This window comes from Nicotiana tabacum, chromosome 2 (genome assembly GCF_000715075.1).
Source record: "Nicotiana tabacum cultivar K326 chromosome 2, ASM71507v2, whole genome shotgun sequence".
NCBI classification, from domain to species: Eukaryota; Viridiplantae; Streptophyta; class Magnoliopsida; order Solanales; family Solanaceae; genus Nicotiana; species Nicotiana tabacum.
In genome coordinates, this window is record NC_134081.1 from 125,434,379 (window position 1) to 125,506,467 (window position 72,089).

The window sequence follows — 72,089 nt, forward strand, 5'->3', positions numbered from 1 at the left end:
TTGTTCAATTCCATTTCAACATCGTGTAAGATTTCCAATTAAGAGGGTACTAGATAAGAGTTTACCCGCTAAAGTTTAGTGCCACTGAGCCGTGGTACAGTCGAAGAAAAATTAAGAACTTATCCAAAATATGATTTTCTTAAGATCACCAGAGATTATATTAACAACTTGAGTTTTTTTTTTTTTTTGAGGGGGCAAGCTTACTATTAAGTGAACAAAAAATACTTACATGCATCAGGTGTTACTGGACAATTTAAAATCCCTTAAGAGCCACAATGAGAATGAACATAAAATATTTAAATGATAAAAATTTATATGCAAGACATATATCTTGCATTCATTGATTTAACATACATGCCGAATACAACCACCTTAACATGGTATCCCTAAATCTAACTTTTAGGGAATACATACCACTCCACCTGAATTTTCTACTAGTGGCCAAGGAAAAAAGGGAAAACGAGCACCACAAGAAACAAATTTTTGCTGGGACAAATATCATCAACGCTAAAAATATGTTCTTCCATTTAGACATGAGGAAAAAGTTCTCCGTAAGCATTGCAAAATTGCCATTCAACCAAATAGGACCTTGCATTACACCACAAAACAAGTTATCTAGGTCCAAAGGAAGTGAGGCGAGGTTATGACTTCTGGCATTCAGAGGATACTGAGTCCATTTCTGAAACAAATACGACAATTAACTTTGAACAAAATCATCAGAATAAAGATGATACTGCTGAATATCGTAATGGCCCTTGTTGCAGAGAATCTGGTGCCTCAATGTGTTGTAATATTGGCGTCATCTTTAACCCAATGATCTGAACTTTGGGATTTGAGTGACCATCCAAGAAAACATTAGTAACCTGCAAATTCGCGGGATCAAAAGTTATTTGTTTTGTGTGCTGCTTAACTACATCAACAGTCCATCAATAACTGTTCAGGGGATTGAAGGAAAAAGAGGAGCAAATAGCAAATGTAATAAAAATGCAATAGCAACAATTAGACAATCAATAAATCATGTGAAAAACTGTGGCATATGAAGAAACCTATGCATCAAACAAAATATCAGAAGTGATCATTCTCTAAAAGAATGTAGCTCATGAACCCCATCATTCTCTCTTGGGAAAATCATGTGTTCGCAATATTTAAGGACATCTGAACCCAACAATTTTGGATCCATATCTCTCAATGATAGTAGGAAAAAGTCATGCAGAAGCTTCAAAGCCTACCTTGGCAACTGCATACAAACAAAGAGCCCCAGCTTCAAAATTCAGGGTTGACAATTACTAAGTATGAAACCCTCTTGATCCATCACTTTGCCACCTCCCCATTCCCACCTCTTAGCCCCATGAGAAAATGCATCATTGCAACCCAAACAACCCCACCCCACCCCTCACCCCCAAATTAGGAAAAATAAGAAACAGCCCTTACCAGCACTCATCAACCAAATACCCAAGCACCCAAAATTGTAATTCCAATTCACCAAATCAAATGTACACAAACACATCCAAGCAAAAAAAGTAGAAATGGAAGGCTGGCATTGCACACTTCGAAAAAGCAGCAGGTTAGCTCCTTTGAGGAGTTCAATTTAGTTTTCAGAGACTGCATCAGTGTCAGCAAACAGCGATCACAAGATAGAAAAAATACTGAATTTGCTAAACTCTTTTTTGAGGAAGATAATCAACCTTGAGAGCATAGGCATTTTCGATATTTCACACAATTAAGATTTTATTCTCCAAATTTTAGGGTAAATCTGGGGCAAAGAAACAAAAAAAAAATTGCCCCTTTCTTCAGTTCGGATGAAACCTTAAGATGAATAAATCTCAATAAAGTGACCTATGATGAAACCTAGAGATAGGAAAGAACTCAAAGTCATAACACATAATCAAATTTTACAAGCACAAGAAATTCCTATACTTCTACATAATCGAGATAGAAAGACTTTGTATTCGACTCTGGTACGAGCAGGTGCCTTTCAACAATCCCTGTTGGCAGTCTAAACTCTAAGCACAGGAAAAAAGGTAGGACATTAGCTGTGTCCTTTAATGGTCAGGCAAGCTGTGAGCAAGTAAGTTTCTCACTTACCAAACTAAACAAAGCATACCTGAGTACAGCCAAATAATTTCAATACTTCCAACGACAAGCAGCTATCAACAATCAGTCCCAGGGCTTCATTCGCCAAGTTGCGGCACCAAGACAAATCCAGACTAATCAAATTTTTTGAGCATTTGGCTAGTGATATTGCAGTGTTGTGTGAAACCTGTAAAAACCATATAAAGACATGGAAAAACATTGATTCCTTGACTTTTAGTCTGGCAATAATTCATTGACCTTTTTCGATATTCAAATTTCCATGTACCCAGAAAAACATGGAAGAGGAAACAAGAGGCCTAGAAGTGAAAGCAAAGAAAATCTGCAAGTTCAGATTACAAACCCAAGGTTCCTTTTGCTAGTACTCCCAAAAATATATATTTTTACAAGGTAGATTTTACTAACAGTGCAGCACCACAAAAGTGGGAAGTCACCACAAAAGTGTGTGAAATTTCCTCCCCTAGGATTGTCCATGGATTCCACTACATTTTCAGGAAGATCTACGGGCTTCCTATTATACCAAAAGTTACTCTGATATTATATTTGAATAGTTGACATATCTAAGCAAAGTTCCGGACATCCATAAAGCAATAATTTCTTGATAAAATGGGTTATCCCCTTGTGGAACAACAATAACAACTGCGCCTCAGCCCAAACAAGGTGAGGTCCGCTATATGAATCTCCATTGACCCTTGTGGAACAAACAATGCTTAAAAAGCAAACTGGATAGTAAAATCATTAGAGCCCCTTCTAATGGATAAATGTTGATCTAAGCCGGATTTAGCAGGCTTAATCGAGAATTCTAAGTCCAGTGTGTAATGCTGGTGATTTTACTAGAAGTCAAGGCCATAAAGTAGCAAATACCAACTGGAATTCAGCAAACATGAAGCACAATCAGAACCCATAACACATTTCCCTAGAACCACACAAATACAATAAGAAAAATGTGATGAACATTACATGCGGTTAAATACCTTACTGACAAAATTGAGAGACAATTCCTTCAAAGACTCCCCACTGGTTTCAACATAAGCAGCAACAGCTTCATCACTGACATTGATAAAGATAAGAGTAAGCTTATGCCACTTTCAATTTTACTATTTACGAGTACAAGGAATTCAAAACATGCTATCAAAAAGGATAGCTCTTTTCATTTTTTGAAGAATGCATACTGATAATATCCTATATGTAGCTTGAAACCACTATTCTAAGATTTCAAAGAACATTTTTTGTGATTTTTGCAAGAATGATACTGAGAGGATCTTATATGTAGCTTGAAACCACTATTATAAGCCTTCAAGAATGGAAAACAACTCATGTATCATATGAGAGTAAATACATAGAAAGCCAAATAAGTTGGAAAAACAGACACAAGACTGCAAAATCATTTCCCTGCCGGCTGCCAATTCCTATTCTTCGACTGATATTTCCTTTTCTCCGGTTTCTAACTAATCCAAATACTTATTAAACAAATGAAGCTAAGGAGTAGGTGAAATGGTGCGTTCCAACTGCAAAGAGCTAGGATCTCATGTATGGACATACTCAAATACATGTTCATGCATAGATGGAAAGGGTACATACATGCTCGATAAAGGTAGAAATTTCATCAAAGGAGTTAAGTGTGAATTATACCAAATCCAGCTGAATGAGACGTTCCTTATATATACAAAGTACAATGTACCGTATGCACCCACTCTTATAAGCATAGGAGACTGTTATATCTCCGCAACTTGGATATGCTATTTTTACTTACAAAATAAAAGTAAAATACAAAAGAAAATGTGTGCAGTATCAACCTAGATGATTCTGGGCAACCAACCACTCCACAAAAGGAACATGAGAAGGAAATTTGAAACCAAGGATTTTGAAACATCTTTTCAACATTCAAATGAAGAATCTTTTATGCGAAGAAACAACCCTCCTTTGTAGCAACGATATGGTGATATTCTTTGACAAATTTGCTCTAAAGGCATAAGCAACCAACATTGAAGAAAAGAGTAAAAAGCTACAGAAAATGATGATGATTATTGCAAGCAAAAAATTATGGTTAAAGACACTGCATATGCTACACTTAGAAAAGAATTCTGCACTGAATGCTATATTTTGAAACCTGAATGCATTGCGACAGAGTTTTAGCTTGTCAACTGCTCTACAACCAGTGGCAAGATGTCCGATTGCAGAGTCTGTCAATTTACGCAAGTTACTCAGGTCAATAGCGCGTAATCCAGGACAGCTTTGTGCAATCTCTTTCAGAGAACAGTCAGTCAATTGCCTGCATCAGATTAAAGGCACAAATACAATCAGTATCTGTCAAATTTCTCTGTGGAACATCATCTGAAACAGGACGAAAAACACCTACGTGCATCCCTTCAGAACAATCTCTCTCAGACTCTGACCTCGATGAATGACAAATTCTTTAATAAAAGCATCACATACAGTCTGGATTCCAGCTACTGATAGAACTTCCAAATGTTCTAGCTTTAGCAATGCTGGTAGAATAAGCATGGGATCTATTGCTTCGCAATCGTCTAGATACAACTCTCTCAGAACTGATCCCAATGAATCAGATAAACAGCTAATTCCATCACATGTCAGCAAAGAGCACTGGCTGAGATTCATTGACCTTAAACAAGGTGCTGCAGAGATGATTGCCGTCAGCCCAGAATCGGAAAGACGACATGCACCTTTCAAGGACAAGGTAGTTAATGCAGGGAGATTGTTTGGGCAACGAGCTAATGTAGCCAATAGGATATAATCTGGAATACAGCGACCACACTGATCCAGTTGAAGCACCTGGTTCCACAAAGAGAATCTCTTCAAGTTCAACAATCAGAACTAACATAGCATTGATATCTATTACTACAACATATGCAAGCAAAACTTGAATGGACAGACTGAAGACTTTTAAAGTATTCTAATACAAACCATGCTAAGATGAAGAACTTTATCCTGGCCCAAGGAAAGAATAGGACAATTACATGCAGAAAGGGGGAGAAGAAAAAAAAAAAAAAAAAAAAAAGGGGGTTGGGGGGGGGGGGGAGGACAGCTTTATCTTTTATGAATTTTAATATCATCAACACTGTAATGTTCAAGATCATAAGCAGAGATTATGCTGGTAAACAAGGTCCGTTAGTGCCCCCCATGTAATGCTGCTAAACAAGTACTTATTAGTACCAAGTATCATATGTACAGAGTGAAAAAGTAACGCAGGTAGGGGGGGGAGTAAATAAAATAAAAATGTAGTTAAAAGGAATCACATACAAAAGCATAACACAGCTTGCTTCAAAAATGGCTAGATGAATAATTTAACTGATAGAACAGTAGTTCATAAATATTAAAACTAAGTTTGGTTCCTCAAATGAGAGATGGAGAGGAAGGAGAGAGAAACCAAACTGTCTACTTCCCCTATGTGAAGCATTGATGATATACTTCATCATTTCCATCCAGCTTTCGACAGATTGAGAAAGATGACGCAGAGGACTGCAACCCCTCCACTTCTATTTTGCGTTTTTCTATTATTTCCTAACCAACCGGCGAACATGCACACTTTATTCACTTTTACTTCTACTCCTCCAACCATTTCTTTTTCCACTCCAATCAGACATAGCATAAATAAAAGGAAGATGAAAACTCACCACCAAGTTGCTGGTATCACATGCTTCAAAGGTCTGTGTGAACTTCTCCTCATCCAACCATGAACAGTCCTTTATGCGTATCTCTGTAGGAGATCCACGGGTAAGAAGATCAAAAAATTGATAAGTCATTTTTCGAGAATCGCACAGTGTTTGGCAAATCCTGTGCCTGAGTGCATCAGGTACACAATCAAGTGAAGTGATTGCATCTGCATTTTTCACTAAAATGCACATGCATAGGTCTTGTAGTGAGGGAACCACCAGCTTTCTAGATTGGCACTGCTGGTCCTTTTTGGAAACCCATACCAATTCAATCTTACTTTTCTCTGAAAATGAACTCTGCTGACGCTTGATGTTCGTTTCGCGATCTCTAATAATCTTCATAGCAGTTGAAAATGGACCAGGCCAGTCTTCTCTTTCTTCAGTGTTCACTTCCTCCTGTGGAATTTCCTCAGCAGTGGCATTTATATCCTGTTCCGTTTGGGAAGAGAAATGAGCAAACCTGGAAGCATTTCGTCTGGCAATATCCCTAAACCGTCTTCTTGATGTAGATACTCTTGTAGCAGTTACGCTCGCATTGGCATCTGCAACTTGCTCTCCATCCTGAGATGATGTCATATCCTCTGAGAAATTAATATCTCTTGAAACAATATCAGTTATGGGTTTTTCCGCCCCTTGCTTGGATTTTCCTTCCAATGTATCAAGACCATGAGGCAGATCATAGCCAGCCATCACTTTTTTTCCTTTTTCCTCTCTGCTAAGCCTCCTTCTAGTCTTTGAATTACCATTTTGCACACTAGCAGCTTGCTCATCACCATGATTATCCATGTCTGCGGTTTCTGGGAAACAGGCAGACTGAGGTACTGTGTCCTCAATTGGCATCCCGAATGTTTCCTCTGATTCTAAATTTACTGAATGAACCACTGACAAGCCCTGGTCATAAACTGTGCCTTTACATTTCTCTTCTCTACTGAATCTCCTCCTCTTAACAATAGAAGGCTCATCTGAACTTGTCCCTAACTTATTGCTCAAGGCACCTTCTGAATCACAACTGCTTGACATTCCTTCACTTAGCTTTCCTTGAGACAGCTTCTCATCGCAATCCTTCTCAACGCTTCCAGTCTCACCAACAGAGCCACCACTGGTTTCTTCAAGTGCTCTCTTTGAGATTTTCTTGCCTGACCGCAGACTCACAAACTTAGTGTTCCCTTCTCCCTGCACTTCTATACTTCGTTTTTTCTTCCCTTTCCCCTTCTTAGCATATTCAGTTCTCTCCTCACAGCATGCTGAATTTCCTATTACATCAGATTTATTCAAACCTATTTCTTCAATACCTTCACTATGCCAAACCCCCAAATTCTTATCTTCATCCAAAACCGTGTTTTCTACATCAATGTCTCTCTTCAAACTCTCACCATTACACTCATTATAAATTTCAAAATCCTTATTGTTTCCTTTACTACTCAAAATTTCGCTAAAACCAGTTTTAGAAGCCAATCTCAAACTCCTCCTTGGAGCAACAATATGAGAAACGGAACGACTAGCCGAAGAACAAGAAATCGGAGTCATGTTACAATAAGACTGGCTCGAAGTTTCTAGAGACTTTGACGGAGTTGCCGGTTCCAATACAGTAACATTTTCTAGGGTTTTTGAAAAGGCTTTAGGCTTGAGTGCCGGAGTCACTTCGCGAGACCTCAAAATCGCCATTATCTCTTATCCTCTGAAGCTACCACAACAAATGAAACTAAAATAAGCAACAAAAAAAAAATCATACGCGTATCTAAATATCCAAAAAAACAGAAGTACTCATTTCTCTATAATATACATAAAAAAAAAAGCGCAAAATCTGAACTCAGTAGCAGAGACTAACAAACTTATAAAGTTCGATAAAACAGAATAAAGGAAGCTTATGTATTGAAAGATAGAGAGTAAGTTACAGTTACCAGTGACGGCGAGGAATTAGTGACGAGATACTGAGAGCAATGGCGAAAATGATGGTACAGTGAAGTGATATTGTGAGGATGAAGACGAAATAGGGAAATAAGAGTACAGTAGAGAAGGGAATGTTTCCGGCGGCAGTTGAAGCGGTCGACGACGGCGGAAGGTTGTGGCGGGAGGTTTAGCAGGTTTGAGGTGTTTTTATGGGAATTTGGTGGGAAGCTTACTGGACACACACACACACGAGATACGACACGCCTGTTGGAATGGCTTCGACTTTCCCGCCAAATATGTAGGTTGGGCTCTTAAGAGATTGGATGAATGGGCTGAAATGAGGCCCAATTTTTTTAATCTTATTCAAAGGGCATTCTGGTGCACTAAACTTCCGCTATATGCAGGGTCCAGAAAAGTACCGGACCACAAGGATCTATTGTACGCAGCATTACCCTACATTTCTGCAAGATGTTGTTATCACGGCTTGAACCCGTGACCTCCTGGTCACATGGTAGCAACTTTACCAATTACGCCAAATATATAAATAAATTCAGCAAGCAAACACAGGAAAAAAACTTCTTTTTTAAAAATAGGAAAGCTTCTTTTCTGATGAAAAATATTTTCATCACACCGAACACAGTAACGATGTTGAGGAAAAGCTGTTGAGTTGTAGATTATTATTTAAAACAATAAATTTAATTAGAAATATTACACTTTTATTTACGTAATTATATCTTAAACACATACCATTACATGACTTAATTCTCTTTTACTGGCCAAATAAATGGGAATAACCTTTTTTTTTATGAATGGTGATAGTGAAACTTGAATTCAAGACCATTTTTCTATTAGAAAACTTAAGCTATCAAAACAAATAAATTAATTATACATTTACCAAAATAATCAAATTTAATTTTTGGAAGAAGAAAAAAATAGAGATGAAAATCACATTAAAGTATGTGGGATAGTCTTTTCTGATCAACCAGCAAATCTTCAATTTAATTACTATTTGGGCATAAAAAGAAAGTCAAAAGAAAGTCCCATTCATTATTAAATCTCAATTAAAAATACATAATTTGGATTCTCTTTACAGCTTATAAATTGATTAAAAGTTCATAATTTGGGACCCAATGAACGCGTAAAATAATGTGGATAACTGGATACCACATGATTAATTGATTAGTTGTCCAGATTACTATGGCTGCCTCTCATTTTTAAATAAGAAAATATACACTTCTATCATATGCTCCCATTGCGGGCCATGCGACGTAACACATGGTTAGAATTTAAACGAAACAAAATTAAAAATAAAACATAAATAGTCAGAAAATCCAGACCAACAGCCCTGCAATAAAAAAAATAAAATAAAAAGTTTAAAGAAAGCCTGAACTATTCAATCAATATAAGTATTTTCTATTATCTAATGAAATTAACTTTTCCTCTCTAATTTAAGAAACAACGGCCTTCTTCATCGCAAAGTTGTGATGGAATAAATATTTCGTCATCCTTAATTAGAGATTTATGGTGCTCTCAATATTATTAGAAAGTGTTTTATTCCTAATATGGGGCTTTCATATACAAACCCCAAATTTAGCTGACCCAAATATAGAAGCTCGGATTTGGATGAGATTTTAAGGGATTTTCAGAGATATCAATTGAGTAATGATTCTTAACTTGATTTTTGGTTATAACTCACTAATATATCATTAATTTTATCATTTAATTTCGAATTTGGGGTGAAAAATTGGAAAAATTTGAGAAGAGTTCTTAGACTAAATTTTGGGATTTTGATTGAGATTTTGGTATCGGATTTGAGTGAATTTGGTATGGTTAGACTCGTGAGTGAATGAGTGTTCGTATTTTGTAACTTTTACCCGATTCCGAGACGTGGGCCCGGGGAGGCTTTTTTTGAGCGATTTTTCAATTTCTTGCGCTAGCTTTGATTTTATTAACTAGATTAGTTTCTTTTAGTTATATTTATGCTATGTAATTGATTTTGGCTAGATTTGGGTCACTCTGAGCCGGACATTCGTGGGAAAGGCATTCTGACTGATTGATTGAGCTTGGTTCGAGGTAAGTGGCTTGCCTAACCTTGCGTGGGAACTCCCCTTAGGATTTGGTACTGTTTGATATGTGAGCGTCGTGTACGTGAAGTGACGAGTACGTACACAGGCTATTTGTTGTAAAACTCCGTTTTTCACTAAGTCATAACTTGTTTTCTCCTTATTTGAAACACACTAGCATATGTAACTATCCTGTTTAGACTAGAATAGCATGCCTACTTGTTTAATTGCCTATTTGAACTCTGTGCAGCATGTTTAGTGAAATTACCTGTTTTTCCTTAACTTGAAATTAGTCTAAACAGTAGGATTTCTTGTTGTAATTGTTATTTTGGTTGGTTACGCTGCATATTTACTTTGGGACTACGGAACGGTATTGCGGGAGATCCCTTGTACAGCATATTTACTTTGGGACTACGGAACGGTATTCCGGGAGATCCCCTGCTGAGCATATATTATTTTGGGACTACAGAACGGTATTTCGGAAGATCCCCTGCACATTTACGTTTGGGACTACAAGACGTTATCTCGGGAGATCACTTGTTGTTATCACTGTATTCTGAGTTATTGTCTTTCATTGATTCTGTTCTTATTAGATTCCCGTATTTATTTTTACTGCAATATTTTATTCTGTCTTATTTCATTATATTTATACCAGTAGGGCCCGGACCTGATCTCGTCACTACTTGACCGAGATTAGATTTGGCACTTATCGGGTATCGTTATGGTATACTCCCACCCTTTTCTACACATATTTTTTATGTGCAGGTCCAGGTTCTATCTTAGTAGCCTTATCACTAGTTGCAGTTGCCGAATGAGAAAAGGCCATGTTCAAACAGGCAATGGTATCTGTCGAGAAGTCTATTTTTACGGCAAATAATACACGTTTGTTTCCCTTTTCAGAAGTATACATGTAGTAAAATTTAAAGGGGAGGTCAACGTTGTTTGAAAATTGAAGTGTTTTATAAAACTATTTTAGTTTAGTACAATCAAATAGAGTAGTAACTTCATTTAAGAGCAGGGCGAATATAGCCTTAAAAGTCATACAATTGTCACAAATGAGATACTAGGGAGTCATTATTTTTATAGCAAGAATGTGCTATACAGGCAAGAACTTTCTCCAAATGTTGAGCAGTTCGATAAAGCTCTATCAATAATAAAGCTATCGTTTTCATTCCCTTTTGAAAACAAATAATTTTATCCATCCCTATTTGACTAAATCTACCAAGTTTCAATGGACACGACGACATTTTTATTAATGTTGTTCGAGTTGTTTAGTGTTAGGATTTTAGGTATAAATGAAAAACAAAGGGAAAAAAGAAATGCAGGGATCTTAAGGTGTGTTTGGTACAAAGGAAAATATTTTCCGTGAAAAATATTTTCTTAAAAAATGAGTAGTTTTATCACGTATTTTCCCTTGTTTGGTTGGAGAGTGAAAAACTTTTACAGAAAAATATTTCTAGTGATTGGTTAGAGAATTTAAAATTTTTTTTATGCTACTCTCCTCAACCCACATTCCCCAAAATTCTCATGTTTCCTATATTCCTCCCCTCCCCCCCCCCCCCCCCCCGCAAATTCTATTTTCTTCAAAATTTAATTATCTTCAGGAAAAAAAATATTTAGTTTGTTGAAATGAAAGAAAAAAAAAATACTTAATTTGTTGAAATGAAAGAAAATACTTTTTTTACATCATGAATAGAAAGTACTCGTTTTGTTGGGGGAAAAATACTTTTTATATTTCAGGAAAAAAATACTTAGTTTGTTTAAATGAAAGAAAATATTTTTTCTAAATCATGAAAATAAAGTACATGTTTTGTTAAAAAGAAATAAAATATTTTTTCTACATCTTGAAAGAAATTACTCATTTTGTTGGAAAAGATACTTTTTCTATTTAAGGAAAAGAAAATACTTAGTAGGCGTTTGGACATGAATTCAATTTTTTTTTTCAAATTTGGAATTTTCCTAAAATTTGGATTGAAGATGAAGTTGTGTTTGGTTATAATTTTTTGCAACATATTTGGATGTCTTTTTTTCAAAATCATGAAACATAATTTATACCCCACAATTTATAAAAAAAATAAAAATCACCCCAATTTGATTATCCTACTTGAAACAAACAATCAAACATGCTATTGTTTAACTATTATCATATTCTACTTTACTGCAACACACAGAAGATGCAAAATCAATATCACATGTTCTAATTCTACTGACACACAGAGAAGGTGCAAAAGCAGGCATAGCCACATATTTCTCATAACCATATAATCAAACTTTCAGTAGGCAGAGTTCAAGAATCAACTAAGACTGGTGGGAAAGGCAGCCACACACTTTGGTGAGAAGAAGCCATGTTGCTTGCGTTTTGTGTTTCTGACTTTATGGAAAGGAAAATGGGTAGTTGATGGGTTACTTAGGTTAATAGCTGATGGGATCTTTTATAAATTTTAAAAATATAAGGTAAATTTGTAAAACCAAAAAATAGCAACCTTCAAATTTTCAATAAAAAAACTGGTTCCCACTAGTTTTTCAAATTTGAAAATGCATTTTCAAGTGAGATTGGAAAATTGTAAGATTTTGATAACCAAATACTGTTTTTAAAATAATTTGAAAAAAGAAAAAAAATTCTTATGTCCAAACGGGCTCTTAGTTTGTTGAAATGAAAGAAAATACTTTTTCAACATCATGAAAAGAAAGTACTCATTTTGTTGAAATGAAAGAAAATACTTTTTCTATATCATGAAAAGAAATTACTCATTTTGTTGAAATGAAAGAAAATACTTTTCTATATCATGAAAAGAAAGTACTCGTTTTATTGAAAAAAATACTTTTTCTATTTCAGGGAAAAAAATACTTAGTTTGTTGAAATAAAAAAAAATACTTTTTTTACATCATGAAAAGAAAGTACCCGTTTTGTTAAAATGAAATAAAATATTTTTTCTACATCATAAAAAAAAAAGTACTCATTTTGTTAAAATGAAAGAAAATACTTTTACTATATCATGAAAATAGTATACTCATTTTGTTGAAATAAAAAAAAAATTATATCTATAACATGAAAAGAAAGTACTCTTAATAATATTTCTATTTAGGGTGAGTGATGGGCGAGGTTGGGGTAGGTGGGGTGTGGTGGGGGTAGTGGGTGGTTTGGGAGTGGGGTAGGGTGGGTTTATTTTTCTCCAATTGATGGAAAATGAGTTAATTTAGAAAACGTTTTCGAATACATTTACGCCAACCAAACATGAAAAAATTAAAAAAAAAATTCATTCGCACTAAACACACCCTTAATCTCATTTGTTTTTTTATCTAACAAGGGTCTAAACATGAATTGTTCAATTTTTAGCCCATTAAACACGTTTCTTATTATTTGTCCCTTTGGGAACATTCGATAAAAACGTATTTCTTATTTTACAATTACTTATTTTGCTCGAATACGTATGATTCATTCATAATTTGTGCAAAATATAAGAATTACTATGACCCTATTCACTAATGAATCGTGTGGCACGCCGTCCACTTATATTTATATATATATATATATATATATATATATATATATATATATATATATATTCACAAAATTACATCATTATAGGGGAGGGATGGGCTCCCTTGGGATTGTCATCAATGTCTAGCATTGTGTTAATATTACAAATATTATTTTTTCTTTCAAATACAGTTCCTAAGATGTATGCTCACACTGCATCATTTGCAAACGCCGGAGGAACTGCCAAAAATTGGGTCCTATCAAAAACTTCCTTCCTAGTCACCCATGTTGTTTATGAATACCCCCCCCCCCCAATACCCCATTTTAATGTATTTAGGCATGCAGCTTCATTAGTGTTCAACTTATAAAAGCCCATGTCTGGTGGTTGCCACTTAAGGTATAAGGTCCTAGTATTTGTGGCAGATCTATGCGAGGCAACAACATTATTGTATTCAACAGCTTTAGCAATTGTTTGGTTGACATTAATATGATTCTTCTTCTTCTCAAAAAAATTGGAGTTTCTGGTGAGCCAAATGGCCCATAGGCAGAAAGGCAGTAGTTATTTCCAATTGATGCATGCATTGAAATCAACATGTTGAAGTTTATGCCATGTGTCTTCCCAGTTAGCCATATAAAAGGGTGGTGCATTAAGGGTTGGCCTATGGTTGCACAAGTGCAGCAGATGCTGCCAGAAATCTTTGGCATTTGTGCATTCAAAGAAGATATGATTTATGTCTTATACTCATGAATTGCAATAATTGCAGTTAGGATTTATTCTGAGGCTTATGTGGTATAAGTGGTTCCCTGTAGGCAGTATATTCTGGTGCATGAGCCAAATAAAAAACTTAATCTTTTTAGGGATTTTAGTTTTCAAATCCAATCGAAGTGATCTTCTTGTGTAGTGTCAAGGTGCATCTATGAAAAAGTAGGCATATTTAGCACTAAATAACCCATTGGAGCTAAGGTTCCAGATGAACTTGTCCTCATCTGTGGTAGAGTTGGGGATGAAGGTATTTTGGATTATGATGTTGATGTCACGAGGGATTGGGTAGTGGATGGAGGTGAAATCCCAAAACCCATTGGAGTACGTTGCATTTATCTTGGTGTTCATGACATTCTGATGCCATGGACCTTTAAGGATTGTATCTAATGGTTGCATGTTGGGAAGCCATGTGTCAGTAAGGAATCTAACCCTATCCCCTTTGTGAACCACCCATATAGAGCCTTTTATGCATATCTTCCGGCCCTCCTAGACACACTGTCATGTTTTTGTTTTAGCCTTAGCCCTCATCCCTATTCCACTACAATGCTTTCCCATGAGCACCCTAGCCCAGATGGAGTTTGTGTTATTATAGAGTCTCCAAGCTAGGCTGGTATGGCAAGTCTTATTTTTTAGTTGTGCCTGCTGAAGGCCTAAGCCTCCCATGTTCTTTGGTTTGGTGACATCGGGCCACTTAACCATGTGGAGTTTTCTTTTGGCAGAAGTTGTTCCCTAGATAAAGTTTCTTTGGATTTTGTCAAATTGGCTGGTAACATGGGAAGGCAATTGGATGTATTGCATCAAATGGCTGGGAATACTACGTAGGCATGATTTGGCTAGTGTGGTGCGCCCATCCATGTTAAGGAACTTGGTTTTCCAACTTGTCATCCTACTGTTGAGGTTATCAAGAATGAATTGGAAGTCACTATTGGTATGCCTTTTATGGAAGATAGGGAACCCTAGGTATTTACCAAAGTCTCTGGCACTCTTGATACCTAGGATGGTGTTGCAATTTTTGGCCCATTCTTCATTACAGTTGGAAGAAAAAATCACCTTACACGTCTGGAAGTTGACGTTCTGCCTAAAGGCAGCATTGAAATTATCTAGGATGGATAAAATGGTCTCACAATTTCTCCTATTAGCTCTGGAAAACATAGTGAAGTCATCAGCAAAGAACATGTGAGAGATTCTAGGCCCTCCCCTACTGATGTTGATATAGAACCATTCCTTGTCAGTAAGAACACTGTCTTTATTTCTGGAAAGCCTTTCCATACATATGATGAACAAGTAAGGTGAGATAGGATCTCCCTGCCTAATGCCCCTACTAGGATGGAAGAAGCTAGTCTGAGTATCATTGACAATAATGGAGATGGAATTTGTAGTTAGATAAGACATGATTAAAGTGATTATTTGGTGGGGAAATTGAAAAAATGAGGGATTCTATGATGAAAGACCACTCCAACCTGTCAAAGGCCTTTTCTAAGTCTACTTTTAGGATCATATTGGCATTTTTCCTTTCATTCTTTGGAAATGGGTAATGTACACTTGTATCACAATGGCATTGTCAGCAACCCTTCTATTAGCTAAAAAACTTGCTTGAGTTGGGCTAATGATGTTGTGCAACATGGGTTTGATTCTATTGGCAATAATCTTAGTGATCAGTTTATACATTGTGTTGCACAAACCTATTAGTCTGAAGTTTCCCAGCATGGTGGCATTAGGGCACTTATGAATGAGGCAAATATTGGTTTTGTTTATTTCAGATGGAATTATACAAGTGGAGAAGACATTGTGGCAGTATTGGATGACTTTACTAGAAAAAATGTGACAGTACTTCTGGTAGAAAAGAGGATGAAGTCCATCAGGCCCAGGTGCCTTCATGGCCTTGGAGGAAAGCATGACACGCTTAATCTCTGACAGCCTAAGGGGAGAGTCAATGATGTTCTGCTCCCTGCTAGACATGATATTAGCTTCATCAGTAATGTGGTTATAGTGCAATTTGAAGCATTGATGGCCAGTGGCATAAATCCTAGTGAAGTAGTTTAAGATTGTGTCCTTAATGTATTGGGGGTCATGGATTATGTTCCCAACCTCATCTTTTAAAGACATGATCCGATTCCTCCTTCTTTTGTTAAGTGTGGATATGTGAAAGAATTTTGTGTTGGCATCACCCTTACTCAACCAATTAATTCTTGATTTAAGCTTTCAGAAGTCCTCTTCACTCTTAAGAATGACAGAGAAATCCTGTTGGAGTTTTGCTTCTAAATCCTGGAGGAATGTACTAAATGGATAGACATTGGACTTCTGGATGCCAGCTAATCTAGTTAGGATATGCCTTTTCCTATGGAAAATGTTGTCAAATACATGCTTATTCCAACCAGCCACCCTATTAGTAAAAGCAGTAGTAGCTCTCAGAATATTAGTATTTGTTGTAAAGCTATCTTGCACTATTGGTAGGAATTTTGGATGATTGCACCACATAGACTCAAACTTAAAAGTCTTGTTGGCCTTGTTCTGACTCTGATTGATTAAGCTTGAGAAAAAAGGACAGTGGTCAGAGTGTGCTAGGTAGATAGGTAACAGTTGAGGTAGAAAATTATTTTATCCATTCATTAGTGGCAAAGCATCTATCAAGTCTTTCCAGGATCAGATCATGTCTGTTGGTGTATCTTTTATTAGATCAAGTGTATTTTGAACCTTTGAATCCTAGATAAACTAGTTTACAACTGTTTAAACATTTTAAGAACATGTTGCTTCTATTAGTGTTCAAGCTATTGGCCCCAAACTTATCGCTGGCTTTTAGGAGTTCATTGAAGTCCCTCCAACAAGCCAACTACCCATGTATACAGATATTAGGCCCTCTAACAAATTCCAAAGTCCATTCCTATTATTTACACTGCTACTAGCACATATAGCAGAAAAAGGCCATTTAGAGGGGGGTACCTTAACCATAACATGCACACCCTGTGGGGTGGTGGCAACTTACTCGAGCTTAACCAACTCATCTTTTCACATAAGCACAATCCCTCCAGACTTGCCCACATCAAAGGACTATAATTGAGCATCGAATTTGAGTTGAGTAGTGACAGGGCTGTTGGTTCCCCATGTATTGGGCTTGGAGTAGTGTGGATATCCATAGTTGGTGTCCAAAGTTTGCCAGACCCTGGTGGAGAAGCTGGGTCGCCATGTGAGCTAGGTATCAAGGGTTTTGGATGGTTATTTCCATCGGAACATACCCTACCATCATTTGGAGGTTTTGGGAGTGTCCTTGGAAGACCATCTTCAACCACAATTCCGACATGAGATCCGATGACAGTGGGTGGATGAGATGGTTAGCATGGTTGTGGTTTGTGCTTGGGAAGAGGGAGGGTTGTTCTCTATTGGAAAGGTCAACTTGGAGGAGACTGTTAGTTTGATTTTGAGTAATGACAGAGGTGAGAGCTCGGTTATAATCCATCTCTTCCTTGGGGTTCGTGTGAGGTGATTTGCCTTCTGCAAATCTGGAGAGATTGACAAGGTGTGTCACCTCGTTGGTAGCATTGGGCATTAGATTAGTAACAGACAATTGATTACCTCTACTGGAAGAGGCAAGGTCGGAGAAGAGTTTGGAGTGAATTGTGTGTGGTGCTGGTGTAGGCACGATATTTGTGGCCCTTTGGGGGAGTGTGGGCCATTTTGGGGTGGGGTTGCACTGATATTCTTTCCAAAAAATAGATACTCTCTTTATGTGTAAGAGTACCGGATTTGGATAGACAAGAGTCCGGGGGGGGGGGATCTTTAATCTCATTCTTGTAGATTGGATTGTGATTTTAAGGGTGGAAATATTCCCTGAAATGGCATGTTTTGGAATTGTGCCTGACTTAGGCTGATGCCGTTTCAACCTAGTATTTTTGGCGTGTGTGGCGTATGGGAGGGGGGAGGGGGCAGTTGATTTGACTTGGCCCGTTTGTGATGCTGGGACTTTATCAGTATTGGCCCAAGTTTGCCTCAAATCTTGTTGGTTCCTATAGCCCGGCCCAGAGAGCCCATCTGGTTACCTTGGTCAATTTGTTTTTGGGCCTTAGGGATGCTCCCGTTAGTGGTGGTGGCTACCAGATCAAGGAACGTACATGTATCTTCATTGTACCATTTTACCTAGGTTGGGGTCTGCTCCGTTGTTGCTCCGGCCGGTCGATATGCGCGATTTCCCTTGTGTAGTCCTTTTTTGTTCCGCGTGAATGGAACTGTCCGCCATAGAGAGTCTTCGTCTAGGATTGTGCCGTCGCTTGGGGTGGTAGTTGTTGGGTCAATCGGGCTATTGGTTTCATTAGGCTTGGGGAGGAATGAGTAGTATCGTAAGGTATGACCAATTCTCCCACATACCTTTCAGAGTATCCCTTCTCCCTCATATAGGATAGGTAGATTTTGGGTGCCAATGGTAACAGAGATGGTGACGGGGATGTCGAGTGGAACCTGGACATAGATCCAAGCATACCTCCCACTTAGGGTGGAAGAGGTACATATGTTTATTTTTAGTATTTTGCCAATTTATATTGCCCAATTGTTCTAGGATTGCTCTATCATAAAATTCTATTGATAGATGTGGGAGTATGATCCAAATTACCGTAATAGCTAGTTTGAATTCCACTGGAACAAACTTAGGTTCCCACTTTCGTATAGATAGGAAGTGGCACGTCACAAACCAAGGCTCATCTATTATAACTTTGTTCATGCTTTCTTCAAGGTTGAATTTGACAATGAAAAAAATCCCACCCTAGGTCGATTAGTGTTAGGGGTTCAATGGGTTTCCATAATTGTGCAAGCTTTGCTCGCAACAACTGGTGGGGGATTTTCCTCCCAAATAGTTTCACTATTAAGGAGTGTTTCCGGGGACGTACAACTTGTTCTTGTCTTCCTTTGTCAAAAGGATGGGGATATTCCCCGCGTTTAATTCGAACAAGGGGAGAGTGATTTAGTGCATATGATGTGGATGAAATTAAGTTCCTTTCCAGTAGGATCTATTTGAAAGAGTTTTTCTGATGAGTGTCTTCGTCCATCTCAATTTGAGTGACTTTCATAGGGAAGTCGGGCGGTTCAGGTGGGATTTTGGAGGTTGGGTCCTCCGCCGGGAGTGGGGATGTGGCCATTTGGGATGATGTTTGGTTAGAGAGTAGAGAGAGGTATGATTTTTCTCTCTCTAAAATTTTTTCTTGTTGTAATCCGCCGTTCACTCTAATATAAAAACCAACACCTGCCAACAATAAGCTATGAACATCTTCTCTCTTTCATTCTTCACTAATCCATGCTGCACAATCACTACTATTAACAAGCTCTATTAGCTACCACCTCTACCGCTAGCCATAATATTAGAATATCATTGCCTACTAGCACGGTCCCTAGATTTTATATTTCATCAAATAAATATATTACAAATAAATTAAGAATTTTTACGAGTAATATTTTGTAGATACAATATTTAAATTTTTATATTTATGAATGTACAAGAAAAAAGAAATCATATATAATTAGGTGGTGAGAAAATAAACAAACCACATCAATGATTTCATATGAAGGACAGAAGTAGACGCATGAATCAACGATAAAGTTATATTCGTGCGACATATAGATTACAAATTTGAGCCGTGGAAGCAATCATTAATGCTTGCTATTAAAATAAAAACCTTATGTAGTCACACGATTGCTATGACATGTTTAAGATCATAAATTTCAAAAATTTGTATAACCACCCAAATATTTTGTAATATTTAAAATTACAAGTTTCAAAGATACTATTTCTTTATTAAATTATGTGCTAAGTGAAAGTAGGATAAACAAAGTGAAACAAAGGAAGTATTAGTTAAGAAAAAAAACGGCCTTAGAAAACGAGTGAGGGATGATGTATATTCTATTTTTCTTTGACCAGCGAGGGGCGATGTAGTGATCCGCGTTCTGTAAGTACCTCAAAAGTAGTTGAAAATGGCGGCTCTGCTAAACAACTCCTCTTTCATTGGTAAAAGCATTTAAAACCAGATAAATTCTCCCCTCCCTTTTACTACGAGGAAATATCTCTTGTATTTCTTCTGCTCACCCCCACCACTTCCTCTCCATTAATGCCAATCATCACTGCTCCTTAATACATATCTACATAAATAATCACTACAGTCTACAGCTAATGTATTCATACTGTTGATTTTTTTTAAAAAAGAAAAGAAAATGGGGCATCACCATAACAACCACCATAGCCACCACCACAGCACCGCCACAGATGGCGTTCCGCAGCGGGTCAACAGCCCACGATTTTCGGGTCCAATGACTCGAAGAGCCCACTCTTTCAAACGCAACAATACTAACCAAACTACGCAAAATACAAGTAGTACCAGCAGCACTACTGGTAGTACTACTTTGAATACTCATCATGAGATTGATGTACTCAACTCACCCAGATCTGAAACAACAAATTCGAATCTTGCTGCTGATGGGTATGAGATTTTAGTGGAAAAGAAGCAAACCCATTTGAGTAATGTTATTCAAAGGGTGCATTTGAGGAAAAAGTTGGAATCTTTGAGTGTGGATTTTGGTTTTGGATTGGAATTGAAAGGGAGGAGGAAGTTGGGCCACTGGATGTTTCTGGTGTTTTGTGGGATGTGCTTGTTTTTGGGTGTTCTTAAGTTTTGTGCTTATGGATGGTTTGGATCTGCTATTGATAGAGTTGCGTATAGTCAGGTTAATTTTTAGTTCTACAAATGAATTTCTTGACTCCCATGGGTTAAATTGCTGGAGCATATTCATTTGTTTTTTCTTCAAATCTGGTTTTATTTTGTTTGCCCTTAGGATCAATTGGAGTTTAATATTTAGTACTTAGTTTTGGATGATTAAATATGTGTTTACTTTCTGTTATTGTGGAGGCATTGTTTCTTAGTAGTGGTCAATCTTTTTCTATGGTTTGTTTCTCTTTATATGATGATGACAAGAATTGAGCTTAAATGGAGAAACATGGACAGTGAGGATTCATGTAGTTGAAACCGACTTACTTGGCATTGATATTGTTGTTGCTGTTTCTCTTTATAGTATGCTGTCCGGATGCTTGCCTTTGGTAAAACTTCAATTTAGTTGGTGTTTCATAGAATATCTTCTGAACATATCCATTGAATGATTCCCACTTATTTTAACAGCAAAGATGTGGCACTATGATATTTATTCTGCTTTGAAGAGAATTTCCAGAAGAGTGATAAAATAGAAGTATCAGGCTCTAGGTGAAGCATATACAACAAAGCATATATTACATAGAGAATGAACAAAATGTTGAAATAGGCAGGTAGAATTGGGTTGTTTTAGATTTTGACCATGAGTTTCTTTATTAGCCAGGTCTCTTAGTTATGAAACGCTGTTCTGCACTATTATGTCAATACTATTGCATCAGTGAAGTTATGTTTTTTAAACTGTTCGACATTGTGTAATAGGATTCATATGACTCACTGGTCAGTCAGCAAAATCTAAGGGATCAAAGCTCGCATGCCTATAGAAATATGGATGGAGATATCGAAAATGGTGGAGAACGGAATCATGTGGAACAGACTCTAAGTATGGTTGCATCAGGCGTGGTTGGTAACCATAACAACATCTTAGATGTAAGTCATATCACAAATCTTCCGTATTGTTAAGACTGAATGTACTAGAGAAAGCATCACCAAATGTTGTTTTCTTTTCCTTTTTCAGTATTCAGAAATATGGTTGAAACCTAATAGTGAAAATTTCACTCAATGCATTGAGCGGACAAAGAGTCAGAAACGTAAACTTCTGAACCATTAAGATTCATTTTTATCCTGCCTCCTAACTTTTTATACCTTTCCCTCATCCTTTTTGCTTTCTTTGGCAGTGGTTGATGCAAAGACAAATGGTTACCTTCTGATAAATGCAAATGGTGGCTTAAATCAAATGAGATTTGGGGTCTGGTTATAGTTTTCATGCTTCAGTTCCTTTTGTTAAATATTCCTATCATCTCCATCTGATAAACAAATAATTCTAGAATGCAGATCTGTGATATGGTAGCTGTTGCTAAAATCATGAAGGCAACTCTTGTGCTTCCATCTCTTGATCATACATCCTACTGGGCAGATGAAAGGTACTCTGCTTCTATCACCTCTTTGGATTCACATTCATAAGATCATCACTACCACTTTTGAAATGGTTATTTTGCTCTGAGTTTTGATATGGCAAAAGTTTTGGAAGATACCCACCACACACAGCACATATTGTAGTATGAATATCCAAAATTACCTGTGTTGGATTGTTTGTTCTTAGTTTCTCACTTTATTGATAAAGCTTAGTTTCTCCCTTAAATGGTTGGTGACGGTCCCAAGTTGAAATACTTGCGTGCTAACAAGTTCATGCCTCTAGCTTTAATCGAAAATTATTCGAGATCTAACTAGGAGAACAAAAGAAAAACATCAAAGTTTAAATGAAGAAAAAAGAAGAAAATAGCTCTTTTGTGGACTCCTATTTTGGCATGACATCAAAAGCATAAAAAGGTGTATGGGGTAGCTGGAGCCCCTTTACAGTTTGCGGAAGTCCTGTTATAGACATGAAGTTTCTTCCCTTATTCTCGAAGTTATTGCAAATCATTTATGGAGAAATAAGCAAGAATGAGTGAATCCACTGTCTGGCCAATGGTATTTAAGAGAATCTCGTTAGGTTAACCACATAGTAGTAGTCGATCCGTTTTTACAAGCCTATAACCAATATACAAATGAGGAAAATGTTCTTCATCCACATTGTAATCTGGTATTTACTGTTAAATTAACAAATTTTGACTGGGGATGCTATCCTTTATAGCAACTTTTCTTGACAGATATTACACTACTGTGGTCACCAGTAGAGAAAAAGTGGTTGCCACTTGATGAATGGAAGCATGGGTCAGTGGTTGAGACTGATAAATCTGTTTAGGATGTGTGTTAAGTATCTAGAGCTAGATGGCATGATTTATGAAGGATGCAATGATGGAAGATCTGGCTTCAAAGGGAGATGGTAAAGAATGAGTCTAGTACTCAATTTGCTTATAGGTTCATGTGTCTAGAAATTAGTTGGCTAGTAATGATGGTGCATAGGAAACCTTGAAACAAAGCTACTAAGAAATAAATAAAAATTACTCATCACCGTTTCAATTTCAAAGGATCTCCTTTAAGACACAAGGCATTGAGGAAGTTCATCCTTAGGCTACAAAATAGGCAGTTACTTTTCTTTTCGTTTTTCTGTTAGTTAACAACTATGTATGCAGGGGTGTATACATTGTGTGTGTGGATCTATATTTTAAGGCAGTTAGAGTTGAAGGTCAGACCACCTTAACTTATGAAGCAAAATCACCATCTGCAGTCTGCTTCAGCTCTTCTCGGAATAGCCAACATAGCTGAAAAGTTAAAACACTTGAATATAGCATTCTAAACTTGGCAAATCAGTAGCAATGGAAAAATGCAGGTTTTTTATATGTTAATAAAAGCAACTGTGCGTACTTGTAATTAAAGATTGTCCATCTTATATCTTCTTAAAGATTGCTTTTCCACTTTAATTTGTGTTTAGAGATGTACAACCTCCCTCCCCTTCTCTCTCTATCAATTCTCCCGTTGAATTATGTGAACTGTCTCATCCAAAAGTTTAATTTATTAAAGAGGAGATACTTTTTTTAATTTTAGGTTTACAACACATTCCCTCACATGCATGTTTGATTATATGTTTTTTCCTTTATTTGTGGCAAGCATGTGAGATATTTTGTTCTGGGGTGGCACTGAGAATGGAACCATGAACTTTACTTTCTTTAATACTATTTAAACCTGTATGAATCACCTTATCAAAAATCGCAAACTGGTAGAGATGGAAGAACTTAATATATTTATTTTAGGCTTCTGCTTTATGCATCCTATATCCGAAACACACTGGTCTGACATTCACACTGCGTAGGGTCACTAAAGGGGGAGGCGCTTCATACCAGGAGTTTCTCCATCCTCAAAGGCTCAAACCTAATATCTCTGGTTAAGGGTCAACACATCCATCCCACCAAATTCCTTGGTGTTGTTTTCTAAATTTAAATATAGACAACTAGCATTCTCCTCTCTTGCAATCACCAACAATAGAATAACAAAGGGCTTACGATTGTTCTATTTTCAGATGCTTTATCTATAACTCATGTTTAATTCAAGTCATCATATAGATGTTCTTCTTGACTTGGCTCCCCTTAATCTCTTCCATTATTTCCTCGATGCAGTGGCTTCAAAGATCTTTTTGACTGGAAGCACTTCATTGAAACTCTGAAGGATGACATCCACATTGTCGAGACATTACCACCAGAATTTGCTGGAACTGAGCCTTTTAACAAAACACCAATATCTTGGTCTAAGGTGAAGTCCTTAACTGATTGATTGATCCAATAATAGGTTCAAGAATAAGGGCTCTAATGAGTGTGTGTGTATTTTTAACATGGTTGTGGGTACTCCTTTGAGTGAACCGTGAAACTAACATTGAATTTGAAAATTATTGTGTGGTGATGAGTAATTGAGTATCATGCCATACTTACATACTTCACTTATTTGATCAGGTTAGTTATTATAAATCAGAGGTCCTCCCTCTTTTGAAGCAGCACAAAGTAATGTATTTTACTCATACTGATTCTCGGATAGCCAACAATGGGATTCCCAATTCTATTCAGAAGCTGAGATGCCGTGTAAATTACCAAGCACTAAAATACTCTGCGCCGATAGAAAATTTGGGAAGGATTCTGGTTTCAAGGATGCGACAAGATGGAAGTCCTTATCTTGCTCTCCATTTAAGGTCAGTTTCGGTGGTTATCTCTTTCTCACAGCTGTTAGAGCTATAGCGACATACAGCTCTTTTGTTGTTCGTCCACTGCTTTAATTAATGCGAGGGTCTAAAATGAATATAGTGCAAGTCAAACATCCCTAAGGATGAAGAAGAGAATGAGGACAAAAATTTTGATGCCACTTTTCATTTGAATGATCAGGCCAATTGATGTAGCCAGACATGCCGTTTATTGCAATAGCTCTGTTTTAAAAAATGGCAATTAAACCACGGCATGTATGTATTCTTATGTAGCATGCACTTGTATACTCTCTCTAGACCACTGTAAATGAACCAGGCCAAAAGTTCTATAAAATTTTGAGGTCATTATTTTTGCAGGGTCAGTATTTATTAGTTGCTTTAATTGGATACCGCTATCTAAGCTTTTCTTTCTAATCTTGTATGCCTTTTGCACTCTTAAAGCAACGACTGTGACTGTATATTTTGAAAGAAGGTGACTGCAAAGTTGTAAAATAAGATAAATGCAGTTAGATTTGTTTCTCAAGTACCATGATGGTTTTATAAAGTCAAATCGGTTGGTGAGTGCACAAATTTTAGTGCTGATTAGCTGAAGCATTTGCTATCAAGTTTTTCTTTTCCTGCTTGAACTGTTCTTTCTGTACCCTTTTCACGTAATCAGTTAACTATGCTACTTGCAGGTATGAGAAGGATATGCTTGCTTTTACAGGCTGCAGTCATAATTTGACAGCTGAAGAGGATGAAGAACTCCGTAGGATGCGCTATGAGGTCGGGCATTGGAAAGAAAAGGAAATTGATGGTGCAGAAAAAAGAAAGCTTGGTGGTTGCCCTTTGACCCCGAGGGAGACTGCCCTTCTGCTTAAGGGTCTGGGATTCCCGTCGAGCACCAGGATTTACATGGTGGCTGGTGAAGCTTATGGGAACGGAAGCATGGAACCTCTTCTGGATAATTTCCCAAACATCTTTTCCCATTCAACTCTTTCAACGGAGGAGGAATTGAATCCTTTTGAGCATCACCAAAATATGCTGGCTGGTTTGGACTATGTTGTTGCTCTTCAGAGTGATGTTTTCCTTTACACCTACGATGGAAATATGGCTAAGGCAGTGCAAGGTCATAGGCGCTTTGAAAACTTTAAGAAAACTATTAGTCCAGACAGGTAATTAGTTATTCTTGCTATCTTCCTATCCCTATCTAACAATGACAGATTTTATTTTTCTCAAACTATGAGAATGCAATATTCCCAAGTTGAAGTTATTTTTTCGACCTAACTCAATCATCCTATTTGCAGGATGAATTTTGTGAAGCTAGTTGATGAACTTGATAATGGTAAGATTTCGTGGGAGAAATTCAGCTCCAAAGTAAAAAAGCTTCATGAGCCTCGTGCTGGTGCTCCTTACACGAGGGAGCCAGGTGAATTTCCGAAGCTGGAAGAGAGCTTTTATGCGAATCCCTTTCCTGGCTGTATATGCGAGAAAACATATAGATAGTAAAGCAGCTTGAGAATCAAGTATTTAGTTTCTTGATCTCCTAGGAGTTCAGTCTGGGAAACCATGGGAGGTATTGCTATGAATATGGTTCGAGAGCATGCGGATTGAGTCTTTTCTAAAGAATTCATCTCACTGGGATAGAAGTTGTCGCTGTTTAGGAATGGGTGACATGTATATATGCAGCAGACCAACGAGGTCAAGTTCAGCGATTTGCTGCTGGTGCAGAGTCAAGTATACCTTTCAACCATACAAAGGCATTAGTCATTTTTATTGATCGGACGTTTTCCATGATACATTCTTGGCAAGGGAGGTTGGAGCTGCCAATATCCAGATATGGCAGTATATGCACCCTGCAAAGTCCAAATTATAGATTTGTAGGTGGTTGATATAGACTATTGTTTCTTGAGATACAAATGACCACATTATATTGTTAAATTTTACAGCATCTTTTTTATGGGCCTCTTGAATATCTCACTTTATAAAACGTGTCCGATTGACAATTTTGGGGTTAATTTGAGGGATGGTCACTTAACTTTCATTTTATTTCAATAAAGTAGCTAAACTATTTTTGTACTGAAAAAGTCACTCAACTTTACTTAAGTATCCCGAAGACGAAAGCCGCTAGACAATTTTCTTGTTATAAAAAGATTAAAACTTTGCTTAAGTTAACAAAAAGTCACACAGACGAGAGCGCTATTAAAGGGAAAAAAAAATTGCAACTACACAGAATTGGAAAGAGCAAGCCAGTTGTGTTTTCTAAAATTTAAGGTTTGCAGTAAGCGCAGAGTGAAAGAACCTTTCTCTGCTGTTTTAAGGCCCGAGTAAAGGCATATATGTCGAACGGATTCACAATAAAAAAAGTCGATTGAAAAACATAGGGGGGGCTTACTCGTGACGATGTCGGACAGAGTGTAATAGAAAGATGTTTGGGGGAGTGACTATAAGTTCGAAGGCTTTTGTCTTATTCGAGTGAGGATGTGAATAAGTAGAAAAAGAAATAATTAAGTTTTGAACTTACCTTCTCTGGATGGAAGGGTGATCGGGTTAAGTGATATGCGAAAAGCGATATGCTTTACACATCCGTGAGTCTAAAATTTGGTAATTTCACGAATAGTCACTTACACCAAAGTCGCTATATAATTTTTGTAACGAAAAAATCACTTAACTTTGCCTAAATTATTATGTAAAGTTACTAGGAGGAAACAAATGGTCAATACTCAATTGTAAGTGCAGTAAAAAGGAACTCACATTGCATTATCCATAGCTTGGAAAGCTCAGTTAACCTCCAAATTTCAAATATAACAAAATCCAGTGGACTAGCATTGCCTTTCATCAAATGAACTATTTGAGCTAAGATATAAAATATGCCATTTCCTTTACAGTAACACACTTTTGTAGAATAGCTTAATCAATTACAGAGAGTGCTAGCAACATCTATAAGGCACTACAATTCCATATCAAACAATGAAATTCTTATAAATGAAGTAAATTCTGGAACAGGTTACCACACTTTTTGGGTTTCCCATCCATCAACACAACCATCTTCTCTCCACTCAAACTAATCAATGAATCATTGAAAGAAAGAAAAAAGAAAGTAGAAAATGAATTACAGCACGGCGCTAAAGCTGCAGAATAGACTCAACAAGCTCATAGAGAGGTGCTAGTTCTGCCTTGTCAATTAAGCGGAATTCCTGTATTAAGCAAGATCTAAGTTAGAACTTTAGTTTTCCTCAATCACTCAACATTGGTCACATTCTACTTTTAGAGATATGATGCGCGATAAATTCATGAAATGCATTAAATGAATAACATGAAATGTACTATAAACTCACCCATGTGAACAGAACAAAGTGCTTAAAGCAAGTGTTCATATGAGCTTCTTCCTTTAGACTGATAATCTTTTGGAAATGTGAATGATAGATATGAGCATATACACGAAATAATCGCTTAAATATTGTCTTCACCACATCCTGAAAATTAGATGGAAACGGTGTACCTGTAGCATAGAATTGATCAGACAGAGAACTGGAAATCTTGATCGGAGTATTATGCACATCATAAAGAGAAATTACTCACCCAAATTTTGGGGAAAAGTTGATTCATCATCTAGCTGAGTTTCTATCCAACTCATCAAATAATCCACATATTTTGGAGCAGAAACTTCTATGGGTTTCTTTATATTAACTCCATCAGCCCAACGATACTCGTACCTGCCAAAAGTTATATACCAAAAATTTATCAATCACGCCACAATTAGAAAATATTTCATTGGAATTTCTATTTAATTCATGAGAGGTTAGAGTTACACAAGTTGATCCAGTAAGACAATGTGGTTATGGTGTGATCAACCATTCTCTGGCATAAGTTATGTACAATTTAGAATGGTTGCCAGACTAGAAATGCTGCTTGAAGAGGTGCACTTCACTCATATTTACTTGAACAGTTTTGATATATATGCAGGGAATGATGAAGCATCTTTTACCGCATAAAACATAAACCAAGATAATGTAATGTCAAATGTGTTGGTCAAATGATGAGGAAAGCTCAAGGGCGCTAAATTATTGGCATCATATTTTCATTCTGTGGCTGCTTTGCAGTATGTTCCATCATATTACAGTTCTCCAAAGGAAGTCATTCTACTGATAGATTCTCTGTACATATAGAAACAACGACTTAGCATCTCGCCGGTAGAAATTGAAAAAAAGATTGGAGCATGACCTCTGTCGATCACTACAATCCTATGGATAGGAGGTTGTCTAATTGTTAGACTTTGTTGGTTGGGGAAACATTGCAACATCTGAACATCCTATCACTTTCAGAGAAGTTGAGAACTTGAAATAACAGATAGGTGCTAAAGTTTCTGGGACAATAATCCCAAACAAATATAGCAGTTAGGAATGGCAAGAAATGGACGACTTTTCATGTTTTATCGTTATACAACAACAACAACAACCCAGTAGAATCCTACTAGTGGGGTCTGGGGAGGGTAGAATGTACGCAGACCTTACCCCTACCCCGAAGGAATAGAGAGGCTGTTTCCGGGAGACCCTCGACTCTGAGACTATTGATCCGAAACCCCAACAGAAACCAGAAAAATAGTATCAGCATCATAAAATACAACAAATAAATGGAAAGGCCAAAATGTGAAAAAAAAGAAAGAAAAGAAAGTGAAACACAACAAAAACCGCTAGCAGTCCTAGACGAAACACTATCAGACTAGCCGGCGCAGCGAGGAGAAACGCTCGACTACCCCCTAACCTACAACCCTAATGCTCGACCTCCACACCTTCCTATCAAGGGCAATGTCCTCGAAAATATGAAGTTGCGCTATGTCCTGCCTGATCACCTCGCCCCAGTACTTCTTAGGCCGCCCTCTACCTCTTCTCGTAACTGCTAGAGCCAAACGCTCACACCTCCTAACCGGAGCATCTAGGCTCCTCCTCCGCATGTGCCCGAATCACCTAAGCCTCGCTTCCCGCATCTTGTCATCCACGGGAGCCATGCCCACCCCTTCCGAATATCCTCATTCCTAATCTTATCCATCCTAGTGTGCCCGCACATCCATCTCAACATCCTCATTTCTGCTACTTTCATCTTCTGGATATGTGAAATCTTGACTGGCCAACATTCAACCCCATACAACATGGCCGGTCATGTGATTTATACCTAGAGTGATTTAGTCCTCTTTAACTCCATTCTAAACAAAATAGATTCGATTATGATCACAAAAGTTGTGGTGAAACATATCTGTAATGGCAACATAAGTACTAAATAATAAAGAGGATCTACCACAAAGTGAACAGATTGAGAAACCTACTTTGGCCCTGCAGACATTGTTGGACAGCTTGATGAGGTGCAGAATTCTGTGAGAGTGCCATACAATATATTCACTTGGTTGAAAAAGTCAACAGCTGTAGGAAAAAGAGAAAGATAAGAAGTTAGGATCAATAGAAGGGTGCTTAAGATATTCAGGAATCATCATATGGATGTATCCAAAACATTTCGATTGGTATAACAACAACAACAACAACAAAAAACCCAGTGTAATCTCACAAATAGGGGTCTAAGGAGGGTAGTGTTTACGCAGCCTTAGTCCTACCTTGTGCAGGTAGAGAGACTGTTTCCGGTAGACACTCGGCAAGCATCCAAATCACAACAGTATAGAGAAGAAATACAGTATTGTAAAAGTCAACAAGGAGATATTATGAGAAGCCTATGTCAAATTATCCACCTGAAATTAGTTATACCCTGATTGGATTTAAGCGACAGACACATCTGCCAACTGCCATCAAAATAGCAATAGAAGCTAATTTGCAAGGATATTTATAGGTGTATCTTAATTAGTACAAATGGAAAACTTACTATTTACAGCCAGCCACTCATGTAGATCTTCTCCAGGCGGTAGCCGTACTGCTTCCCTCAAATTCCCACTACCCAAAGTAGCATCTATGTGTTTTTTGAGCTGCGCGCCCTGCATTGTGATAAAGGAAGCAAATCACAACAGCAATAATAAACAAATATCATTATGATTTATCAGTTGGATTACTCATTAATTAGCTGTTGCAAAGTAGTGTCTTTGGTTATTAAACTAAGAACAGATTGATAAAGGAGGTGAAAATGTTATAGGAACAGACACATCATTGAACTATTAAACTCAAAATTCTAACCTTGCTTCCTGATGGAGCATTCTTTTTAGGACGAAAAGTCTTCTGGTTTCTGAAATAATAACCATAATTTATCCAGTAAGTGGGAAAACGAAAGAAACACATTAGTTCTGCTATTAGCCACAGAACCAAAATGGGGACATGCAAAAAGATTGAGAATATTAAAGACTGATCCTTTCTAATGAATGGAAGGCCTATTCCATTACTAGGACACAGACAATTCACAAATTGTAAATCCAAACAGTGTATAATTAACTTCCTAACAACAACAAACAGTAATAGATTAACAAACACAGAAAGTAAAAGATCATTCAAAATTAAATTGTTGTAGTATATACCTGCTTCCAAGGCCAAAAAGACTCATGATTTTTTGGCTAGAGACAATTGAGTAATGAAGATTGGTCTAAATAAGGAAAAAGGGTGAAGGCTTTTATACAATATGTGTTGTAGTACTAGTCATTATCATCATATTATATGGAGTATAAAAAACGAGAAAAAAGTGTATAATGAGTAATGAGTATATTACAGACTGGCAATGGAGAGGTCAAGAAGGATACAAAGACTTCTTCTCCCCTCTCTCTCCCAAATATCTATCTCTGTTAAATATACATATATATACACAATATATATATATATATATAGGAATGTGAATGTGAACAAATAGCATAGGCCAAGAAGCCAGGTCGTCTTCTTTCTTTTCCATCGCCATGTCTAGCTGGCTGTCTCATTGTCTTTCTTTGCTGTTAATTTAAGCCCAAACCCGCCCAACCCGTCGCTCATTGACCCGTTCATTGAACTCGGCTCATCTTGACTAGCTCATCTCAACACATTTTAACTTGAACTAATTTTTAGTCCAAATTGATTCATAAGCAATTTTACTAAAATATCTTTGAAATAATTCTTTTTTGTTTGATACATTATATACGACCATAACAAAAGAAAAAAAAGTCTTATTTGGCAATTAAACGATTCAAAGAAAATAACACACATTAATTAAAGTTTGGTAAGAGTTGAACGAGTTAGGCTATGACCAAATTTTAACCCATCCTATTTCAGCCAAGTAACTTTTGGGCGAGTCAATGACCTGTCCATTTATTAACTCAGCCTATTTTGACCCGTCTATTTGACACCCCTAACTCTATGCATCCCCTCCCCTCCCCCCACCCCTCTTTTTATTGTTTTCTGTAGCTTTTTTTTCCTTTTTAAAGATCTCTGTATTCATTTCCTTGCTTTAGGCCAGAAGAGTGTGTGTGTATTCATTTCCTTGTGTGTATATTCTACAAACTGACAGAACTAAACTAATCATTTTACCACTTTAAAATTGGTACATAATTCACTATGTCTAGGTATAGTAACAACATAAGACAACAATATTAATGATAGTTAACGCCAATCAATATCTAAAATATATGGATTGACTAAGCGTAATAGAATATTTGAGTACTATCACATATACTGGCGAGCCACGAATTTTGCGAAGGGTGTTCAATATTTAATATACACATATAAAAAATAATCTTGACCTATATACGTAATATAAGTTTTTATATACACAGTATATTTTTTTCGACGAAGGTGGTCAATACCCTTCAATGTGGCTACTGCGATTTAGAGATTAATGTATATATATTCTAAAAAAAATATTTTTTGGCGATTTTGAGAATAATGTAATTATTAGTGAACAGATAATAGAGGTTTCTCATTGTAAAATATACCTGTTTGTTTTTGAACAAGCAGAAAGTTATATTGAATTCTAATCACCTATGCCAACATATCGCCTCTTTCTATCTTTTTTTTTTCTTTTTTTTTTTCTCTACAATTTCGTCGACAATCTTTTGCTTGAAAAATACACAAACAAAAAGAAAAAGTTGTTTTAATGGTAACGATCGTTTAATTAACAAAATAAAAAACAAAACAGAGGATTTTTCAGAAATGATATTAAGAATAAAAAATCTTATAATCAGAATCATGCCTCAGCTATATAATACTAATGTTGACAATTAACAACACAAAAAAATTTCAAAGATAATAGTATGCTCTAACTTTAGTTACAATAATTGGAAAAGCAAGTCCAGAACAAAAATGAATGGAGGTAGGGTCTACTTAACTAAATGTGATTAGCTGGATTTGGATTTTAAAAGGGCAGAAAACTTAACTACCTCCTGAATATGGGTATTAGTTCACATCTAAATTATTTTTCAGTTTTAATTACCCCGACATAACTAACAAATATCCATCATATCTAAATGAAAAAATAAAAAAATATTGGGTAATGCATTGTATATATAGAATAAGCAAGAAAATGATTATATAAGTGAAACAAATAAACCTTTATATATACTTATATGGCAATTAACAGCTGAAAAATATAGTACGTCGAAGCTATTTTTTATTTTTCAGTCCTATGTGTATAAAAGTGGGTGTGTTCACACTCTTTCTACTTGTGAAAGCCATGAATATTCTATTAACTTACTAGTAAAGAAAGAAATTTTGCCTCGCGTAAGTTTTCGTGATGGCTTAAGCACCAATATTCCTTTAATTCGATTATTCGACCATATTGATTAGTCTCGTAATAAAAGTTTTTTTACATCCGAGTAATCAAAATTTTTAAACTCGATTTTCACTTTATTTGACCATAAATAATGAAGAACAGCTCAAAAATCAAGAGTTCAAATTTTAGACCATGAAATTTTTTCAAACAAAAAAAATCATTGAAATAAATACCTCATTTTGGACTATATTAAATTTGGCACCAAATTTTCGTTCTCGCCCAAATAAAAACAGAAGAGAAAGAAAGAATCAGTTTTAACTTTTCAGAAGAAAAACGCCAATAAGAATTATTTTGTTTGTTGAAACAAAAAAAACATAATTTATATGTTTATGAAATACAATATTTTTTACGAAATTTTATTCTATAATTCAAATATGTCTAATACAATGGAATTTATTTATTTATATAGCGTTTGAAAGTTTATAGTTATTGATACAAGGTACACGCATAATAACTTAAGCAAAATGCACAAAGTAGAGCTACCTATAATTAAAGACCAAAATCAAGCACCATAAAGACAATTCTGGTCCTAAAATATACACGATTAAATAATTAAACTATTAAACGACACAACATCAAGAATTAAGAAACTAATATGTAGAATAACCACAAACTCAAAATCATTGCGTGGTTATACATCTATTTCGTTTCTGTCAATATTTGATAAGAGTAAGCTCTTACTATTTTCTCTTGAAAGGGTACGTATAAATATAACATTAGTAATTTATTGTCCTACAAAGACTCAGTTTATGAGGTTAAATTTTGGGAAGATTATCTATGTGGTAACTGACTAACGTCGTTTATAGTATTTTAGTCTTTACAGTGGATAGTCAAGGTGATAGAAAATTCCCAGCCAAACGCGTAAACAACCCCTCAACCCCCAAAAAGCAACACATTTGAAAAGAGGATTGATTATCGTGTAGAAGATAAATTTTTTTTTACCAAGAATGAATAAAATAGTACTAAAAATGCATCACTACATTTATCAGAAATCTAATTCCATCAGAAAAATTAAAATTTAATGAAACACATAATAGATGCAGTAATTAAAGGAAATAAAAAATGCAAATATATAAACACACATGCAGTAAGAATGTGAATAACAACTTTCTGTTTTGAAAAATTCCAGAGGCTTCTCCGGTATATAAATTAAAGTGAAATTTCTGCATAAAAATTATAGCTTTAGAAGAAACAACCATAAAAAAAGTGACAAATAGTACTCTAAAAAAAGCATTTGATGAGCAACAAATAATTTTGAGCTCTACGAGATGAAATCTCAATGTCTTCTTGTATGCTGGATATTTGTCAACAACAAAAAAAAAGTTGTTTCAACCAATTCTCTTCCCGTAGAACTAAAAAGATATTAATGTCTCTTTAGTTTTAGTGTAGGAATTACCATGGAAAGTATATATTACATATGTAGATTTATACAAAGTAAAATATTAATTGATTTATACATATTAGTTTTAGGACTTCTTACGTAGCTCAAATAAGGAAAGATTTAATAACCAAAATTTTAATTAATTTCAAAGTCCTAAATATAACAAAAAAAACATTAAATGATAGTTTTGTCTAATATAAATTTTTGAAGGATAAAAAGAGGTAGTTCGATTTATTTGTTTAGTGCTAAAAGTCCTAAGAGGTAGTTCGATTTATTTGTTTAGTGCTAAAAGTCCTTCCCTTTGAATCTGTAAGACATTAACGTTATTTTTTCTGCTTAAATTTTTTGTGTGGAACATATTGAAATTATTTTTAATTTGTTGTATTTGCTATATTAAAGGCATGAGAATGATACAATTCAAAAGGCATTATTCCTAAGCAAATCTAACAAAAGGATTAATAATAATTTATGTATATTATAGAACAAAAATAATACTCTTGGCTCAAAAAATAATAAAATAAAATCTTAATAGATTGTTTCTTTCCGTCACCTTTTCTTTTTTTGGTAATTCACAAATATTATTAATCACCAAAGAAGCAAATTACAGCATATATAGGCCAACTCAGCCTTCATACAAGACTATGTTGATCTCATAATATCGAGAGACTAGTTTACATGTCAAAACACTATTACTATTACTACCTACAGAGGCTTATTCTGTAGAACTAACTTGAGTTTGCTAACAACTCGTACATTACAAAGATAAGCTATCTCTCTAATGATGTTCTGCCTGTCCCTGTGTATCATATTGAATACTTTTTGATTTCTTTCATTCCATATACTATACAGTACTTCAGCAAAAATCATTCGCATAAGTTGCCCTTCAACAAACTTCTTCTTACTTTCTCCTCAAACCAGGAAACTAGCTGAGCCCACGTCTTTAGTTGGACCTGCATTTGTAACCAGTCGAAGATAACTTCCGCCTAGTTGGTTACCTAACGGATTGAGAGTTTTAGGGAATATTTGGTTGGTCGGGATACCATATAGCAATCACACGCGATTACTCACTCTATACTTATCGGTAGTTTGAGTGTTTTTGCCCAACTTGGCTTTCTCAAGTCCAAATGGGTATCTCACAAAATAAGTGATAGATGCTAAAGTCGGGTCTTACTATCTCTAGATTCGACCCTTTAATTGGGGATATCAATTTCTCGAGTTCACCCCAATTTCTTGTTAGCCAAGTTTTTCTAGACTTAGTCTCTCTTTTTCAAGTATAGACTAAGTCAATTAGGCATGAATCAATGTTTGCAACCATCAATTCTTAAATTCAAGCAAGAACTAGGCTAAATATCATATACCCAATCATTAATAAGCCCTAAATCAATCACCCATTAGATACCCATACTAGGGTTGGGTCATAACCCTAGCTAAGGATTTAGCTACTCATAGGAAATAAAGAAATTAAAGAAGAAACTAAGATAAAACTCATAATAGATGATTAAGGGAAGAAAATCTAATGTTAAAATGATAAACTATTACAAAGTTGCCCAAAACAGTAAAGAAAAATGGCTATCTATTTTCTGGAGTTCAAAACTTAACCTAAAAATGATAAAAAGATCTATTTATACCCAGTTAAAATTATCGGACAACATTGTCCCTGCGGAGGTTGTACGACCGCACAATTTTGTGTGCGGTCCACACTTTGAAGCTGACTTGACAAGGTGGTCTTCTGCAGCCGCATAAATCTAGGGTGCGGCCGCACTTCCTCTGATTGTGTGGACCACACATTTCTGAGTGTGGCCGCACTCTTGATCTTGGGTTGGACATGGAAAATTTCTGCGGACCGCACATTTATGAGTGCGGCCACACTTTTGCATTCTGCGGCCGCACAATAATAGTGCGGTCTGCACATCTTCAGGTCCCCAAAACACATCTCTCTGAACCTTGTCTTCTGCGGCCGTACAATATTTGTGCGGTCCGCACTTTGTGAAGGAATTCTGACAGTGGCTCTTCAGAGTCTGCGGCCGTATACAGTATTGTGCAGTCTTTACTTTGGTCTATTTTGCCTTGTTTTGGTTCATGTCCAATTTTTACTCTTTCTTAGTTGATTTTCATTTCTTTCCCTCGTTTCCCAATATTCCTGCAAGAAAGCACATTTCATTAGTTCTTGAGAATACCTTTAAGCATTTTTGAGCTAAAACGTAAGTAAAAGAGAGCAAATAAGCAGTTAAAATCCCTACTTATCAACTCCCCCAAACTTAAGCTTTTGATTGTCTTCAAGCAATTAAGGCAATTCCCACCTCCACTAGAAAAGGGCTATTTCAGCTGGCCTAAGTTGAATCAAACACACATCAATTGGGACCAACAATTACCCGCATACTCATGAATCATTAACAAGCCTATGATTTGAATGTTAAAGCACAAATAGCTCTAATGTGATGCTTGAGCATCAAGAGTTGACTTAATTCCTCAAGGAAGTTTGCACTTTCATATAGGTCGTTGTGGATCCCAAACTCCTCTTCCTATGTTCTCCGGAAGCTCATCTCACTTAAAAATATAGCACTCAATGCAATGAATCGAGAAAGGTTCACTCATCACTCTGAAAATAATGTCACAAGTCCGGCTCTAAGTACCATATGCTTGCCCCTCATGTAGATCACCACTAATGTAAGTTTACCCGGCTTGAAATCACGTAGGACTTTTTCGGCATGTAATGAAGGCTTTTGGACTAAGGAGGCAAATATTGGAATGGAATTGGTTCATCTTTCCTTTAGCACTCCATTTTCTATTTGTGGCTCATATTTTGCCGACTCTTTGAGTCATTTTATTTTTCCTTAGGGGAACTAGAGAGACTTGACATCACTCATTCTTGGTCATGCTATTCATATTCTCCTTCTTTGTTTTCTCCATGCTTTGCACTTTTGCTTTCATTTGAATCTTTTCTACCCTTTCACATTATTCACTTTCTTTTTGTATTTTTCTTTTATTCTTCCTTTCTTTTTCTTTGCCTTTCCTCTTCTTCATTTCTTTTCTCTTTTTATGCCTTGATACCATCTTCGTCTCTCCCCCCAAACTTATGTTTTCGCCATTTGTTTCTCATGAGTACTAAAGAAAGCTTGGGTGCCAAGAGAGGGTCACTATAAAACGGTTAAAGGCTTGTAACATGGTTATCGAATAAAAGAAGCTTTAGGCTCAAAAGGTTTGACTAAGGATGATATCATTGGTGGGCCATGGAAGGTTTCAAAATGGGCTAAGGAGAGCCTACAATCACTTCTCAAGCCAAGCTAACTTAGAATTTCGCCTAGAAACACATTCGAGGCAAGTTCTAAACCATTCGCACGGGTACTTGTAACAAAATACCTCACTTCTCACACCACCGGATTATTAAAGAGAATAGAGCCAAGGGGCCACAATAACCGTATTCAAGATTGAAAATCGCTAATGGTTCAAGTAAACCACCCGATAATTGCCTAAGTCAACACAAGAGTCACAAGGTCACTAACTAGAGCCATTTCTTTCCAAAAACCTATTTTTAACCATAGATGTGTAGTTAAGTGTGTTGGCACCGAGTGAAGCATGCTCGACCCTTATTTATTCATTTATACTATTGTTTCTACCTAAACATCAAGAACAGACTCGATCCCTTAAGAAGGTTGTCACACCATCCATCGTTGGGAAGAGCCACCCAGTTCACTCAAAACCCACCTTTGGAAAGAACCGTGACATAAAGAAAACCAAAGGTTTATTGTTCACTTAAATGTAAAAAGAAGCTAACAAATCAAAAAGAAGCTATTAAAGTAACTAAGAAGCTATACTATTAAGAAAACAAAATGAAGAAGTTATGAAATAAACTACTGAAAGTAAGGCAAATGAATATACTGAACAAGAGAAATAGAATATATACAAGAGGGATGTATATATACATAATGAGGGAGAAAATAAAGATAAAAGAAAAAGAATATTAAAGTTATTACCGGCCAATGTCATCAAATATCATCAAATCAAACCAAAATAGACCACCCCCTGAATAAGAACAAGGAATGTCCTCAATGCTTAGCAAAATCAAAATAAGGGAGGGTAGAGAGTAGAGAAAACTCCCTATGTGGTCTCAGGGTGACTGTCAGCATCACCACCCTCGGGCTCCTCCAACTGTATCTCATCATCATCTGGCTGGGGAACAACAGGGTTAACGAGCATCTGAAGCATCTACTCAGCAGTGTGGGCAGCAAGATCTGGCTCGTCAGACTGGCCAGCTGGTGCCTCTGCTGATGGTGCTGCTGGGTCTGCTGGTACTGATGGATCTGTCTCCATCAGTAGGTCAAATGGCAAATCACCCGCGGCTGCGATCTTCGTCACCTCCTTCCTCAATCTCTCCACTGATTTCTTTGAAGCCTGGGATTTCCTTATCTTCTTTGCCTGCTTGCCCAACTCCTCGATAGCTCCCCCATGAGCCACCATTGTATCCATAATGGTCTTCTGGTTCTCCAAAATCTTCTTCAATGTTTCCTCCACTGACGAAGGGACCTATGATGCTGCTGGGGTAGAAGACTGTGCTGCAATAACACTGGATATGTCAGACAGCTTAGAAGTGGATGTCTGCATCCAGTTGTTGAGACTCGCCAATGTCTGGGAGACACGTAGCACAGTGAGTGGATAAGTGGATGAAGCTGGCACTGGTACTGCGGCTGATGGTCTAGAAGATGAAGGTGGTGGCATGTCAGCTGTCCCGGTGGAAGGCCCAGCTGCTGTAGGAGGTATGGGAGCTGTAGATGGCTCAGCAGCAGACTCTGTACCTACCACCGATGGCTCATCATACTGACCAACGATGGTAGTGGCCATACCCTTGAACTTTGGGTTGTCTGCACCATGCAGGTGGAACCATGAGAAGGGCTTCTTGGCCCTCACTTTCGTTTCAAATGTCCTTGGCTCCACCTTTGCATCGTTGAAATATTTTGTGAGGGTGTTGGGATATGGGTAGGAGCTTTCACCTTTTTGGACATCTATTGTCATATTGGCAGACATGATGGCACCCACATTGATTGGGTACCCGGCCATAATCGAAGCCACCAAAACTGCTTGGGGAAGAGGAAGGTTGTTCTCATTTCTTCTCGGGTCGATACAACTGCACACAAAGGTCTGCCACTCTTTTGCTTCAAAATTTAGGGTGGCCCGGAGAATAGGAATCCCTGCTGTGATCCACAGTGGTGGTGGTCCTCGAGCAGCCAAAATCTCAGCTAGCCAAGGGCGAGATGCATCACCCATAGCAAGTTTCTCTAGGTACTTGACTGCCTCTACCTCCTCAAAGCCCAGGTAAGTGTTCAAAGTGTTGGGGTCAAATTTGACTTTCAAATTCTCACCTTTGTTATCTTGGTACTCTTCTTTATGTAAGCCACATTGGCATAGAACTCCCGAACCAAGTGCTCATTTGCATCGATGACTCTTAGGGTGAACCCCATCCGCCCCTTTCGCTCCCGGAACTGTCGAAGGACATTAGGATTGTATTTATCCAAATCCTTCATTAAGAACTGTCGCTCAAGTGTGAGCGATCTCTGGGGCCACCACTCTCTGAACCTTGTGAAGGCTGTCAAACTCACAAACCGATCCTCCCATGCTTCCTTCTTCTTCGACCTCTCTAGGCCGCCCACTCGAGTGTCACCTCCTCTACCATCATCATCATCATCTATTGCCACGGGTGCCAGAGGAGTAGGTGTAGAGGAGGGCTCTGAACCCTGGCTACCAGCATCGGAACCCTGAGAAGAACTTGCTGTAGTGGAGGGTTCGTTGCGCAATTGATATCTCTTAGTGGGTTGTGATGGTTGGGAATGGGCCTCAGGCTGTACCTCTATTGACTGACCCTAGGAGGCTTCCCTAGACGGGGCATATGAACTAGATTCATAGGGCTCTGTGGCCCTACCTCTCCAAGGGCCCTTTCCTCTACCTCGGGAGGGCTCACCTCTCCCTTTGGATGTATCGCCTCTACCTCGTGAACGAACCATTGTCTGCAATACAAGGCACATAAGTCAGTTGGAGTTCAAAACAGGTTAAACATTTGCAGTATAGTTGCAGGACAATAATTTATAGAAGAGACAGTGCGGACCGCACAATCTTGAGTACGGCCGCAGACTGTCATATGCAGACCACACAATTTTAAAGTGCGGTCGCACACCCTGAAGTGTGGACCGCATAATTTTAAGTGCGGTCGCACATGCTGAAGTGCAGACCGTATAATTTTGAGTGCGGCCGCATAATTCCAAGCTGAGACAATGGTTCTCTGAAGTTCCAATGTGCGTTTGCACATATTTTTCTGCGACCGCACAATTTTTTCTACGGACCGCACAATTTTGAGTGCAGTACGCACTTTTCAAGCACATGTTTGCCCTAATCGACAGATCTGTGGACCGCACAATTTTGTGTGCAGCCGCACAATTTGAAAACATATGGCAGTGACTTTAGGTTTCTTGCAATTATTTCACAAATTAGATATGATATTTGCAAATAAACATGATCAATGGTCTACCCAGTCCCAAATGAACATACATGAAATTATCCACATAGATTTAAGCACATATGAAGAACATTTGACATTTTTAGGCCTAAAAATAACTAAACTAATCAAGAACAAAAATTAAGAAAAATGGAAAAAGTCTAACATGGATTGAACATACCAGTGATGAAAGAATGCAGGTGAGAATCTAGACTCGATGAATTAATTATGAAGTGTGAACTATTTTGTGATGCACACTATTTGCTTAGGGCTCAAGAGTTCAGAGAGTGTAAAGTGTGAATAGTATTCAAAAGCCCTATTTATAGTTTGACCAAGTCGGTCACAAAGTGAGCTCAGTGCGGCCGCACAATTTTGAGTGCGGTCCGCACTCTTTACCTGTACTTGAGCTGAGATTCTGCGGTCCGCACAAAAGTGAGTGTGGTCGCAGAAATTTGTGCGGTCCGCAAATTTTTTGTGCGGCCGCAGATTGGCCTATTTTATGCAACTTAAAACATCATAGAGTTCACATTTTTGGGTCTCCAGTTGTGCGGTCCGCACAATAAATGTGCGGTTCGCACTTTTTCAATACTTGGCCAATTTTTTAATCACAGTACATGCAATACACACTCATTCCTACAAATCACATCAAAACCAATTAGCTCAATACAAAACCTATCTAAAAAGGAAAAAAATGAAAAATTAAAAAAAAAACATGGGTTGCCTCCCAAGAAGCGCCTGATTTAACGTCGCGGCACGACGCAGGTTACCATCAATCACTTGAAATGGATTAACGCCACAACGTGGCCATCATCAACTTTGCCAAGATAATGTTTCACCCGGTGACCATTGACTCTAAATACTTCATCATTCCTGTTCTTCAAGTCTAGTGCACCAAAGGGTGTCACGTGCACAACCTCAAATGGACCACTCCACTTGGACTTCAACTTTCCCGGAAACATCCGCAACCGAGAATTGAACAATAGCACAAGATCACCTTCTTTGAACTCCTTGTTCCGGATGTACTTGTCATGGAGGTACTTCATCTTGTCCTTGTATAAGGACGAACTTGAATATGTATGGTACCGGAATTCATCAAGCTCATTCAATTGTGCCACCCTTAAGTTGGCGGTGACATCCCATTAAAGATTAAGCTTCTTCAATGCCCATATAGCCTTGTGCTCAAGTTCCACCGGTAGGTGACAAGCTTTCCCAAACACTAACCGATATAGAGACATACCAATCGGTGTTTTGTAAGCCGTCCTATAAGCCCAAAATGCATCATCAAGTTTCTTCGACCAATCCGTCCGGTTGACATTCACAGTCTTTGACAAAATACTCTTGATCTCCCGATTGGAGTCTTCGACTTGCCCACTTGCTTGAGGATGATAGGGAGTTGACACTTTGTGAGTGACACCATACTTTGTGAGTAAGGTATCAAAAGATTTGTTATAAAAGTATGATCCCCCATCACTAATAATGGCCCTTGGAGTACCAAATCTCGTGAAGATATTCTTTTTCAAAAATGCCTCCACACTTCGAGCTTCATTGTTGGGTAAAGCCACGGCTTCAACCCACTTTGACACATAATCCACAACTACCAATATGTAAGTGTTCCCACAGAGCTCACGAACGAACCCATGAAATCAATGCCCCACACATCAAAAATGTCAATCTCCAAGATGGTGGTGAGGGGCATCTCATTTTTCTTAGAAATCCCACCGGCCCTTTGACATTCATCACAACGCTTGATGAGATCGCTAGCATCCTTATAAAGAGTAGGCCAATAGAATCCACAACTCAACACTTTTGTTGATGTTCTAGCTCCACCATGGTGACCACCATATGGTGAAGAGTGAAAAGCCTCAAGAATTTCCATTTATTCCTCCTCCAGCACACATCGTCAAATCACACCATCGGTAAACATCCGGAAGAGATACGACTCATCCCAATAATAGTCAAGGCAATCCCTTTTGAGCTTCTTCCTTTAGTTTGAAGAGAACTCATTCGGTACAATACCACTCACAAGATAATTGGCTAAATCGGCGAACCATGGCATCCCGGTCATTGAAATGGCTAGAATCTTCTCGTTGGGGAAGGAATCATTTATCTCAAGGCCGTCATGTGGCCTCTCCTCCTCCAAACGAGACAAGTGGTCCGCCACTTGGTTTTCACTACCCTTGCGGTCTTGAATCTCTAGATCAAACTCTTGCAATAGAAGCACCTACCGCATTAACCTTGCCTTTGCATCCTTTTTGCTCATTAAGTACCGAAGCGCCGCATGATCGGTGTGGACAATCACCTTTGTACCCATAAAGTATGGGCGAAACTTTTCCATAGCAAAGACAATAGCAAAGAGCTCTTTTTCGGTCACAGTGTAATTAACTTGGGCATCATTCATGGTCTTACTAGCATAGTAGACCGGATGGAAGATTTTGTTGATACGTTGCCCCAAAACTGCTCTGACCGCCATATCACTTGCATCACACATGAGCTTCAAAGGCAAGCTCCAATTTGGTGCGGCGATAATAGGAGTAGTAGTCAACTTGAACTTGAGCAATTTGAATGTCTTCATACAATCCTCGTTGAAATGGAACTTGGAATCCTTCTCCAAATGTTTACACAAGGGGTTTACCACCTTAGAAAAGTCCTTGATGAATCAGCGATAGAACCCTGCATGACCCAAGAAGCTCCTCACTCCCTTCACGGATGTAGGGGAGGGAGTTTGGATATCACCTCAATTTTGGCCTTGTCGACCTCAATACCATGCTTTTAAATTTTGTGGCCGAAGACTATGCCTTCCTCGACCATGAAGTGACATTTCTCCCAATTCAAAACCAAGTTTGTTTCCTCACATCTTGCCAAAACCTTGTCCAAGTTGTCCAAGCACTCATCAAAAGAATTCCCCACCACGGAAAAGTCATCCATGAAGACCTCAAGAAAATACTCCACCATGTCGGTGAAGATGGCCATCATACACCATTGAAAAGTCGTCGGTGCATTGCATAACCCAAATGGCATCCACGAGAATGCGAAAGTACTATAGGGACAAGTGAAAGTAGTCTTCTCTTGGTCCTCAGGAGCAATAAGAATTTGATTGTAGCCGGAATATCCATCAAGGAAACAATAAAAAGCTCGTCCGGCCAACCTATCAAGCATTTGATCAAGAAATGGAAGCGGAAAATGATCTTTTCGAGCGACTTTGTTGAGCTTCCTATAGTCCATGCAAACTCTCCATTCGGTGACCATTCTTGTGGGGATCAACTCGTTCTTGTCATTTGTTACCACAGTCATGCCCCTTTCTTTGGGACATATTGCACCGGAGAGGTCCACGATCTATCGGAAATGGGGTAAAAAACCCCGGCATCCAACCATTTTATGATCTCATTCTTCACCACCTCTTGCATTTCTTCATTTAATCTTCTTTGATGTTCAATGGAGGGTTTGACATCCTCCTCCAAAATAATCTTGTGATGAAAAAGACGGGGCTTATACCCCGAATATCCGCCAATGTCCATCCTATAACTTTCTTCCTCTTTTGAAGCACTGCCAAAGTAGAATCTACCTGCACATTAGTCAAGCAAGAGGAAAGAATAACAGGTAAAGTAGAACATGGGCCAAGAAATTCATACCTGAGATGTGAAGGCAATGGCTTTAACTCCAAAGTGGGAGGCTCCTCGATTGAGGTCTTTGTTGGAGGAGTCTTCCGATTCTCAAGATCTAAGGACAATTTTCGGGGTTCATAAGTATACGACCTCATTCCTTTTAATGCATTTACACATTTCACAAAGCCTTCCTTCTCATCATCATCATGATTAAGCAATGCGGCCTCCAAAGTATCATCAACATTCATCATGGCAATAGAATCATCAACAATCACCTCGGTCACTAAGTCCACAAACGAACAAACTTCATTGCTATTCGGTTGCCTCATAGATTTGCATACATGGAAAACCACCTTTTCATCGCCCACCCGAAAGGTGAGCTCACCGGCTTCCACATTAACAAGAGCCTTTCCTATAGCAAGGAAAGGTCTACCCAAGATAATAGTCACCTCATAGTCCATTTCGCAATCAAGAATCACAAAACCCGCCGGGAGGATGAACTTATCAACACGAACCAACACATCATCAATAATACCCAATGGTCTCTTCATAGTATGATCCGCCATTTATAACCTCATAGATGTGGGTCTTGGTTTCCCAATTCTCAAAGTTTTGAACACAGAGTAGGGCATCAAGTTGATACTCGCCCCTAGATCACATAGAGTTTTGGCAAAGTCGGCGCTTCCAATAGTGCAAGGGATTGTGAAAGCGCTGAGATCTTCCAATTTCGGAGCCATTCAGTGCATAATAGCACTCACTTGATGTGTCATCTTGATAGTCTCACAGTTCATTGATCTTTTCTTTGTCACCAAATCCTTCATGAACTTTGCATAGCCGAGCATTTGTTCCAACGCCTCAACCAATGGCACATTAATAGATAAGCTCTTCATCATGTCAATAAACTTCTTGAATTAGTTCTCGCTATTTTGCTTGGCGATCCTTTGAGGGTATGGAGGAGGCATCCTTGGCATTGGTGCCTTGGCCTTTGGCACTACCGGTTCTGGTATGTCAATCACGTGTTTCCTAGACGGTTTCACTTTTTCTTGAGTCTCCTCCACATTTTCATCAATATCAATTCTCACTTCTTCATTAGCTTGAACCACATTGCTTGGAATTTCATCTTCTTTAATCACTACATCATCATCCATAATTCTTCTTTGGTTTGATATTGTTGCCTCCCCATCTTTTTCACTCCTTATGGTTACGGCCATGGCATGTCCCGTGTTGTTTCCACCCTTCGGGTTCACCACCGTGTCACTAATTAGTGCCCCCTTAGGACGAGTGTTTAAAGCTTGCGAGATTTGCCCTAATTGAACCTCCAAATTGCAGATTGAAGTGTTGTGAGAGGCTAGTTGAGCATCAGAGTCGGCATTTTTCTCCATCATTTGTTTGAACATATTTTCAATCCATTCCATCTCATTATTGGAAGAGCTATAACCATGAGACGGATAAGGAGGCGGGTTGTTTGGTTGTTGATACATTGGGGGGCTTTGAAAGCCCGACCCCCGATTCCCTTGGTTATTGTTCCAAACCCCTTGGTTGTTGCCTCCCCAATATCCTTGATTGTTGCCACCCAAATTTCCTTGGTTGCCTTGATTGTTCCAATTGCCTTGATTATTATTATTGATCCAATTACCTTGATTGTTGGTACCATCACTCCAATTGCCTTGATTTCCTTGAGATCGCCATTATTGTTGATTCAGGCCTTGAGAGTTGTTTCTTTTCCCTTGGTAGTTATTCACATATTTCACTTCTTCCTCTTGTTCATTATATGATTCATCTTGGTCAAACCCAGTATCATCGTGCACAAATTATTCCACACGGTTTTGCACTTGTTGACCCTTTTGCCTTCGCTTGTTCACCATCATATTGACACATTCCATTGCATTTACTTGCTTAGGACATTGGACCTGTTGAAGTTGGGATTTGGCCAATTGATTCATTGTAGTGGTCAACTCGGCAATTGCTTGCCCATGCTCATGCAATTCTTTGTGTAGGTGAATCATATTTGGATCACCTTAAGGAACATTTGCTCTACTTTGCCATGCCGATGAAGTATCCGCCATTTCATCTAAGATTTCACAATCTTCGGCATATGGTGTTGTCATGAAATTTCCACCGGCAAGTTGGTTGACCACACATTGATTGGTAGTATTGATCCCCCTGTAGAAGGTTTGTTGAATCATAGCCTCAGTCATGTCATTATTGTTTGAATGCTAGAATATCATCTCTAAGAGTAGACATATGCCCGGGAGAAAAGAACTTGGCAATGAATTTTTCTGCCAATTCATCCCATGTATGGATAGAGTGGTTTGGCAATCTTTCTAACAAGCCCAAGGCTTTCCCCCGTAGAGAGAAGGGAAATAACCTCAACCTTAGAGCATCCTCAGAGACGTTGGTCTGTTTACTCCCCCAGCAAGTGTCCACAAATCCTTTTAAATGTTTGTATGCATTTTGATTCGGAGCTCCGGTGAAGAATCCCTGTTGCTCAAGCAATGTGAGCATAATATTTTTGATTTGAAAGTTTTTCGCCCTAATGTGGGGTGGGACTATGGCACTTGCATACCCTTCATTCAGCAACACCCAGTGTAGAGCCGCTCTTGGTGGATTTGGGGGTGGAACGGGAATGTTGTCTTGAGGTGGTCGGCCTCGTCTATTTGCTTGAGGCTCAAGAGGAACCTCCTCAACAGGGTCATCTTCCACGTCCACATCCCCCAAAGGCATGTTTCTAAGAGGATCATTGTTGAGAGCCATTTTTGTACCTACATCGATTCACAAAAAAGTTAGTAACCCGGAAGGAAAAGAAGACAAATCACACACAAAACCAAATATATAGCTAAATCCGTTTTAGCTCCCCGGCAACGACGCCAATTATAAATACCCAATGCGAGTCGGGGTCGATTCCACAGAGAGCTTTATGTTGGATTAGGTATATACCTAGTCTAAGTATATGACGTGCCCAAGATTGCACTTTCACATATTCAGTTGTTTCTTTTCTACTTCTAATTTTTATGCTAATGCTTGTAATTGTAAAGCTAAGGGACAATGTTTTTGGTATTGTTGTTTTTCAGGTTATAAAAGATCTAGGGCTTTAACTTCCGCCTAGTTGGCTACCTAACAGATTGAGAGCTTAAGGCATGTTTGGTTGGTCGGAATACAATATAGCAATCACACGCGATTACTCACTGTATACCTCTCGGTAGTTTGAGTGATTTTGCCCAACTTGGCTTTCTCAAGTCCAAATGGGTATCTCACGAAACAAGTGATAGATGCTCAAGTCGGGTCTTACTATCTTTAGATTCGACCCTTTAATTGGGGCTATCAATTTCTCGAGTTCACCCCAATTTCTTGTTAGCCAAGTTTTTCTAGACTTAGTCTCTCTTTCTCAAGTAGAGACTAAGTTAATTAGGCATGAATCAATGTTTGCAACCATCAATTCTTAAATTCAAGCAAGAACTAGGCTAAATATCATATACCCAATCATAAATAAGCCCTAAATCAATCACTCATAAGATACCCATACTAGGGTTGGGTCATAACCCTAGCTAAGGATTTAGCTACTCATAGGAAATGAAGAAATTAAAGAAGAAACTAAGATAAAACTCATAATAGATGATTAAGGGAAGAAAATCTAATGTTAAAATGATAAACTATTACAAAGTTGCCCAAAACAATAAAGAAAAATGGCTACCTATTTTCTGGAGTTCAAAACTTAACCTAAAAATGACAAAAAGATCTATTTATACCCAGCTAAAATTATCAGACAAAATTGCCCCTGCGGAGGTTGTGCGGCCACACAATTTTGTGTGCGGTCCGCACTTTGAAGCTGACTTGACAGGGTGGTCTTCTGCGGCCGCATAAATCTGCGGTGCCGCCGCACTTCCTCTGATTGTGCGGACTGCACATTTCTGAGTGCGACCGCACTCTTGATCTTGGGTTGGACATGGGAAATTTCTGCGGACCGCACATTTATGAGTGCGGCCGCACTTTTGCATTCTGCGGCCGCACAATAATAGTGCAGTCTGCACATCTTCATGTCCCCAAAACACATCTCCCTGAACCTTGTCTTCTGCGGCCGCACAATAATTGTGCGGTCCGCACTTTGTGAAGGAATTCTGACAGTGGCTCTTCAGAGTCTGCGGCTGCACACAGTATTGTGCGGTCCGCACTTTTGTTCATTTTGCTTTGTTTTGGTTCTTGTCCAATTTTTACTCCTTCTTAGTTGAATTTCATTTCTTTGGCTCGTTTCCCAATATTCCTGCAAGAAAGCACATTTCATTAGTTCTCGGGAATACCTTTAAGCTTTTTTGAGCTAAAACGTAAGTAAAAGAGAGCAAATAAGTAGTCAAAATTCCTACTTATCAGGGAATCAAAATACCCTCAATGGGTCGCCAACATGGTCATGGTGAAAAAGAAGAACGGAAAGTGGCGGATGTGCGTAGACTTTATAGATTTAAACAAAGCATGGCTAAAAGATTCATTCCCGCTACCTCATATCGACCAGCTCATTGACGCAACGACTGGGCACGAACTGCTGAGCTTCTTGGATGCCTACTCGGGCTATAATCAGATCCTCATGGAAGAGGAGGACCAGGAGAAGACCACCTTCATCACCCACCAATGAACGTACTGCTACAGAATGATGCCTTTCGGACTCAAAAAATGCGAGGGCGACGTACCAAAGGTTGGTGACCAAAATGTTCAAAGACCAATTAGGCAAGACCATAGAGGTATACATAGACGATATGCTGGTCAAATCCAAAAGGAAAGAAGATCACATCGACAACCTGAAAGAAGCCTTCGATATACTCAGGCGGTATGGGATGATGCTGAATCCTGAAAAGTGTGCATTCGGCGGGACCTCAGGAAAATTCTTGGGCTTCCTAGTATCACAAAGAGGCATCGAGGTCAACCTTACCAAATCAAAGCCATAGAAGGAATACCAGAGCACTTAACCAGCAAAAAACAGGTTCAGAGGCTAACCGGCCGCATCGCCGCCCTGTCGAGATTTATCTCACGATCGTCTAACATATGCCATAAATTTTTCGGCGTACTCCAGAAGGACAATGGCCTCCAGTGGACTTCCGAGTGCGTTCAAGACCTGAAAGAGTTAAAGTCTTATCTATCATCACCGTCGTTGTTCTCCAAAGCAGAACCCGATGAACGTCTTCTCGTCTACCTTGTTGTATCTGAAGTAGCGGTGAGTGCAGTCATGGTCCGAGAAGATAAAGGTACGCAATCTCCCATATATTACATTAGCAAAACTTTAATCGACACCGAGACGAGGTACCCCCACCTCGAAAAATTGGCACTGGACTTGGTCGTAGCTTTACGAAAGTTTAGACCCTACTTTCACTGCCATCCCGTCTCGGTTGTCACAACCTTCCCCTTGAGGAGTATTTTGCATAAGCCCGAGCTATCAGACATGTTAGCCCAGTAGGCCATAGAGTTAAGTGAGCATGATATCACATATCAATAGCGGACAACGATAAAATCACAAGTCCTTACCGACTTCGTCGCCGACTTCAGTACAAAAATAATGCGCGAAGCCGAAAAAGAAGCCACCTACGCCTGTCCACAAACACAAGAATTATGGATTTTGTACACCGGCGGTGCTTATAATGCGTCAAGATCTAGACTGGGACTTGTGCTTGAAGTCCCGACATGCGAAGTAATTCGCCAGTCCATAAGATTCCCGGACATGACTAACAATGAAGCCGGGTATGAGGCCGTGATTGCAGGATTAAGGATAGCACTCAAGTACGGGGTGAGACGGGTCATCCTACACTGCGACTCTCAACTTGTCGTCAACCAAGTCATATGGACTTTCCAGATTAAAGAGCAACGGTTTCAAAAATACCAGGCCGAGATCTGCAAATTACTGCCCAAGTTTGAGGAGTGCCAGCTCGACCAGATCCCTAGAGCACAAAACATCGAAGCAGACGGCCTCGCCAAATTAGCGGCGACCACTAAAAGCATAACCGGAGAAGGAAATGTGGTCGCCCTCCTCCACTCGTTGATAGATCAAATCGAGGTAAGGACTATAAATCTAACTTGGGACTGGCGCAACCGTATTATTATATATTTGCAGGATGGCGTACTCCCAGATGATAAAAAAGAAGCCAAGAAGTTTCGGATGTAAGCGGCCAGGTACAACATCATTCACAACGATCTATACAAGAGGACGTACGGTGGTCCCCTAGCGAAATACTTAGGCCCGAATCAGACACGTCGCGTCCTAGAGGAAGTCCACGAAGGCCACTGCAGGGCTCATTCCGAAAATCGAGCTCTAGTCAGATGCCTCATACGGGATGGTTACTACTGGCCTACTATGAAAAAGAGGCCGCAAACTTCGTGAAAAAATGCGAGGAATGACAAAAATGCGCCCCAATGATCCATCAAGCGGGCGAGCACCTTCGCTCGGTCATTCATCAAGTGGGGAATGGACATCGTCGGCCCCCTCCCTGCGGGGCGAGGTAACTTACGTTTTCTTTTGGTTTTAACTGTCTATTTATCTAAATGGGTAGAAGTAGGAGCATTCACCCAGATATGCGAACAGGAAGTGATCGCCTTCATATGGAAAAACATTGTGTGCCGCTTCAGCCTTCCCAAAGAGATCGGTTACGACAAAGGACCCTAATTTACTGGAAAAAAGGTCGCCGAATGTTTTGAGAAATGGCATATCAAAAGAATACTCTCCACCCCATATCACCCCGCGGGTAACGGCAAGCGAAAATCCTCCAATAAATCAATACTGAACATCATGAAGAAAAAACTAGAGGACGCCAAGGGACTATGGCCAGAGCTATTACCAAAAGTACTCTGGTCCTACCGCACAACGCCAAAGACGAGCACAGGAGATACGCCCCACTCATTAGTCTATGGGACTGATGCGGTAATACCAGTCGAAGTCGAAGTCCCCAATTTAAGATACTCCCATGAGAGCGAGCCGAGGAATGACGAAAGCAGAAGGCAAGAGCTCGACAAAGTTGAAGAACGGAAAGATATGGACTACATAAGGATGATCGCCCAAAAACAGCAAGCAGAACCTACTATAACAAAAAGGACAAGATCAGACCACTCAAAGTCGGGGACTACGTGTTCAAGGACAAAATATAAGCAAGCAAAGACCCGCAGGAAGGAAAACTAGGAATGAATTGGGACGGCCTATACAAAATCACGGCAACAACAAACAAAGGGTCGTTTCAACTAGAAACAATGAAAGGAAAATTGCTACCAAACAATTGGAATATCGCCCACCTCAAGTACTTCAACTTTTAAGAATAAGCATCCTCCAAGTCGTACTCTTTTTCCCTCACTTGAGTTTTATCCCAATTAGGTTTTCTCAAGGAGGTTTTTAATGAGGCGGCAAGGGGGATGCTTCAAGTCGAAGTACGAACAGAAAAGGCACCGGACGGTCAATTCATTGCCCAACCTCTCGACATGTCTCCAGGTCGCCCAATGAAGGGACTAGATAGACTGGGACTGGAGTACCATCCCAAAAAATATGTAAGTTTCTCCAAATATATGAGCAAAACACAAATGTATGTTCGTCCATGTTTCCGCCAGAGCAATGTTGCCTCAATATCTACTCGGCCCCCGGCCATGGTTAAGTTTCAGTTACATTCGACCTCGTTCGAATTAACACCCATACAGCCCCCAACCATGGTTAAGTTTATGTTACATTCGACCTCGCTCGAATTAACTACGGGTTACATTTCGACCTCATTCGAATTAACACCCATATGGCCCCCGGCTATGGTTAAGTTTAAGTTACATTCGACCTCGCTCGAATTAACTACGGGTTACATTTTGACCTCGTTCGAATTAGCACCCATACGGCCCCTGTCCATGGTTAAGTTTAAGTTACATTTGACCTCACTCGAATTAACTACGGGTTACATTTCGACCTCGTTCGAATTAACACTCATACGGCCCCCGGCCATGGTTAAGTTTAAGTTACATTCGACCTCGCTCGAATTAACTACGGGTTACATTTCGACCTCGTTCGAATTAACACCCATACATCCCCTGGCCATGGTTAAGTTTAAGTTACATTCATCCTCGCTCGAATTAACTACGGGTTACATTTCGACCTCGTTTGAATTAATACGCATACGGCCCCCGGCCATGGTTAAGTTTAAGTTACATTCAACTTCGCTCGAATTAACTACGGGTTACATTTCAACCTCGTTCGAATTAACACCCATACGACCCACGACTATGGTTAAGTTTAAGTTACATTCGACCCCGCTTAAATTAACTGATATGACCTCGTTTGACTTAACACTTACTGGCCCCCGACCATAACTAAAACTAAATTCGATGTTCGACCTCGTTCAACACACATAAACCAAGCTTCTACGACAAAAGTGGCCAAACGGCAGAACAAAAGAAAGAAGCATACAGGCCCGAGCAGAAGAAAATAACATTTCATACTTCAAATATATTCCTTACAAGGGCTAATACAGACGCCCGCAAAAGTATACATAAAATTTACAAACAAAAAGAAGAATAATTACTCGTCACCTGAACCAGCAGCACCATCTCCACCATCGTCATCGCTATCGGGATACTCATACTCGTACCAGGAATCCTGCTCAGTCCCATCTACATCTTCCTCACCATCACCGGCCTTTGGGGTAGCAGGGTCATAGCCGCAAGTGACTCGAGCTGCACGCGCCTTAATACGAGTATCCTCAAAGTCAGCTTCAAGAACTTTCCTCACCGTCATCAAACTTTTAAATATATCTAGCTGGGCCTCAACGTGGATCCACTTCTCATATAAATCCCGCGGAACATCAGGGAAATCATAAAGCATGAGAGGAGGACGGCTGTGCTGATAATTGCGCCTTCTCGGCCTTGAGAACGACGACTTGGTCGCCAAGGATGGAAACCTCTCTTTCTAGCTCCCCTATCCGCTCATCGAGCCGCTCTTCTCTGGGTTTAGCCATCTCGAAATTGTTTGCCCGCTCAGATTAAAGAACTCGAATCATAACCTCCAAAGCCTCCACTTTTGTCGAAGCCGCCAGCCGAGCCAACTCGGCCTTCTACAAGTCAGTTGTCTTCTCGACGATCTCAACACTCAAGGCATCGGCCCTGACCAAACCTTGCTCAAGCTCGGCCCGCAGAGAGATCACTTGGGCCTGAAGGTCCGCAAATTAGGCCTCAACTCCCCTACTCATCTCGAGCTCCTTGTCTTTGTCCCTCAACGCCCCTTCAAGGATGCTGCACTTGCCGATGACCCTCACTAACTCGTCATTTTTCCGCTTCAACTCATCCCTGATAGCTTGGAAGTTGCCACTTTTGCCAAACCGCCTATAGATCTCGCGATGTTTGTTGCAGTATTCACGGTACTTCCTCTCTATCTTCATGAAAATGGTTTTGCGCCTCTCCTCTCGGCGAGTACTCTCAATCTCCAAGATAATGGTCTAAAAAGAAAAAAGAAAAAGAGGAAGAAAATCAGTCAATAAAAAAAAATAGTGTGCAAGGCACGGAAACTTCCCTAAGTGCGAGGCCGGCTATGCCCGTTTAACGTCTCGAGGGTCCTGCCCTCTACATCGGAGCAAAGAGGACCTAAGGAAGGAACCACGTCCTCCGTATCACCAACAGGTCCCGGTCTATAGGGACCACGATGGTACGAGTGGACCCTTCCAATCTTACTTCCACTCGGGTGGACCCCTCGCTCAGCATTCGCACCTCATCGGCGTCAATGTCGGAGCCGGTTTCATAGCCGTCCTCGGCAACTCCCTTATCTCTCCCCCCAGCCGACAAAGGAACGCCAACCGGTCTCGAGGACGATGGTTCATCTCTCAGTATGGTACCCGCAACTTCCACAGATGATCCGCCAACTCCAACCTCAGCCTCAGGCAAAGGTATACTTTCCACGGCCCCCGTAGACAACGGAACTCCACATGACGGATCCGCATCACTTTCAAGCGCAGCAGTGGTCGGCTCACAATCGCCCCTTGTAGAATCCATTGCTCGAATTGTTCTATCGCCAACATTCACCGACCTCCTTTTACGAGGAACCAAATACTCCTCGCTCGGTGATGACTCATCTATAAATTGCAGCACGGGAAGAGATGAAGTCCCTGATACTGAGGTAGCCGACGGTCGAGTTGGTCTATCCGGAGCTGGAGGCTGAATAGAGGCGGATGACCGGGTAGGCTTGGTCGCGGTCGTGGCTAGGGCAGGTCCTATTGTAGTGGTCACTAGGCAGAACACATAAGTAGGAGCTTTCGACTTCCTCAAAACTCCCCGGGCTAACAACAAAAGAATAGAAGAAGGTTGAGATCAATCCCCACATAACAATAGAAAGCAGCCGGTAAGCTTGGGCCCGAATCTCGTTCGGAAGGCCGACCATTCACGAATCCCCACTGTACGAGGGAGGACCCGACTAACCCAATAGTGAGTATCCTCGACCAAAGGAGGGGGTTCAACCTCGGCTACATGGAGAGAAGACAATATCGACACAATTGAAATCAGTCAACGCGAAATACAAGGAGAAAAAAAGGAAGAGGTGCTTACGGGCATAGTTCCAAATCTCGGGGAACCCGCTTGCATTAAGCACCACGTCCTCAGTTTTGAAATATAAGTAATTGAGACAAAACTGGCGGTTTTCCTTATCATCCATTTTCAGCACTAGACATTTGCTGCCTCGGTGGTGAATATGTAATATCGTCCCCCTGTAAAAGTTGGGAGCGAAGAGATGCATCAAGTGACGAAGGGTCACCTCAACCCCGGCTAACTCTGCATACTTCGAGATCATACATATGAGTTTATAAATGTAGGGGGAAAGTTGAGACAGGCAAACTCGGTAATAGCGACAGAACTCCTCGGCCAAGGGGAGGATAGGGAAAGAATAACCTACATGGAAGGGGTATGCGTAGAAAGCACAATAATCTGGGCCATGTATTTTCACCACGTCATGCCCTGCAGGGACTAGGTCTATATGAGCGGAAATTTTGAATTTAGCCTTAAACTCGGCAAGGGCCACCTCTTTCATCAACGACTCCGAGATCTCGGGGTCGTCCTTAAGCATCTTTGATAAGTCAGACCTAGCCTTCTCACTACGGGAAATTATTTCCTCCACCGTAGGGAAGCTGTCATCCTCAGCAACAATGGTCACCCCATAATCATGGGAAGGCGCGTGCACTGCCAAGGGAACAGGATGAGATACTCCCCCAGAACTAGAAAATGTATTAACCATCTTTGTTTGTTTATATGTGAAGAAGATACGAGCAAAGAGGAATCGTGAGTAGCAGAGGTCACCAGACTCGGTGAAAACAAGGATACGAAAGTAAAGGTAATGAGAGCAGAAACTCTGAATGAAGAAGGAAGAAAGAGATATAGGAATTCAATATTTGAGAATGCAAAGAATAAAGCAAAAGGTCTCATATCCCTATTTTTAAGAATTCGGGCATCAGTATCGAGAAAATAAACCGTCAATGCCCAGCGCAACTATCAAAACTGCAGACGAACGGGAAACGACTCAATACATCGGGAAAACGCGTAATAATGACGTATGATGTCGTGACGTCACTCAGAATCGATGTGGCCATAGGTTACGGCTCACAAAGTGCCACGTTGCCATCTTGTCAAGAACGTTACTACTCGACTTGCTCGCCTAAATCTCCCAACCACGACCAGCAGAGTCCGCTCATCGAGGTCGTCTGAGAGTCGGCCTCAATAAGCGGAGGGACTAATTGTATAAGCCAAAATCTGCCTCTAGGAGATTCGACATGAAGTGGTATTACGAAAAGTAAATTGACTGAGGTCGATTAGTAAACGGAAGGGCTTAAAGTCGAGCAATCAATAACGGTCAAGGTCAAGTATTAGGGGCAGTAGTAACGGTTAGTTTTGCAATATGATCTTTAGGAGAATATCCCATTGAATATTCTCTGTACTTGTACTTTTAGGGTTAACTAGGGATATGTCCCATATAAATAGAAAAGGAGATAAGGTGAAAGGCAAGAAATATTCGCTGATAAGAACACTCTTTGAAAATAAGACTTTCTCCCTAGATAAAATACAAACACTACTTTTCTAAAGAGATTCGGTTGTCTATTATTCCACACTTTTCCATCAGATCCGAGAATAGTTCTCATATTCTAGTATTTATCTATCACTCATCATTGTTAGGATGGGGAATCATCCACCTCATTCAATATTGAGTGAATCATTCTCCTTATTTACTTTAATGCCATTTATTGTTACTTATTGCTCAACACTCTCCTGTCATTAATCATCTTGAAATATTGAATGTACACCATATTTTCCTACCAACACTGTTCTACGTTATTTGTGTTAACCGATTATAGATCTGAAATTATTATCACTAGCTAAGTTTAACCCCTCATTACATAAAATTAATCAGTTTAATCAAAGGTTTACATTTTTTGGTCAAACAGTTCATTCAAATACGAAATTTTTTAATAATTAAATATATAGTTGCATTCAAAATTCATTTTAAAATCTAAATATTAAGAAAATAATATATGACATTTTTTCCCAATATGTAACCTATTTTTTAAGGGTAAAAAAGGTGAATGATATTTTGCTAAAGAGTTTCGTGCTTTTTATATAGTACTAGTCCTAGGGTACGTGCTTTGTGCGTATAACCATATCAATGAATAAAAAATTTAAAGAATTAGATTAATATTATCCATATGCTTTAATTCAGTTTAACTGGATACGGAATTTAAGAAAGTAGGAAAGGAAGACTTTTGAAACTTGTGATTTTGCATATGTCATAATATTTGAGCGGCTATAAAAGTTTGTCATTAAAGATAAAATAAAATATTCATGTTTAATTATTTTCAAATTTAAAAGTATTATTAATTTTCTAAACGGCCTAAAAAAGAAATAGTGTTATTCTTTTTGGAATGAATAGAGTATTAAATAATATATTTGATCTCAAAAAAAAAAAAAAGAAATCGTGTACCACAAAAGTTCTCAGATGCTAAGAGTTTAGTTAATTGAAAAATAATTTTACTCATGTGATGAATATGAAAAAGAATTAAATTTTTTTTTTTTTTGCTAATTAGTTAATGTAAAGATTTAGTTATTTCTTTTTAACATTAAAGGTAACTTAATTTAAACACTTGATTATTTTATCCTCAACATTTAATGTAATAACTTAATTTTCATTATTCAAATTTTAAATATTAGCTCATCACAATTTTTTATAATTTTAACTGCAATTATAAATTTTTCTAACAAGCATTCTACTCTCAAAGAATGAAAAATTTGATGTGCCATTTTTCTTTTGAATCATTATTTTTATTGACTCTTGCCAACAACTTTTGTTTACTCTTTTATATTCTTAAATATTTTTATTTGTTCTAATTATTCAATGTAGTTTTAAAATAATGTCTTACAAAAACCAATGAATAAAAACTTCCTTTTGAATGGGAAAATAATTTGTTCGACATGATTGTGTTAAGTATTCAATTTATAATTAAAGAGAACGTTGAACTGTTAAATGGACTTTGTTCCATAATGAACTGTTATCGTATGTTCTTTCTCGTATTATCTTACTCCAAAATATGTTCGTGTGCGTTTTATTCCTTCACGTAGTTCCTAACTAATTTCATCTATTTGTTGATTTCCTACTAATTCAATTAATTTCATCTTTTAATAGATGAAATAAGTTAATTCTAAAGTTATAATACTAAAATATTTAACATGGAAGGGTTCAAATAAGGAAAGGATACACGTAAGTTGAAATCTTTAACAAATTTTAAGGTCCTAAATTTTAGAACTTCCTGCATAATTCAAATAAAGAATGATTTAATGCTTAATATTTTAGTTGCTTTTTAACACCTAAATTTTAGGAAAAATTATCAAATTACAGTTTTGTCTAATGTGAAATTTATTTTTAAAGAGTAAAAAAGACGAACAATTCGGGTCAAGAGCTAACACGTTAGTGGGCGCACTGAACAGTAAATCTGTGTGGGCCTCTCTTTTTGTACTTAACCAATTTGGGCCATTACAAGTCTTCTCCATCTGCTCCAAGTTGACGCAATCTGTGCTAATAGCAATTTAAGAATTAACTTAAATAATCGTATACAATCAGTTAATTTATGTATATCGGCTAAAAAAAGTAAACAATCAATTTGGCGAGTTATTTGTAACAATTACCAGTGGATTATTTGCACCATGTGGCCTATATTGAGGCTATTCTTGAAAGGGATTTTTACCTTCCTATACACTATTTGAAACTTTATTACCCTTCCTACTCAAGTTTCAATTTAATTACATAGGCATATACAATTTACCAATTATATACACTTTAGAAATTAAATGAATATCCCTTTATATTAGGAATTGAATAAGGAATCAATTATTTTCAATCCTTATTCTCTCTCCCTCTTGCGCTCTCTCTCCCCCTCCTGCGCTCTCTCTCCCCGTCTCTCTCTCTCTCTCTCTCTCTCTCTCTCTCTCTCTCTCTCTCTCTCTCCTGCGCTCTCTCTCTCTCTCTCTCTCCGTCTCTCTCTGGCTCTCAATCTCTTATTCTCTGTTCTTTCCCCAATTTTTCTTCCTCTGATATCCTTATTTTTTATCCTTTCATGTTGTATATATTATTAATGAAATTCATCAATGGAATTCAATCGTTTTACTATAGAGTTTTAACTTAGTAATTTTCTTTCATGTTGCACAATTGGTGTTCAAATTGAAATTGTTAATCAATAAATTTTGAATGTGTTTGATTCTCCACCATTGACAGCCATTAAAAAGCTTTGAAGCTTTGAATTTGAATTTGAATTTTCAAAAACCATTATTTGTTTGGATTGTGTGTTATTGCAAACAATCAAAAATATTGTTTGGAGTTTATATCTCAATTTTGAGGGTGTTTGGTGAAGATTAGACTTGATTTTGGTTGAATTTTAGATTGAAACTCGGAGAAGAAGAAGAAGAAGAAGAACAAGACATGACATACAATATACTTACAAAATTGTAGTAAAGTTGTAGTATAATTGTATGTAAATTGTATTCTGTTGTAGTTATATATTTTTTTTATTTGAATGTTGTATGAAAGTTAAACAATAGTTGTATAATGTATGAATCATTGTATAAAATTTGTATTTAAGTTATCAATACAATCTTTTTACATAAAGTTATTGATATGTATCAAAATTGTATTAAGAGAGTAAGTTTTGATTGGAATTTTAGAGAAGAAGAAGCACACACCACAGATAAAAATGTATACAAATCAGATACAACGTATATACAAAGACATATTGTATAAAAATTGTATTTAAGTTGTATGATATTGTAGTTGTATATAACTGGATAGAAATAATGTATGAAAATTGTAGATAAGTTGTAAATAAGGTGTATAATATATAATTAGTTGTATTAATTTTATTTTTACTATCTATAAATCAGATGCAAAATATACAAAAGACATATTGTATAAAATTTGTATAAAAATTATATTTAAGTTGTATGATATTGTAGTTGTATTTAACTGGGTAGAAATAATGTATGAAAATTATAGATAAGTTGTAAATAAGTAATTCCCAACTTAATTCTCTCATTCTTTCTCTTACTTCTTATGGTATAGGAATCCTCTTTGCGCTGCTTCTACAACAATGATTTTTTTTTCAAGCTTTGGGAATAGGCTAGGCTGAATGTATTTAATCATGTCATTGAAAATGATCAAACTCTCTCAATTATTTTTGCCTTTTATCCTGAAAAAATACACAGTTCTTCTATCAATTAATGCATTACCCTTTCTATCTCCCTTTGGTTGGAATTTCCCTCTATATATTTATATTTCTCTTCTTCTATTTCCCTTCCAAATCCTTCATCCTTATTAAAACTAAATACACTCTTCTTCCTTCTTTACAAACAATGTTAGGTGAAGACAGTAGCAGCAAAAGTGGAAAAACAAAGGTGCCTACTCATTTACTAACTTTCATCGTCGTTTTCAGCATTCATGTGGTTGAGTAGAATTATAGGGTCGCTTTGCAGGAAATGAAAAAAAACGACTCTACACTTCTCTCAACTACACGAATATCAGAAACGTTTGCCGTTAATGGTCCATTTATACTCCTAGTAGTATTGTTTTGTGTCTGTATGTCTCTGTTTCACGAATGACTAAATATATAGGTCTTTGTGTGTGTGTGTTTTTTCCCTGAAATGTATGTGCATTTACTCAATTTACATTATATTTATGATTCAATATATTGTCTACTATATGTATCTGTGCTTATATAGAGAACACACAGTTTGTTGAATCACAAAGATAATGAAAATTTAAAAAACAAATCAAGGAAAAAAAAAATACGCAAACACACAGGAAATAGTGTCAATTAAGTAGTAACCAATAAAATTTCATACTTTAAATATCCAATAAAATAGGCTCCGTGAGATCAAAGTAAAGATGACATTCAAAGCTCAAAACTTAATTTCACCTGAAGATCCATTTATTCTCATATTTTATATTAGAGATTTTATAATACAGTTTTTTAAGAATAAAAAAAAAGACCGAAACAATTAGCAAAGAGAGATCTGGAGAGAAGAGGGGAGAGAGGAGAGAAAAAAGGAAAATGGTATAACTAAATCCCTTGATTGAAGGCACTAATAATGGATTGGGAGCCTTTTAAGGTGGATTGTATATATTTTATAGCTAAAACGTATTTATGTCGGGTAAATACAAAAACTTGAATATTTTTCGTAATAAGGTTTCAAATAGTGTATAGGAACGAAAAAATTCCTTCTTGAAATTCTGTTATTGCATTAACCTTTTAAGAAGGATGTAATTCTCTCCTGAAAGATCTAGTAAAATTTTTTAGAAGTATATTATTCTCTTCTTATCTAACATTTTGAAGATTTTGTTTTTCATAACTCTTTGGAGATGAATATTATGAAATTCAAATATATAATTTAATCTGCCTCACAAGAACTGGAGAACAACATTTGGTTAGTTAACTAGTTTCATCTTAGCCAAACTCTCTTAATGTTTAGTCCATCTCTTATAAGATATAAATATTAATAAATTATCCTTTCAGTTACCAAACGATGTTAGGAACAAAATAACTGGCGCCTATATCAAGCAATTTCAATCAATCGAAGACAATTACAAATGGGGCAAAAGTACTCTCATGGGCGGCTTTCCAGCCATGCCCCATGATCCCTTGGACGCGCCCCGTGGCGTCCTGGCCAGCCTCCCAACGCCCGTCGCCACGGTCGGCCCCGTGGTCTCGGCAGCTCCAAGTGACAAGCGCGCATGTGCCTCTGTCGCCCCACCGATAGCCATCGCCAGCGCCCAGCCACAGGCAAAAGCCAACAGCGCCGCGCGCGCAGACATGCCGCACGCGCAGACCCTGATGCTAAAGACAAAGTTGCTGCCAACGGACTTGCTGCTGCTTTGTAGAAGACTAAGTCCTTTTCATTGTAAATATAGAGTAGTTTTGCTGCATTTTCTTTAAGTGTGATTTTTCAGCTTTCATAGGTCTAGTCATGTAACTTTGGTTTATTTTTTTTAAGCATTATTAAGGGGGACCAAGCAATCAAAACTTTCAAGCAAGCAAACAATTCTCTGTACTGGTGTCTCTCCCCCCGACACCGTCTTGTTTTCTGTAATAGCTTTCATTCAATGCAATCAAGCTTTCTTTAATTCTCAATTCTCTTTTCTGCTCTCTTTCAATTGCTCATGACATTGGTTTTCCCGTACGGCACTGACAATCTAGTCTAGCGTACGGAGGGGACCTCAGTTGGCGGACAGCAACCGTACTGACATCGGTTGCCTAGCCTTACGTCGCCCTTCCAAGGAACTTCAGGAAGGCGCCGCGTAACAGTTGGTATCAGAGCCTAGGCTCGACATCGGACGAGGGATCACATTGCAATTACCACCATTTCTGACCATGGTGAATTATGGGGATCGCATCGCGACCCTTGAGGGAACGGTTGACGCATTACGGCCCATCGTGGAAATGGTGCCCGATCTAAAAACCAGCCTAGTGCAAAGGTTGGACGACCTGGACCGCAGACTCATCCAGGCCGAAGTTGACATAGAAAACATCAGCCGCGACTCTGAAGGAGACCGGCAAACAGCAGCCACAGAGGCAGCTGAAATTTTTGGTAAATTTGAGGTCCTCCAGCAGGAGCGTGCCGAGGATTTAGCCAACAGGGAACAAGAGGCAGACAGGGTGACTGCCATGCAACAAACCATTGACAACTTGACAGGCCAGCTCAATGTTGTCAATGCTGCTTTACAAGGCCTACTTCGAGGAGGCGGAAACCAATTTGGGGGTGGTGTGAACCTCGCCCCCATGGCACAAAAGCTGAAAATTCCTGAGCCAAAGCCATACAGTGGAGCTCGGAATGCCAAAGAAGTGGAAAATTTCATTTTCGACATCGAGCAATACTTCGATGCCGTGGGAAGCCTGGAAGAAGCTAAGAAGGTAGCAACTGCTGCCATGTATCTTCAGGGTGATGCCAAACTCTGGTGGCGGGTGAAGTACGAAGCCATCAAGGCAGGTGAAGATGCCCTCGACACATGGGCGGGACTGAAGGCAGCCATACGCGTACAGTTCTTCCCCGAAAATGTTGAGTACAATGCCAGGAGAAAGTTGCGGGAGCTCCGCCAGACCAAATCAGTGCGAGATTACGTGCGGGAATTCTCCGCGCTCATGCTGAACATCCGTGACATGGGGGACAAAGACAAACTCTTCACCTTCCTGGAAGGGTTGAAACCTTATGCCCGGATGGAGTTGCAGAGACAAAGGGTAGACACGTTGCCTAAGGCAATCCAAGCAGCAGAGTGCCTTGGGGATTACCAAGTGGAAGCCCGGAAGGATAGGCCTCAACAGCCTGTCCGAGGAGGATACAAAGGGGGCCAACCAAACACTAGTGGTCCTAGCAGAAGTGGAGGAGACCGGAGTGCACCCAAATCCAAGACTCCCTCTTCCGGCAGTACTAGTGCTGCATCTAACAACAATGATCGGGGGAGGAAGCCCCCCTCAGGATGTCGCCATTGAGGCGGACCACATTGGAATAATGAATGTCCACATGCACAGATGAATGCCCATCAAGCTTTTGAGGATGGAACGGATGATGACGCCGATGATGCGGACCAGACCGAGCCAGTAGGTGCATTCAATGCAATTGTTGGCTCCATTTCTGAGCCCTTAGCGGGTACCAGTGCCGGTATCCGCAAGAAGAAGGACCCCTGTCCAATTGCCAGGAAAGGAAATAAGAAGGCGAATTTGAGGACTCCTCCTCATCAAGAGAGGACCCTAATGTTCGTTGACATGAAGGTAAATGGCAAGCCCATTTGGGCAATGATAGACACGGGTGCCACCCACAACTACTTAGCCTCGACTCAGGTGGAGCGTCTTGGACTAGTTGTAGGAAAGGGCAAAGGTCGTGTGAAGGCTATCAACTCACCACCTCAACCAGTGGGTGGAATAGCCAAAGAAGTACCAGTGAAGCTTGGCCCTTATGAAGGAAAGTTCAACCTGCGCGTAGTGATCATAGATGACTTTGAGTTAATCGTGGGGTTGGAATTCCTGAGACAGACCAATACCATGCCCGCACCGTATGCAGACATGCTACTGATGATGGGGGCAAATGGGGCCAAGCCCTGCATTATTCCGTGCATTCCCATGAAGATGGCAGCCGAGAACATCTCGGCCTTGCAGTTGAAGAAGGGGGTAAAAAGACATGAACCCACGTTCCTGGCTACCCTCTGCATGGAAGATATAGAACGCTCCTCGGGTCCCATTCCTGCACCCGTGAAGGAGTTACTTCTGGAATTTGAAGACATCATGCCACAAGACATGCCAAAGCGTCTTCCGCCTAGGCGAACTGTGGACCATGAGATTGAGTTGGTGCCGGGTGCGAAGCCACCTGCCCGGGCGCCATACAGAATGTCACAACCCGAACTCGCTGAGCTTCAGAGACAATTGACGGAAATGCTAGACACAGGGATCATTGTGCCCTCTAAGTCCCCATACGGGTCCCCTGTGTTATTCCAAAAGAAACATGATGGTAGTTTGCAACTCTGCGTGGATTACCGGGCTCTAAACAAAATCACCGTGAAAAACAAGTACCCTATTCCGCTAATGGCAGACTTGTTTGATAGACTGGGTGGTGCGACGGTATTCACCAAAATAGATCTGAGGACAGGTTATTGGCAAGTTCGGATTGCCGATGGTGATGAGCACAAGACGACCTGTGTGACAAGATATGGGTCGTACGACTTCCTGGTTATGCCCTTTGGCTTGACTAACGCGCCAGCCACATTTTGCACCTTGATGAACCAAGTCTTCCGAGAATACATTGATGAATTCGTCGTGGTTTATTTGGATGACATTGTGGTATATAGCCAGACACTAGAAGAACACCTGGAGCATTTGCGGAAGGTCCTAGCCCGATTGCGGGAGCACGAACTATATGCGAAGCTATCCAAGTGCTCCTTTGCTCAGAAACAAATTGACTTCCTCGGACATGTCATCGAGGAAGGGAGGATCAAGATGGACCAGCAGAAGATTCAGGCCATAACAGAATGGCCGCCTCCTAAGGATATACATGCCTTGAGGTCGTTCCTTGGCCTATGCAACTTCTATCGGCGGTTTGTGAAAAGTTACTCCCTCATTGCAGTGCCGCTGACAGAACTTCTCAAGAAGGCCACCCCGTGGGATTGGGGCCCCAAGCGGGCAAAGGCCTTCGACGCATTGAAGATGGCTATGTCCAGTAGCCCAGTCTTGGCCCTCCCTGACTTGGCCAAGCCATTCGAAGTGCAAACGGATGCCTCCGACTATGCACTTGGTGGAGTATTGCTACAAGAAGGGCATCCCGTAGCGTACGAGAGCCGGAAACTGAAGGATGCAGAGCGACGCTATGCCGCCCATGAGAAAGAATTATTGGCTGTCGTTCATTGCTTACACCTTTGGAGGCATTATCTACTGGGAGCCCCATTCGTGGTCAAGACAGACAACACAGCCGTTAGCCATTTCATGACCCAGCCAAAGCTGAATGGACGACAGGCTAGGTGGCAGGAACTCCTAGCGGAATTTCACTTCAACCTGGAGTACCGAAGTGGAAAGACCACTCATGTTGCTGATGCACTCAGTCAGAGAGCTGATCTAGCATCGATGTGTGTACTCGCCGCCCTAAAGGGAAGCGAAGTAACCACCACCATAAAAGACCAGATACAGGATCTACTCATCAAGGATCCTGCTGCACAGTATTTGGTTGATTTGGTAGGACAGGGCAAGACTCGCCAGTTCTACACCGAAGATGGGTTCCTGAAGGTGAAAGGGAACCGACTTTATGTTCCTAAAGGAGGAGATCTGCGACGGACTCTTCTTGCAGAATGCCACGATACTTTGTGGGCCGGTCATCCCGGCGAGGAACGCACCATGGCATTGCTTCGCCGTGCATATTATTGGCCTCAAATGGTCGATGACGTCGCTCAGTATGTGAAGACTTGTCTAGTATGCCAGAAAGATAAGTCAGACCGCTTGACGCAGGCAGGGCTCTTGGAACCACTAGCTGTACCAAAAAGACCTTGGGAAAGCGTTTCCCTGGACTTCATCACCGGATTGCCCAAGGTCGGAGATCTCACAACTATCTTGGTTGTGGTGGATCGGTTTTCCAAGTATGCTACCTTTATAGCAGCCCCACAATATATATCAGCAGAAGATACAGCTCGACTATTCTTCTCTCATGTCGTCAAGTATTGGGGCTTACCTAAAGACATTGTTAGTGATCGCGACTCACGCTTCACTAGCAATTTTTGGACCCAACTCTTTAAGTGCCTCGGGTCAAAATTGAGTCATAGCTCAAGTTTTCATCCGCAATCTGATGGCCAGACGGAGCGATTCAATGGCATGCTAGAGGAATATCTCCGGCACTTTGTGACCGGATCGCAGAAGAATTGGGTGAAGCTTCTGGATGCTGCTCAATTGTGTTTCAATTCACAAAAGAGCTCAAGTACCAACAAAAGCGCTTTTGAAATTGTTACCGGACAGCAACCGCTACTCCCACACACAGTGAACGCACCAAACATGTCAAAATCTCCTCGGGCTGCCAGCTTCTCAAAAGAATGGAAGCAAAATTTGGAGATAGTGCGGAGCTATCTTGTCAAAGCCCAAAAGCGGATGAAGAGGCATGCTGATCAGAATCGCCGCTTTGTGGAATACCAGGTGGGAGACAAAGTGATGGTCAAAATCCCAAAGCGGTACTTGTTTGCAGGGGTCCATGACCCTCGCCTATTGCAAAAATATATTGGACCCTTGTCCATTGAAAGGCGCATTGGGAAAGTTGCATACCGGGTGGATACCCCAGCTTGGTGGAAAATCCATCCTGTTTTCCATGTCAGTCTCCTGAAACCTTTTCGGGAAGATATGGAGGATCCTTCACGAAGCCAACTCACAATACCAAGTATTCGAGGCCCCAATTCAACCGGGAAAAGGCATGCTGAAGCTATTCTTGATGATCGAGTGATTCACGCCTCAAGAAAAGATCACCAGGAGTTCTTGGTGAAATGGCAGGGATGTGATGCAGAGGAGAATACTTGGGAGAGGGGAACAAACCTCAAAGCCTACAAGAGCCTGATTGATGATTACCTTGCAAGGAAGGCGCCGAGGACGTCGCCAACTCAGGTGGGGGAGAATGTCATGGGCGGCTTTCCAGCCATGCCCCATGATCCCTTGGACGCGCCCCGTGGCGTCCTGGCCAGCCTCCCAACGCCCGTCGCCACGGTCGGCCCCGTGGTCTCGGCAGCTCCAAGTGACAAGCGCGCATGTGCCTCTGTCGCCCCACCGATAGCCATCGCCAGCGCCCAGCCACAGGCAAAAGCCAACAGCGCCGCGCGCGCAGACAATGCCGCACGCACAGACCCTGATGCTAAAGACAAAGTTGCTGCCAACGGACTTGCTGCTGCTTTGTAGAAGACTAAGTCCTTTTCATTGTAAATATAGAGTAGTTTTGCTGCATTTTCTTTAAGTGTGATTTTCCAGCTTTCATAGGTCTAGTCATGTAACTTTGGTTTATTTTTTTAAGCATTATTAAGGGGGACCAAGCAATCAAAACTTTCAAGCAAGCAAACAATTCTCTGTACTGGTGTCTCTCCCCCCCGACACCGTCTTGTTTTCTGTAATAGCTTTCATTCAATGCAATCAAGCTTTCTTTAATTCTCAATTCTCTTTTCTGCTCTCTTTCAATTGCTCATGACATTGGTTTTCCCGTACGGCACTGACAATCTAGTCTAGCGTACGGAGGGGACCTCAGTTGGCGGACAGCAACCGTACTGACATCGGTTGCCTAGCCTTACGTCGCCCTTCCAAGGAACTTCAGGAAGGCGCCGCGTAACAGTAATTTCGCAAAACAAACCTTATGAAATGCTCTCCAACAGGGGGAGGGGGGGGAGGAGATCTATAAATGGCTATGGAAAATCAAGACCCTCAACAAAATAAAATTCTTCCTATGGACGACTATTCATAATAGACTCCCCATATCACAAATGCTTTTCAACAGAAATATAAGTAACTTCCCGACTTGTAATATTTGTAGCACTACAAATGAAAATATAATACACATGTTCTTTAGGGGTACGTATTCAAAAACCATCTGGGAGCAGATTGACTTCAATCTTTTTCCTCCAGAATCGGCAGATCACTATGCTATGCATAACTAGCTAAAAACCCAAACCAACTCCAACATTAGGTTCAACAACTATCTTTGTTGGTCCGATATCCTCCCCTTTATTCTCTGGTACATTTGGCTGCATAGAAAAGAGACAATCTTCAACAATAATGGTAAGCCTCTACTACTAAAAATATAGTAAACAAAGCCATGGAATTCAAGCTCTTGGCCACAAACCAAAGAAGGCTACCTATAACTAGAGACAGCATCTTCATCAAATGGAACCCGTCGGAACCCAACACCTATAAACTCAACGTGGATGGCTCCTGTTTGGAAAATCTAGGCAAAGGCGGTATATATAGGAGGAGTTATCAGAAAAGGCAAATGGGTTTGGGATTTTATATGAGCATCCCACATGCATTAAATATATACATGGAAACACTCGTACTACTGCATGGACTAACGCTTTCTATAGATAACAACTATCTCCCACTTACCATCGAAACGGATTGTAAGGAACTCATTAATTTACTTGATAATAAAATTGTTCCAATAATCTAATTGATGATTGCAGATGCCTATTGAGTAGAGCAGGGGATCCGCCATTGCAGAGGCTAATCAAGCGACTGACTCAATAGCGAAGAATGTAAGTAGTTTACCAGTTTTTGGAAGCTTAATGACTTATCTATTTTCTCCTACTTTTGTTATTTCTATTTTGGAGATGGACAAGCTAGGAACTATGTGTCCTAGAACAATTCATGTATGCAATGACTCCTAGTATGTTTTAATATGTCTTTATTACCCAAAAAAAATGATTTACTGCCAATTCGTTATACCATTTTATTAAAAGCTTACAATGACGCCGCAACCGCATTTATGTATATTAAAAGCAATGTTAGAAAGTCAAAAAGTTACATTATTTAGCGTTGAATTTGGATACCATGTTGTGACATGACTCAAAAAACACGTTTGGAAATTAACGATTATGGGAATGGAGGGAATATTAAATGGGCGTTTGGACATAAGAATTGTAAAATTTCAAAATAGTGGAAAAAAATTTAAAACTGAAAATGGTATTTGAAATTTAGAGTTGTATTTGGACATAAATATAATTTTGGGTTGTTTTTGAAATTTTGTGAGTGATTTGAGTGAAAATTTTAAAAAACAGCTTTTTAGAATTTTTTAAATTTTCGAAAATTTTCAAAATATATCTTCAAGTGAAAATTAAAAATTTTATGAACAAATGCTGATTTCGAAAAAAAGAAAAAATTTCTTATGTCCGAGCAGCCTCTAAATATACCTGTTGAGAGTAGTATAGTGATATCCAGTTGAGAGTTTTAGCATTAAGTCTAATACACATTTAGTATTCTTGGCGAAATGGCCCTTGCAAATATACACGACATGGACCGTTAGGTAATTGTCCAATAAAATTGACCAAAGATATTCGTTTAAAAAAAACATCAGTGCCGCTTCTCATATTTTTTCTATTCTCGTTTCGTTTCGAGAGCCTTCCTCTCCTCGTGCTTTATTCATTTTTTTAAGTCGTCGTCCTGAATGTATTTTCATATCCCGGGGAAAGTACCTCAAAATAGACTACAACCACAATGATCAAATTGATTATTTTCATGTATTAGGATTAAACTAAGTAAGTTGTAACTTTAAAAGGGTACGGCCCGTTTTTTATTTTTATTTTTTAGGGATGAAAAATCCGCGGCTATATTTGCTGGAAAATTACCTTGTGTAAATAAGGTCGGTTGGGTTAAAACGACTCAAATATACTCTTAACATGGTATGATATTGTTCGTTTTAGGCCAAATCCGTACGATTTTCCCCAAAAGACCTCACACCATTTAAAATATCTAACTCCTTGTAAGTAGGTTATTTTTTCGTTTTTACTTTCCATGTGGGATTTTGTTCATACGCTCCCAACAAGCTCCCCTTGAACTAAGTTCCACATGACTCATCACCGTTTATGGGCTAATTTGAAGATTAACTGTGTGCTATATACCCACATGATTCGAGTATTTACGGTCACTGAAGCCCTAGAAAAAATTGTGTATGCGTCTTTGAAGCTATGAGCAAAAGTAAGTGAATCGGCCCATAGGGCAAAAGCACTAAGTCGGGCCTATAGTGCCATCTCAATAGTCCCACCAAGTCATTGGTTTTAATATTTTATTTTATTTTAATCTCCTTGGTGAACATTTCGCATCCACCTCTCCAAAGTATGCAATAGAAAGGCAGAATAAGGTGAAGGACAAGACGTGTGGACGAGTAAGAAGTAAAAAAAATACTACATACAAGCCTAGATATTACCATAGCGAAGAGAATATCTTTGTTTTCGCTAGAAACAAATTTAAGGAGTTTTATGTGCTAGAGACATGAACTATTTTCTGTCACACATCCATTAAGATAAGGTTTTAGATAACTTCTGATAAGAAGCTTTTATTTCTATTTTGTTAGTTGGGTGTGGGAGCGTCGTACATTGGAAGTTGATGAGAAATCTGCATACAACTATAGTGAACATTTTCATCGTATGAGGCCTTTTCGAAAACTGTACTTGTACTATAGCCTAATCTAATCTAAAGCGAACAATATCATATCTTAGTAAGAGTTACTATTGGAATTGACTTAATTAGCCAAACACATTCATCTATCTTTTTCAATGTCTTTAGTTGGTAATCAAGATTGCCTCCTTGAGAAGTTTTACGCGCAAATTTTGGAACTCCGCGAGTAGGGGGCTTTAGGCCATTTTTAAAGTGCACGTGAATCTATGATTTTTCTGCCAAACTAGATATTGTATGTATATATTTCGTAAAATTGATCTAATATTGTTTGTTTATTCCCCATGCTCCAAAAAGGTTGAGCGTTGCACTTGGTTGAATGATGAGTTATTTATCCAAGGGAACATGGATCAATTCCAAACTTAGTACTTACTTCTTCTTTTTCAGTTTTTTTATTTGGTGCACCCATATTATAGAAATGCTAAATCCGCCTATGTCCAAGAGATATATTAGGTTAACTCATGAAGATAGCAATTGTGGTAGATTTATTCTTAATGCCAAATATGGATTGAGGAAAATAATGTCATATTTTCAGACTATTATATGTTGTTGGTTTTGCGTACTGATGAGACTTACATTTAGAAATTCGACGTTCAAAATGCAACTGAAGAAAATAAATTGCTTGAACTGAATTTATAAAACAAATTACCAAAGGGCCTAGAAAGTCCAGAAGAAGCAAAATTCAACTCTGATAATTGACGCTTAAACATGAGACACAAACAGAACAAGACATCAAAAACATCAAATTTTCCAAAAAAAAAATACTAAAGTGAAACTAAACAAAAGACCCCAATGATTATTTGTGTCGAAACTTATTCCAACAACAACAACTACGCCTGTGTCCCAAATATGTTGTTGAAACCTAATTAGTTGGTGCCACCAAGGACACCCTTCAACTTCTTGATTGTGGCAGCGTCAAGGAACGTAGTCGCCTGCACAAGTTCAGTAGCCAAATCATTAGCAAAGAGAGCGAAATCCGTAATTTGAAGACC

At 39.0% G+C, this 72,089-nt stretch overlaps 4 protein-coding genes across 6 annotated transcripts in view; 1 reads left to right on the forward strand and 3 right to left on the reverse strand.

Moving 5' to 3' along the window:
• Positions 1–300: 300 nt before the first annotated feature.
• LOC107800926 (uncharacterized) lies at positions 301–7,921 on the reverse strand. Of its 2 annotated transcripts, none has more exons than XM_016624195.2 (7): positions 7,667–7,921; positions 5,727–7,449; positions 4,451–4,884; positions 4,202–4,363; positions 3,066–3,141; positions 2,105–2,260; positions 301–863 (listed from the first exon to the last, which is right to left on the reverse strand). In XM_016624195.2, the coding sequence occupies exons 2-7, from the start codon at positions 7,428–7,430 to the stop codon at positions 717–719; spliced, it is 2,679 nt and encodes an 892-aa protein (XP_016479681.1). In that variant the 5' UTR covers positions 7,431–7,449; positions 7,667–7,921; the 3' UTR covers positions 301–716. The 2 variants fall into 2 exon arrangements, with proteins under 2 accessions (XP_016479681.1, XP_016479682.1); XM_016624196.2 differs by having other exon boundaries at positions 5,727–7,443; positions 7,667–7,835.
• Positions 7,922–19,792: 11,871 nt separating this feature from the next.
• Positions 19,793–26,734, forward strand: LOC107800279 (O-fucosyltransferase 35). 2 transcript variants are annotated; one of them, XM_016623422.2, is made up of 9 exons: positions 19,793–20,661; positions 21,399–21,566; positions 21,655–21,727; positions 21,815–21,885; positions 21,972–22,060; positions 24,194–24,326; positions 24,524–24,756; positions 25,443–25,919; positions 26,052–26,734. In XM_016623422.2, the coding sequence occupies exons 1-9, from the start codon at positions 20,152–20,154 to the stop codon at positions 26,248–26,250; spliced, it is 1,953 nt and encodes a 650-aa protein (XP_016478908.2). In that variant the 5' UTR covers positions 19,793–20,151; the 3' UTR covers positions 26,251–26,734. The 2 variants fall into 2 exon arrangements, with proteins under 2 accessions (XP_016478908.2, XP_016478909.2); XM_016623423.2 differs by having other exon boundaries at positions 19,829–20,646.
• An 891-nt stretch (positions 26,735–27,625) lies between these two features.
• Positions 27,626–31,416, reverse strand: LOC107800278 (MOB kinase activator-like 1A). The gene is made up of 7 exons (XM_016623421.2): positions 31,253–31,416; positions 30,918–30,966; positions 30,613–30,721; positions 30,068–30,161; positions 28,327–28,460; positions 28,083–28,246; positions 27,626–27,941 (listed from the first exon to the last, which is right to left on the reverse strand). Exons 1-7 carry the CDS (start codon positions 31,276–31,278, stop codon positions 27,870–27,872), a joined length of 648 nt encoding a protein of 215 aa, XP_016478907.1. The 5' UTR covers positions 31,279–31,416; the 3' UTR covers positions 27,626–27,869.
• A 40,344-nt stretch (positions 31,417–71,760) lies between these two features.
• LOC107773727 (auxin-binding protein ABP19a-like) overlaps positions 71,761–72,089 on the reverse strand; it is an 882-nt gene continuing 553 nt past the window's right edge. Inside the window, 1 exon segment of the mRNA NM_001325166.1 lies at positions 71,761–72,089. This exon segment is cut by the window's right edge and continues 553 nt beyond it. Within this exon segment, the coding sequence (NP_001312095.1) occupies positions 71,964–72,089 (126 nt within the window). The 3' untranslated portion in view covers positions 71,761–71,963.

Excerpts from the sequence above, each read along its gene's own strand:
- LOC107800926 (XM_016624195.2), bottom strand. The coding sequence starts at position 7,430 with ATGGCGATTTTGAGGTCTCGCGAAGTGACTCCGGCACTCAAGCCTAAA. Across the intron at positions 4,364-4,450 it reads ATTGTTCTGAAGGGATGCAC|GCAATTGACTGACTGTTCTC; the intron begins GTAGGTGTTTTT and ends AATCTGATGCAG. Across the intron at positions 3,142-4,201 it reads CTCTGTCGCAATGCATTCAG|TGATGAAGCTGTTGCTGCTT; the intron begins GTTTCAAAATAT and ends TATCAATGTCAG.
- LOC107800279 (XM_016623422.2), top strand. The coding sequence starts at position 20,152 with ATGGGGCATCACCATAACAACCACCATAGCCACCACCACAGCACCGCC. Across the intron at positions 20,662-21,398 it reads ATAGAGTTGCGTATAGTCAG|GATTCATATGACTCACTGGT; the intron begins GTTAATTTTTAG and ends ATTGTGTAATAG. Across the intron at positions 21,886-21,971 it reads TAAATCAAATGAGATTTGGG|ATCTGTGATATGGTAGCTGT; the intron begins GTCTGGTTATAG and ends TCTAGAATGCAG.
- LOC107800278 (XM_016623421.2), bottom strand. The coding sequence starts at position 31,278 with ATGAGTCTTTTTGGCCTTGGAAGCAG. Across the intron at positions 30,967-31,252 it reads CTTTTTGGCCTTGGAAGCAG|AAACCAGAAGACTTTTCGTC; the intron begins GTATATACTACA and ends TTATTATTTCAG. Across the intron at positions 30,162-30,612 it reads TGAGTGGCTGGCTGTAAATA|CTGTTGACTTTTTCAACCAA; the intron begins GTAAGTTTTCCA and ends TTTTTCCTACAG.